Source organism: Corvus kubaryi, unplaced genomic scaffold (assembly GCF_017639235.1).
Source record: "Corvus kubaryi isolate FWS band 111438036 unplaced genomic scaffold, C.kubaryi_AGA036_p1.0 133, whole genome shotgun sequence".
NCBI classification, from domain to species: Eukaryota; Metazoa; Chordata; class Aves; order Passeriformes; family Corvidae; genus Corvus; species Corvus kubaryi.
Genome location: NW_024580667.1, coordinates 35,916,793 through 35,988,624, shown reverse-complemented (window position 1 = coordinate 35,988,624; position 71,832 = coordinate 35,916,793). Strand labels below are relative to the sequence as shown.

Genomic DNA, 71,832 nt, shown 5'->3' with positions numbered 1-71,832 from the left:
CTGGGGCCTCATTTTTCATTTAGAAAATGCAGTGTTTTCTTTTCAAGGGAAAGGAGACAGTGCTCAGAAATACTTCCCTGGAGCCTCACCAGTGACTGTAAGTATCAGTTTCAGCTGTCTAAGCATACCAACTGTTCTCCAGACTGTTCCTTCTGCCTGATACAAAACAAAGCCTAATGAGGAAAATCGAAGCAGTTTATAGGTGGCTTACATTAGCTTTAATAGTTTGGCAACATCTTAATGTGATGCCTAACCTTTTTCATCAGTTATTTCCCAGGAGTCAAGATTAGGGTCCTGAAGAGCTGTTAATGTGCTGCGGCATCTATGTTAACGGCATTTGCCTTAACACTTGGGATTTAGTTAAAATTGAAGTTGTTTGTTGGATTTTCTTTTTTCCTCTGGAGCCAAGTAGCCCTGGTTGTGCAGGAGTGGGTTTGTTGCTTTTGTTGTTTGGGGGTTTTTGTGGGACGGGTGGGCAGTCAGCAGTTAAGACCTTGCCCAGAGCCCTGCGACTGAAGGACCTGGCACCTCCTTCCCTAGCTCCAGCAGCAGATCCAGCAAACTCACTGCACCAACAATTCTGTTTTTCTTAGCAGAGTTTCCTTCCACATGACAAATAAAGCAGTTTGGAAACACCTTCAGGCTGATTTCTAAGACACAGGCCTGCAGCTTTCCTCCTCTTGGGCACTGTGCCTGAAATAATGTAATGCAAAAGCAAAATAAAGGTCCTGCTTCACATCTTTGTTATTCCAGGTTTTTATTGCTCTGACAGCATAAACTTCACCATAATTACACTGGCCCATATAAGATCAGGGAGCAGCATGTTTCTTTGTAAAGCTTCATGAGCAACAATGCTATAAGATTTCTGTCCATCTTCCTGGCATTATTTTGTTGCTTAAACAAGGCAGTTTGGCTTCTGCTACTGTGGTGCTGAAAAAAATCTCAGTCTTTTGTAATGGTGATGTACTTGCTAATCTCTCCCATCACATTCCCAGCACTGCCTTTTCCAGTTATATAATTCACTGTAGGCTTGGAGTGGACAGAGAAACATGCTGTGTCATTAGAACTTGTTCCTGATAATTTGATGTCTAGTTCAAGCACTCACCTTATGGCCTTATGGCCTTATTAAGGAATGAAAATTTGTCCTCTCTTCCCCACTCATCAGTGCTGACAGTAAAAACCTTTTTCACCATCAAGAAAGAAAAAACCCGCTGTTTCTGATGTTGGGTATTTTCCACTGCTATTGTATTAGTAGGGAGGCTGTCATAGCCTTGCTAGGGATTCTACCCAACATGCAGCAGTTATTTGCTATTCACTAAAAACAGAAATACAGAATAAAAAAGTCATGGAAGTCAGATCCAGAGCCACACTTCATAACTGTATCATACCCATTCAACCAAATGGCAGGTCACATCACCTTTGGGTCTGGATATGTTTCAGATTTGACATCCATGACTAAATCAGGAGGCTTTTAAAGTTGGTTTTCTCGTTAGCACATGCTTCCTTCTGCCCTAGTGGGATCTTGTTTCCCACCTGCACTCTTGTATCAGTTATGAGTGCTGCTGTTTTAAAACGTATCTCACTTTTTCTTCCCTCTGTTGCTGTTCCCCTGATACATATGGAATTATTCTTTTTTTTTGGTCTGGGATAAGGATTATCTTGTTTCCAGACTGGTGAGGACAACTATGTGTGGGATGAACAATCACAATTATGTCATTCTGCTGGAGTCGATGGCTGTATCCTCCCTACATGTAACAAAAGCACACTCAGAAAAAGTACCCAGTTTCCACTGTAACACTTCGTTCAGTTTGGGTCCTGTAATACTTTCTTTGTCTACATTTCGTGGAGGGAAATGGGTTCCATAGCCTGCAATGTCCTTGGCTTTCTTCTTGGCCGTATCACTAGCTCTGTGATTTCAAATAAATGTTGGAAGAGAAAAAAAAAAATAAAGAATTCCTATCAGTTGCCATATTTAAGATGAAAGAATAAATTAATAGGCTGTAAATTACTTTATTCTTTAGGAATTTTCCTTCTGTTTATGTGCAATAATGTTTGTGAACTCTGCTACTAAGAGATTGTATTGTGAGTAATCATATATACTTTCATTCCTATTTAAAAGATAGTTTGTAGACCTAGGGATTTTCATTGATGTAAAGCACAATTTAATGAATTATTTAATGTGTTTAACCATTGTGATGTCAAAAGCAATTGTTTTCATATATTTATTTGTTGGTGGTTTTCTGTAAAATGATGCTCATTAAGAGATCTGTTAAAAATGAAGTTTTGTTGAATATTGTTGGGTCCATGAATTACTTACGAGAACAAATAAACATTGATTGTGTTTTTGAAACACTAAAGATTCCATTTTATCTACATAGCCATAAAAATGACTAAAAATGTTCCAAGTCATAGTAAAAATCTACTGTGTTTTTTTAACAAAATGTACATTGAGGAAAATCATGTTGCTATAACTTATTGTTTAATTATGTTAGGGCCCAATACCAAATCTTTTGATTTGAATTGGACTTCATTTCTGCTCCTGCAGCACTGAGGGCCAGCCCAAACTGTCAGGATAATCTCCTGAGCTCCTGTGGGGAATAATGAGAACTTGAAGACTGTTGCTGCACTGTCAGCCTCGTACTGCTGGTTTGCTCTTGAAGTCTACCTATATGAAAGCTGTGGGGTGGCCCTGTATGGTAGGGACAGTTCTGACTCTCCAGAGTTTGTCGACAGTGATGAAAAGGTCAAGTGTTTATGAGTAAGAATCATGGGAAAGGCCAACAAGGCCAATATCTTGGTGGGAGTCTGTTACAAACCAGCCAACCAGGTTGAAGAGGCAGATAAAATATTCCATAAGCATCTGGGGGAAGACTCACAACTGTTAGCCCTGGCCCTTATGGGGGACTTGAACTTACCAGATGTCTGCTGGAAATACAATCCAGTGGAGAGGAAGCAGGTTCCTGGAGTGTGTGGAAGACAGCTTCCTGACATAGCTGGTGAGCAGCCCGACCAGGGCCTCACTGGACCAGTTGTTTGTGAACAGAGAAGTAGTGGTGGGAGATGTGATGGTCGGAGGCTGTCTTGGGCACAACGATCATGAAATTATAGAGTTTTCAGTTCTTGAAGAAGTAAGGTGTGAGTCAACAGAACTGTTGCCTTGGGTCAGGAGGGCAAATTTTGGTCTGTTTAGGACCCTGGTTGACAAAGTCCCTCGGGAAACAGTCCTGAAAGGCAGAGGAGTCCAGGAAGGCTGGACATTCTTCAAGAAGGAAGTCCTAAAGGCACAGGAGCAGATGTCCCCATGTATTGAAAGATGACCCAGCAGGGAAGAACCCCAACCTGTCTGAACAGAGAGCTTTGACTAGAATTCAGGGTAAAGTAGAGACCTTTGGAAAAAAAGGCAGGTGAACTCAGGAGGACGACAAGGATTTTGTGAGGTTACACAGGGAGAAAATTAGAAGGGTGAGGGCCCAGCTAGAACCTAATCTGGCTACTGCCATAAAATACAATAAAAATGTTTCTCTAAATACATCATCAACAAAAGGAGGGCTAAGGAGAATCTCCATCCTTTATTGGATGTGGGGGGAAACAGTGACAAAGGATGAGGAAAAGGCTGAGATACTTATGCCTTCTTCACCTCCATCTTTAGTAACAAGACCAGTTGTTAGGATACCCAGCCCCCTGAGCTGAGAGACAGGGACCAGGAACAGAAGGTAGGCCCTATAATCCAAGTGGAAATGGTCAGCAACCTGCTACACCTCTCAGACACACAAAAGTCTATGGGGCTGGATGGGATCCACCCGAGTGTACTGAGGGAGCTGGCAGAAGGACTCACTGAGCCACTTTCCATCATTTATCTGCAGCCTGACTAACCAGGGAGGTCCCAGTTGACTGGAGGTTGACAACTGTGACATCCATCTATAAGGAGGGCTGGAAGAAGGATCCACAGGCTTGTCGGCCTGGCCTTGGTGCCAAGGAAGGTCAAGGAGCAGATCACCTCCAGTGCTTTTATACAGCATGTACAGGACAACCAAGGCATGAGGCCCAGCCAGCGTGGGTTTGTGAAAGGCAGGTCCTGTCTGACCAACCTGGTCTCCTTTTATGACCAGGTGACCCACACTGGGGATGAGGGAAAGGCTGTGAATTAATAATTAGGACAAAAACCCGTACAATTATACATATGCCTTGCAACAGGATTGTGTTAGATAATGTTTTGTAGCCCCTTTCAGTGCCACCAATGAAATGCCCACTGCAAGTGTCCATTTTCATGCTACTCGTACCATTTCAAGGAAACAAAAGGGTTGGATGACTTTGTAATCTCCAGATTTCTCTAAATTGTAGTGGGAGTATCTCACTGCTTGCTTGGTTCCTGATGGGAAACTAGTTTAGTTCCTGGGAGACAGATGTCAGCCTCCATAAACTCACACTATTGTTTGAAACCAAACTCCCAGAAGCTGCTGGCTGAGTGGGCCCAAAGGCTGGATCCTGACAGGGAAGACAAGATGGCATGGTGAGTTCGTACTACTGGGGAGCAATACAGGCTGCTAAACAGAATAATCCAGTGCTGCTTATGGTGCCCTGAAGTTGCCCATTGGACCTTCAGCTGCTGTTCCAGAAGGATACAGATCTCAGAAGAGATGCTTTGTCATATACATAAACCCTGTGCAGATGCCTCAGATACTTGCAGATCTCCAAACAACAGTGTCTCTCCTTGAGAGTTATGGTTAGGAACCCAAACTGCTCTCACATTGTTTGTAACATGTGGGGGCATCACTTGAGACAAGTGATCTGCAAACTCAAAGTCTGTCATCTTCACCAGTTCTGAGCATAAAATTATGTGTGCTGCAGGGCAGTGTGAGAGATGGAGGAGGAAAATAAATGTTACTGCATTTCTGGGTCCTGCACTTTCCTGAAAGCAGTTATAAAGCAGGGACAGCAATATGATAAGTGAAATAAATGTCTATTGCTGAAAAATACTATTACATAGCCAAAGGAGAAATTGATTTTGCCACCAGGAGATGGATAATTTTTTCCCACATACATGGTTACATTTCAAGAAGTACATCAGAATATTGTACTGTTATGTGCAGTTTATGTCACAGTTAAAAGCAAGAGTGAGACTCTATTGCTGGACTGTATTATACATGACTGGAGAAAGGCTGGGATTTTTAAGGTTTCATTCACATTTATTTCTGTTTTACCTCTAGACGCTATCCAAAGTGTGACACCTTTCAACATTTCCTAAGAAATTTGTGAGTATGCCCCTCACATTCTGAATAAAATTCAGAATATGAGCAAGTGAGATTAGATAATATGGAGGTAAGCCAATGACCCATAAATCTCAGCATCCTGTAAAAGCCCAGAGTGGTGTAAATTGTAGCAGTGAGAAGACATAAGGGCTGCCCTTCTCAGAAGAGGAAGCTACTGCAGGGTTTTGTGCACTGGGTAAGCAGCTCACTGTTTCACTGTGGCACACATTGAAAGAGACTCCTTTCACATAAGTAGAGGTCAGCTGGCAGCCAATGTCCTCAGGCAACCCCTGGGGACCTCCTTAGGGGTGATGGAGGCAAATGCACTTTCAGGGCACGAGCATCTGGCTTGCTTTGGACATTTATGATGGTGTAAGAAGAGTCTGATCCCGGAAATGTGTCTTTCCCCTCTGTTCATAAATAGGGGTAAACAATTCCCAAATATACTTTTGAGAAGGTAGAACCTCAACTGTGCCAGAGAATGAGGGGGCAGGATTTCACTTTTGAAAAGACTTTGCTTGAAATGGAATTAAGGCTTCCGAGTGGATAGGTCTAGAAATATTTGAAGATGCAACAGAGATTAGAGGGGGAGATTTGAGGACTGAGAGCAGATCTGGGGACCCTCTGTAGAAAGGTGATAATCAAAGTCACTTTAATGAGAGAGGTAGCAAAGAAATAGGAAATAAATGGGAGAGGCTTGAGAGCATCAGAGACCCAAAGAGACGCTCACTGCAAAGGGCAAACATGGATGTGAAGATCTTCTGAAAAATCTGCTTAGCTATGCCTTCCTCTGGACCCGCTCCAGCAGGTTCACATCCTTCTTATGCTGAGGACCCCAGAAGTGGATGCAGCACTCCAGGTGGGGTCTCATTAGAGCGGACTAGAGAGGCAGAATCACATCCTTGGATCTGCTGGCCACACTGCATTGATGCAGCCCAGGATATGGATGGCTTTGTGGGCACATTGCTGGCTTGTGTTGAGCTTCTCATTCATCAGCAGCCCCAAGTCCTTCTCCTCAGGGCTTGCTCCCATCCATTCTCTGCCCAGCCTGTATTTGTGCTTGGGATTGCCCCAATCCGGGTGCAGAACCTTACACCTGGCCTTCACCTGTTGAACTTCAGCAAAATAAACACTGCCAAGACAGCATGAATGTTTTGGAAGACTTTAATGCTGCACAGCCCAGGTATGGTCCCAGGGAGCAGTGGGGTTGGTGTGTGTGTGTGTGTGTGTGTCTGCATGCCCATGTGTGCAAACACCTGATGTCTGTCAAAATCTGCCACTTATGCTGGCCACTTACGCAGAGTTTGGATTGATCCCTACATGCTAGGCCCACATGCTTTGGATTTGCAGACAGAGAGAGCCCAGCTTTACAACTGCCCTTGTTTTGAGGGTTTTTTTAATGTAAGGACTTCTTTGACTTCTGATGTGCTTACACAAGCACTTCGTTTCTGTGGCTATCCCGGAGCTGGAAGATACCCTAGCCTGCTCCAAGCATCCTACTGTCCATGCAAAGAAGACACGAACTGATGGGTTGTGCGGGAGCTACGGCCACCTACCCCAGTAGTGAGTCGTATGGTGACCACGACTTTGGGTTGTGGATTCATCATTGGCCATCTAAATGGCACAACCATGAGTTTACTCAGCTTTGTGCTTATGAGAATTAAGTGGCAAACAAATTAACTGCCATTTATGTTAGGTTTAGATAAACAATCACAGGATGCTTCATCTTCTGTTTGGATCAACTGGGCAGCTAGCTCAGCAGAATGTGAGCTGAATTTAAACTTCTCCTAGGTCTGAGACAGGCTTGTCTTTGCCAGATTTTGTTTTAAAGATGCATCTTTATTTATAAACTCCAAGCAGGATTTATCAGTCAACATTGTTTATACTACATATAAATCTATTTAAATAAATCACAAAATAAGTATCTGAAGAAATTAATATGTAGGAAATATGTATTTCTGGTACTCCTGGGCAAAATACACTCTCTTACTGACTTATAATTGTCCCAGACTTGGGAAATGTAGGCACTAGTAGAGGCTGATTCATTTCCTGAAACACCTACTTAAACTTAGACATACTAATGTGTCTTTTTATTTCTGTGTTCTACAAAGGAAGGTAAACTAAAGAAATCTAAAGCAGATTAATTGTATCTGTAGGGTCTAATTTATCTGCTATGTTACCATGATCACTGGATGAACTGAAGGTTACAGTGACTTCTGTAACTGAGAAATCTCCCTCTGCCAACATCATCCCATGACCAAAACAGTAAAGATCTACATTAAAAACAGGTTTTGGAGGAGTTCACCTAGGGCCAAGTAGAACCATATCCTGTCTCTGATAGAGGTCTGAGTGTCTTCTTGTAACTGTATGTATATATTTGTGCAGGAAAGCATGTCTGTCTAAATGTGTATATATATATATGTATGTATTTTTATGTATGACAATTTGTCTACTAGCTGCCAATCATTTTAAGGTCAAGGAATTCTTGACCAAATTTATCATCCTGGAATTTAAAGGGCTTTTCATAGACTTCTTGCCTTCTTTGAATTTGCTCAGTTGCTCCTTGAATTTAAATATTAACCTTTTCGTTTACTATGAAGTTAAAGTGAACACAACAAGAAACTACCACTTTTTGTTTGCTTCAAGTTGGACACCTAGGTTCATTGAAGCACACCTAGTTGTTAAATTTGGAGAGATACTGGACAACAAGTCCCTGCTCATCTTCATGCAACTCCTGATTTTGTGATTCTCTATATTTTCTCTCTCCACTCTGTCCATAGCAGGCACAAGAGTATAGGACTGTTTAGTAAGTGTCCATGTCTTTGATTATCCTGCTTGAGCTTGCCTGCAGCATTTCTCATTCTGCTCCATCTTTCTTTGGAGATGGGGTGACCACAGCTGCCCACAGTACTCAACACACGAACTCACTAAGGATTCATAGGAAATGAATGTGAGTGGTGTTTTATGTGTTGTTTACTTTTATTTTCATAATATTTCCTAGAATTCAGTCTTGGATTTTTCTGAGTAGTTCTGAGCACAAATCTGACACGTCCATAAAATTTTATATTCCAATGGCAAGATCTCATTTCCAAGTAGCAGTAGTCAACTCAGAACTCAGCACAGTGTATGAAAAGTCAAAACTGGGGTTTCCCCCAGGTGTCTCACTTTAAATTTATCTACTCTGAATTTCATTTGTCATTTTATTGCCATCACTCTATGTCGTCAGGGTCTTCTGCAATCCACACTCAGGCCTTGTCTTTAGTACCCTGAATAATTTAGCAGCTATTCTCCAGCACAAATTAGCATCCCTAGAGCTCATTCTGCAACCTGCCTAGGCAGCGGGGGAGCAGAACTTGAGGCAAGCTGATATAACATTCCAGTAGCAGATATAAAGGCTTCATTTGCCTTCCCAACCATTCTGATGAAAGTGCTAAGATATGTGCTGCCATTCTGCTGCTCCCGCCACGGAGCTGAAAAATCAGGTTTTATTAGTGTTGAAATTGCTTTTCACACAGGTTGCCATTAACAGAAAGGTATTGCTTTTGGGTTCGTTCTTTTAGCACAAAGTCCTGTTTGAAAGGGTGTCTAATCCCCTTTCTCATCTGTATTCTCAGATTCTTTAAAAACTTTTGAAATTATATCTCTGCTTCCCTCTTTCACACACAAATTTTTAGCAAATGGAGATTTCTGTCTTTCCAGTGCATAAGCAATTCCCATCTTCTCTTGGTCTCCCTGCTGTAAGGCTATAAACAGAGGCATATTGAATGAGCTGGCAGTGAGATTACAGAAAGCTGAAAAGGTCAGAATCTTAAATCATAGATCAGATAAGACAAAGAATTTCAGATACCTCACAGCAAATAAGTTATGGAGAATGTGATGAACACTGTGTATAACACAGCATGAAACCTTATGTAAAAAATGTGAAGTGCTGTAAACTTCCTTTTCTCATTTTATTTGCTCCAACTGCATTTAGAAATTATAGTAAAAATGCAGTGATAGCCACATTATTATTTACACACAGTAGGAAGCAAGGCTGAGCTACATGCAGAGATTGTCAATAAAGGGGGAGTCATTTTTACTACTGCAAAAATCTCATTAATTGTGTTTTGGTTTGGAAGTTCAAAAATCAAACCATCCTGACAGGTGCTAGAAAGGTATAATTATGACTTAATGCTTATATTTCAATAGCATGCAAGAATTCAGGCTTGGTTAGTTCTCTCATGTCTGCAGTAGGATACATAAGTGAGAAGGTACCCGCTCTAGAAGCCATAAAAAATGGGATCAACTGTGACATCTTGATACAGCCAGGTCTGTGTCTGAGGTGTGTTTTCCGTAGGAGCATGCAGCTGACCCATTGGGTTGGTGCTCAAGGATACCAAAGCCATTATGAAGTTAATAACTCCAGTTCCTCATTCGTTGGAAGCAAGCCAGCCTTCATCCTGAGCAAAAGCTGGTTTCATAAACTGAAAAATTAGGAGGAGAAAAATAGCAGAAGAAAGAGAGGTGGATGCCCTTCTCCTTGCAGTCAGTTACTGGAGAGTGGCAGGAAACAAAAGCGAGCAGGAGAAGGCTGAAGGAAGGAGCTGTTTCAGAGAGAGTTAGACTTCCTGGGTAAAATCATCCCTCTTTCTTTACCCTCTCCATTGCAGAGGCACCAGCCACCTGGTTCCCCTCTGCTGGCAGGACAGTCACAAGGTCAAGTTGGTTTACAACAGAGGTGAGCTGGGGAAGAGTCAGGTTAATAGAATTTGGCAGCACTGTGGAGTGTATATTCTTCAGTTTTTTCCTGTAAAGCTCAAGGACAGGAACTTTAATGTTTCTTCTTAAAATATAAAACTTAACTTCTTATTTATGAGCTGCTTCTGAAACTGTCTCGTAGCCTTACTTCAATACCCCGGCGTTTGGCCTAACCTATAAAAAATACAGCAGTATGAGGAGATGCATTCTCATGCCAAGGCTGTAAGGATGTGGTGAATATCGATATACTCTCTACTAAAGCAGGCATTTCTCTCTTACAAGCTCCCTGCCCATCGGTGACTCTAGAGTTGGGTTGGAGAGTCGAGGGGGATCCTTCTCCCTGTGGGAATTTTGAGCTCTGGTTGCTTCATGCATCTAGTGCAGAACTTTGGCTCTTATCAGATAAACCTCCAGGTAAGGAACTTCAAGCTGGCAGATGATTTAAGGTCTGCAACAATACATCTGACTTTGGAAGAGAACCTGCCCAAAACCCAGGGTATCTTCTTGCCCCTCTATGGGGGAGGTCTCCATGAGGAAATGAGTGAGGAATACAGCATGGAAAAAAAAAATCATACATGCCTGTGCACCATCCATCAAGGGAGTACCTTGGAGGTTTTTTGAAGTATACCCCAAAGTATCACTGAAAACTCAGAATTAAAATAAATCCTAGTTAAAGCAAAGCCTCCCAAACCTAGACCACATCCGACATCATCTGCCCCCATGCAGCTTTGTTATTGCAAAGAAAATTGCACCCCAGGGACATTTTTCCATGTTCTTGCCTGCACACTAAAAACTTCTTTGGGCCATGTATCGTTCGCATACTTGTAATTACCGCAGACCCTCCCTGCAAGCCACCCACTCTCTGCTTTGACTTTGCAGTTCATCAAAGAGAAACAAGCCCAGCAGAGGGAACAGAAGCGGTCTGGAGGTGCTTTTGGGGAGGAAGTTCCAGTGACACAAGGCAGGGAGGAGGGAAGCCAAGAGGGCCTTGCATTACACCAGGTCACAGGCACAGGCAGCAGGCAAAATCAGTGTTCACAAAGAAAGCATTTGCAGTATACAAAAGCTAAGTGTACTCAGTACTTTAAACCACATGGAGGAAAAAAGCCAGGTAGGCAGCAGGAATGGCTGGAGGCCTGGTGACATCAATTATTGCCTTCCTAACTCCACTGGAAAAATGTTTTCTGAGAGGTCTGTAGAGCTAGTGATGCAGTCTTGAAGTACAGTAATCAAAACAGAGTAATCTCAAGGACAAGGAGTGGTATTTTCTAGGCTGTAATTAACCAGTAAGCTGTCTGCTCATTCTCTCTTCTCAGTGCCCTCCCTTTTCTGGCAAACATTGTTAAAATTTCCAAAATCTGTGCTCAAATATTTAAAACTGTTAAGACCCCCACTGCTGTAAGAAATATGTAATTGGGGTGCATGGTCATGTAGCTTTCAACTTTGCCTCCTAGATATTAGTAAAATGACTGAATCTCTGATTAAAAAAATAAAATCCGAGGGACCAAAGCTGCTCTCTGTTGATGCAGAGAGCATCCCATGGAGCAATTACTGTTTAAACTCTCTGGTAACTGTCATGCCAGGAGGCCAGAAGAAAATCTTTAGTCCCTGAGAAATTTATAAAGGACTTTGAAAAGGCAAGAGGGACACCATCTCTTTCTCCCTGCTCATCAAAGATGTGAGGTAAATCCCAAAGAACCATGTGCATGGCTACTTCCCCATCATTGCTACAGCTATATGGGAATAGGGAACCTTTGGATTAGTTCCTCCCTCAGATTTGGTCTCTGTGCCCTGCCAGCTTGTGAGAGCTGTAACAGTTCCTCTGGAGAAGGATTTGTCAGCTGTTGCTTTAAATCTGCATCATTAGTGGGAAGACCATTAGTAAATTATACACCACGATGTGTTGATAAGTTTACACCAGAAGTTACGTGCTTCTGGAAGTCACAGGAATTCCATATGGTGCTTTCAAAAACTGCAAACAAACAGCGAAACAAAATCCCAGACCTTTTCAGCAAATCCATGCTAGAGCTAATGACAGCAAACAGCCAAGGTGTACATCCTAACACACTCCTTTAGCTAGTCTCCATCCTTCCCTGCATCTGTGTCTGGCTAACATCTGTGTCTGGCTAACACTCAGCACTAATTCTGCCCCCTTGGCACTGGAGGCACTGTGTAGAGTTGCTCACATATGTCAGATGAAACAGGATCAGGTCATTGGGGTATATTTATATATACCCCTCTAACAGGGAAGATGCCAGCTTTGCTCCACCCTGCCTACTCTGACCCACAGCCTCCCACACACTGCAGCCAGCAGCCGTGTGTCCATTGTGTAGATGAGAAACTTTGGAAGACCTGGAGAAGGGGTTCAAGCTGACCCCCACTCCCTCTGTGGATGCTCAAGTGCCTGACACCAGGGAGCAGGGGGAGAGGGAAGACTGTGGCTATCTTTTCAGGCAGCATCTTGCAGCGGGGTCACAGCAAGCACAAGCCCTACCAGTCTCCAAGGGTACATTTGTATGGGCTGCGTCACAATGGCTCTCAGTGTTGATGAAGAGTAAGTTTGCTAAAGATAACTGGTGAAAAAAGACATTTAATAAAAAGAAAAAGTAGGCAATAGGGGGTTAATAGCTTCTGTTCAAGCAAACTTGGATTTTTGGTTATTCCCCTTGTTTGAGTACAGAGTATGGAGATATATTACCTTTCGGTGTCTGAGTTTAATTAGATAGATACCTGAGCTCTGTCTTTTCCCTGGGATATATCACAAAAATGCTATATCCTTTTTAATTCATTCTACACATGACACCTTTTCTTCTTGCTCACCCAGAAAGATATTTTCCCAAGCTCTCCCAGTGACTATTTGCCTGCTGGAACATTTACACTGGTGCTCCAGTGTGGGCAGCTGCTCTTGGCAGCCATCCTTTCGGACCTGTTGAGCCAGACTTTGAACTTTGTCAGATTGAAAAGGTCAGACCATTACAGAAACTGACAATTTTTAATTTGATAACTTCTGTGAGTACTGAAAGGTACTCACAGAACAAATAAATTAGTGCAAGACTGACTGCTTTAACCAAACTGCAGTTGTCATTTGGGGGAAGAAGTAAATTAATTCCAATAAACAAAGAGAAATCCTTGATGCCCTTCTGACAACACTGAGATCTCAGTGAGGAGGGAAAGAAGTTCAGCTTATTAATTAAGTCTTTGGCAAACTCCCAGAGTTTATCTTTTCTGTTTGGGTAATGCTAAAGTTTTGCCATTGTGTAGACAGAAGGGCCATTAACAGCCCCTTTGCCACGGAGTGGGCTGGGAAGAGGTGGGACATTGCATGTGATGGGGGATTTCAGGTGGGTTGTCATTCTTCAGGCAAAATTACACAGTTTGGGTGGCTCATGGCCACAATACCTCCTGCCAGAGGCAAACTAACCTGGCACAGAAAAAGATAGCAGGGTGTCATCATGGGCACTGCCACAAGGTTATGGGAAAATAAAACCACGTTCTCTTGCAGACAAACTCTAAGGTTTGGGTTGGTGGGAGTTTTTTTGTCTTAAGGTTGTGGCAGAACCTGTATAATGAGCAGCACATGCTTTATCCACTAAGCACTGTACCTCTGCTGCTGCACTGCACAGACCACAGCTGTGGTTCAGCCCATAGCATGTCCTTGCTGGCATCATGCCTGCCATGCCTGTGCCACCCAGCACCCTCCTACATGGTGCCCAGGCACAGGCCAAGGTGTAGCTCAAGGCAGAGGCTACCCACAAAGGCATGTGGGACAAGACTACTGCCTTTCAGCTCCTCTTGTTGTGTTTGAGCCCTGTTGCCAGCGGGAGAAGAGGTCGGCTGTGGTCACCGGCCTATTCTGTGAAGGGCTGAGGAAGGGCATCTTGCTTTTGAGGAGGGGAAGAGCAGGGGGAGGGCCAGGAGCTCTGCTGCAAACCTGGGCAGAGCCCTCCCATTGCAGCTGCTGCCAGCTGTGAGCAGCCACACCCAGGGGAAGAGGCTCACTACTCGGCTTCCCTAAGACCTCCAGCCTTCTTATTGACACCAGGCTGAAGAGAAACAATCCTTGTTTTCCCTCCTCCTGCTTCTGAGGTGGATACAACCCTCCCAGGGGCAACAAGTCCTGTCCCTGATGGATTGTCTGAGACAAGTGGAACAAGGTAAAACCTTCAGCTGAAATAAACTTAACAAGCTTTCTTTAGAAAGATGCCACAGCTGAGTGTCTTTTACTTTTTTTTCCCCCTTAATAAATCTCATTTTTAAAGGAGATTAAAATAATTATTTCAGTTGTAGGATTTTTAATGGATGAGGTTGTGTGACTGAGAGATGAGTCACTGGTGCCCCTGAAGACTTTTGTAACCTAAACATACAGGAATAGACCTTGTGGAAAGGCTGAGGTGGTATTGGTCAAATACAGAATGTTTCCAGCTACTGACACAACAGGTTTGGTGATATTCACAAGGAGATGCCTAAAAGTTGACACTAAATTCCTGAAGTGGTACTTAGAGTGCTGAGTTAGGGGTTGGTGGGGAGCACAGAGGGCTTCAGTGGGACTCATAACATTGAGCCCTGAAACAGCTAGTCTGAAATGCTATTTCATGAGTGGACAGTGCTCAGAGCCTCTACGTTCCCTCTGCCTTGGCATCCAGCACCAATGGGGCATCTCTGCCAAACCAGGGTGCTTCACGCCCTGTGCTCTTGTGCCCATCTTGCGCAAGTGGGCGTGGATGCCCTGCACCTCTCTGTGCATGCATGATGGAGGTGGAAGTGAGACTAAAATATATAAATGTAGCCTGTAGATGCTTCTGGTCCAAGGAGGTTTGAGCCTACTGATCTTTCTTCCTGAGAGCCTGGCAGCTGTTCAGCTGAGGGCAGAGTTGAGCTGAAGGTGGAGGAGAAGGATGAATAGCAGGTAAGCAGCCTCCTCCACTCCAATTTCAGCTGAGAGGAGAGACTGTGAAGGAGGAGATAGCCTCTTATATGCACATCTCAACAAAGAAGAAGTTGGGTACCTGTGTTTCCAAGGGAGAGTATTTGGCTGAGGTCTCCGGTTTTGTTTGGATTGCCCTTCTTCAATTCATCTCCCTGTGGAGGGTTTTTTTGGGTTTGACCTCATGTTCTTTTTGCCACATAGATCTCACATTTAATCTTGGTTTGCTTTAAAGTTAAATTATCTAGCACCCAGAGACGTTTTCTTTCACTCAAGCAGCTGTTTCAAGGTCAGTGTTTGGTATGCAGTTCTCACACTTCAGCATTGTTTCGGTGTCTTAAGCACTAGGCCTGCAGGTGGATCAGTGTAACATGAGACAGACCTCTAAAACAGGGATGAAAACATCACCTTTTTTTCCATGAGGATCATCTTGAATATGAAGAGGCTTGATTCCCCCTTCCCTACCACATATTAAGGTCTGAATCATTTTGTCTTGTGTTTGCACACTCTACTTTAGGTGAGGATTTACTGTGTGGAGCCATCTGTTGCAATCCCCATCTTTGGGTTCCTGTTGAGGCACAAAAACCACACTTGAGACCACAGCTCTGTAATCCACTGCTGGCTGAGCTTAAGCCACTCACTAGATAAAGGAAGAAACAAGTCTGTCATTGGTACTGAGAAAGGTCTTGGCCAGGCAGGTCCAGTGCAAAGGCACCATATCTCCTGCTTGGAGAGGTCCATCATCTCATGATTCTGCTGACTGGGTCCTTGGGAGGAAGACTATGTGGGGAGAAGGCTGAGGGATTTGGAGGAGTTTGTGGTAATTAGAAAAGGTGGTGGGGATGAGGACAGGATGGTAAAGTAAAATGTGGTTTGGGGGTTTTTTAAAAAGTCTACATTGCTCACTCCAGTTTCTGTTTTGTTAGAAGTAGAAGCCACATAAAGTTTAGGACCTCCAAAACCTATGCTTGAGTTAACACAGAAGCTGTTATTTAGCATAACAGAGCCCTTATCAGAACTGCTATAATAAAACAGAGTATTTAATTCTTTCTTTCAGTACAACTGGAAATGAGACCATGTGTTCTGTTCTCCAGCTGTCTTGGTATACCACACTGGTTTTAAGCTCTTTCCTGTAAATCAGCAATCAAATTCGTGCCATCTGCCAAGCAAGCAATGAATATCAAGAGTTTCAAACTCAGGGCTGAGAGCTTGATGTCGAGTTCCTCTGATGAAAGCATTGTGTCCAAGTGGTATTTTATAACGTCCGAGATACAGAAATGGGCTACTATAGTTTTCATTTGCACAGTAGTTATCTAGTCTTCGTAGCTCATAGATCTTCCTCTGTGGCCAGATGTTCAAAGTGCCTCACATACATGGTGTTACAGACTCCAGCATGCTATAGTGAAATGTCATCATGGTGATGATTTGGTTCCTGGGTCCACAGCAGCTGTTTTGTGGGAGAACATTGAAATGATCCTGCAAAGTCTTGGCAGACATCTGAATTTATAGTGTAGGCAGAAATTGCCAAAACCATTGGACAGAGGTAATGGTGTGTGTAGTTTTGTAAAGGAGGGTTGCAGCTCAGCTCCCAGGAAGCTTCATTACAGCAGGACATGAGATGGTCACAGAAGAGGTGGATGGGTGGGCATTAATAATGCCTGTAGTGCCTGTTCCTGGCTTGCACTTCAGTCCTGTGGGAGGCAGGATTACCCAACTCATGGCTGCATGACCAGACACTGTTCCCTCCTCCCAAACCAGACTATGTTTGCCTGCACAACTTGTTAGGAGCCTTCCCTGTAATGTGCGAGCCCCTAAACTATCCCCAGGCAGTGTCTGAGGGAAAGCCAGGTCAAACCTGTGCTGGGAGCACATTAACAAATCAAGAACACCTTAGTTTGGACCACTTGTGTAGATGTAGCCAGCTGAATTCTCCATTAGAAAATATCTCATAGGTTTGCCCACTCTGGCAGCAGCAGGCTGGGAGACACCAGAGGTGTTTGCCCAAGACCTTGAACAGCTTTATGGGAGCAGTCAATAATTTGTGATAAAAACCCCAAATATACGTTCATTACACCAAGCAGGTGCCTGTTCTGAAGAGGACAGCAATTGAGGGCAAAGATTTCTGCTCTTCCCTGGAGTTTCTGCAGCTACAGCTTAGCAACAGATACAAAGAGCAGCAGTGATCGAGGAGTCTGGATCACAACCCCATGAAAGAGTTTGGTGAGAAGAGAGTGCAAAGCTTCCTTCAGCTGCCAGGTATCTGACCAGCAGAAAAATTAGTTTGACTACATCATAGTGGGGCTGCTGCATTTGAAGCGTTCAGATTTCCTTAGACCAGGTGATAAAGCAGAAAAGTTTAAAAGTGTCTGTGGTCGCAGTCCCTTGGCATAGCTGAGAGCGTCAGGCGTGTTCTCCATTTGCTCCTCTGCTCCCCAGGGACTCACTCTGTGGACTGCACCCTGTCCGAGACCCAGGACCTCCCTGCTGAGATCCATCACCCCACCCCATGTCTGGAGAGGCTGGAGGTGTGGCAGCACCATTGGCAGGCTGTCGATGTTTAGTGTCACAGACTGTCTAAATATTGTGATCTGCACCCCTGGCAGTGAACTCAAGAACGTAACTTGCTTTGTCTCGTCATGCACTGACTGAAATGGATCTTAAATAAAAAGTGTGCTGTGACGCCTCCTGCTTTTTTTGCTATGAAGTGTGAGACTGCGGCAATGTGAAACTCATCCTCTCCAAGAAACATGACTAATAGGTTCTTACTTTCACTTGCTGTCACTTGGATTGGCCGTGATTCATTTCCCAATCTGAACAGGGGCTAATTTGCTGAATACCACATGGTGTAGAAATTAGGGGGTGTTGGGATGTCCTTCCCTGTCATTCCCTTGCAGGGAAAACCATCAGGAGAGGCTCTGTGTTATGGAGGTTTGTAGCAAGCAGTGAATGAAGGCACAAAGCTGATGTGAGATCTGCATAACCTGTGTATGTCAATTTAATTGAGAGATGTAATGGCCATTTTACTCATGGGCAATTTTATAGTAAATATGCACAAGCAGCGTAAGTGCTACTAATGGAGAAGTCTTTTTGGTGATGGGTTACTGCTTTTTGAAGAAGTGGTACCGCACTCAGCTGAGACTAATTTACTTAGGCTAAACTCCACCTTTAAAACACGCCTAATTGCCAGTTTTTATGCTGGGTACAAACCATAACAAATTTACAAAGAAAAATGCCTACAAACCTTTGGTACAGCTTCATACAAGAGAAGGCAGGGACATGACCCCTGGGCTAAGCAGTGGAGGGATGCAAGAGCGCCTCAAAACCAGCAGCCAGTGCGAGGTTTGGTCAAAGGCGAGGCAGGTAGGTGGGTACTTGGTAACACATATGTAAGCTACTGACTCCGAAAGGTACCTTTGGAAATGTAGCTCTGGTAAAGTATTGTTGAAAGATACTTTCTGTGCTATTTTACATTAAAAAAAAAGGAAACTGCAGTATGGTCCCACCTGGCCCAGCTGTGCAGTAGCTGTCAGGCACAGTACACAGTAGTCTGTGGCTCCCACTCACTGTTGGGGTGAGGAGAAAAGGTTGAGCTGAAGTGATCCCGGGTGAGATTTTGGCACAAGAGGATGGCTGAGTGTGCAGAGCCACCATGGTGCTGTGCAGAAACCCCCTCCATGCCCTGAGGCTGGCACTACCTGCAGTGACAGGTTTCCTACTGTGACGCTGCCTTGCACACCAAGAGGAGCATGAGGGAGGTAATGGCCCCTTCTGAGAGACATGCAGTGATGATGGAGTGCTTTTCCTCTGACCAAGCCCTGAGCCTCTGCGACTGACCCTGAACCCTCCCAACAGGGTGATTGGAGATCCACAGAACCTTGGGAGCATCCTGGGAGTGCCCTGGGCACCAGTCTGACCACTGTTGGTGGGACTTGTGCCATCATGAGTCTGAGCAGGAAAAGGATGAGGGAAAGGGGAATAAAAGACATCTGAAAAGGAGCTGAAGGGGCAAAGAGCTGACTGGGGGTTTGTAAAGCAATCAAGCACCAATCAGCTTGCCCTGCTACCAGCTCCATGTCCTAAACCTGACCTGGCCTGACACTGTCTGCAGTACTCAGTGCTGACACCTGTGTGTCAGCACAAGGCTGTTCCCATTTCTGTAGGTGCCTGTCTTCTTGTCAGGCAGCTCTGCGCTCACTGGCATCCCACCCCATGACCCCAGCAAGACACTGGGGGGCTGTGGCCTCCCCCACAAGCAGTCAAGGGCAACCAGACCACATCTTTCAAACCTGGATTAAAATTTCCTTATTGACAAAGAAGGAAAGGCACTTTTTCTGTTTTCATCTCATGCTTGCCATTTCAGGGGGACACCCAGTTGCTCAATTCCTCCCTATAGTGAATCTGTAGGATGTGGAGAATTGCATTCTCCATTTTCAGTAGGACTCCCAGGGCAATTTGCCTATTTTTTTCTTTTTTTTCCCTTTACATATGATAATCACATTGGGACCTCACAGTTACTGCAGACTTAATGACACTGAGATATGAAATGTTGTCTCTGATGGTTGTCAGGCAGGAAATCCTTAAAAACAGGCCTACTCATTTAAAACTATATCTATGGCTATAAGCTGTGGTAGGCAAACTGTGGAAAATATACACTGTAGAAATGTTTATGAGCAGAGCTGTGGTTTGATCATGCTGCTGCCACTTTTTAAAATTTATATTTCGCTACTGCAAATTCTGACTATAAATTCTGGCTGCAGTAATCTGTATTCTTATTAACAGCTTGGTTTAAGAAAAGAGGGATGTGTGGGAAGTAAAGGATTAAAGAACAGTATATACATGCCTCAGATACCTCTTCTTAGCAAAAGCTTGCTTAAATGCAAAAATGACAACAAGCCCTTATATCCTGGGCAGGAGGGGGCTGAGCGGAAGCTGGAAAGGGAAAAATCACATGCAGCCAGTGGGTGAAGGGCTGAGACATCAGGTGAAGCTGTTTGCAGTGAGCTAGAAAGGATTTAGAAAATAGTCTGTGCTTTTGATAAACAGGCATGTCATCACAGAGGAAGATAATATGCCAGAAGAAAACTAGCTTATGAGGTATCTTCAAAGGGCACACATGGGCTTGGGGAGCGGATGCGGTTGCCTGTGGTGAGGTGACTGCAGGTCCCTGCTCCCTGCTCCCTGATCCCCTGCTTATCCCAGCAACATACTGCTTCTGGGTCCTGCTGTGCTCTTGGGGTCTCACCCACAGATTTTTGCCCAACCAAATGGCATTGTGGGCCTTCCAAATTCCCATTCCCCCTTGTGGAAGTCAGGCTTGTGCCTGCACCCTGTTGATGTGCATCCAGCTTGATGCTGAGGGACGGAACACCAAAACATTCCCTCGTTTAATGTGACTGAGGTGGACTTTTAAGTATCATGGTGTATTCTTTGTACCATGACTTTTTCTCCCAAGTTCTTCTAGCACTTCACCTGACAGAGATTTTTTTAAAAATTATTATTTCTAAAGTGAGCCAACCAAAAGTGACCCATCACCAGCTTTTAATTTGAGCTCAATTGTAGGTCTCCTCCAGTCTGGAGGAATACAGGAGCTCTCATCTGGGCAAATGATACCAAGAGAGCCTTGATGGAAATAAAGTGCATAAAATTTAACCTGGTGTTTCCAATGGCAATTTTTTTTTCACCACAAATGCCAGAAACACAGCTATAGCTGTATCTACATTACACACGGAGGCTGGAGTCTGGCCTAGCAGAGCTCTCATCCTGTAATTGCTGTATCCAAATTAACGGATAGCCATGTCTCAGCTGGGAAGCAGCTACTAATGGAAAAGTGGCACTAAAGCACTTAAACTGTCTCTGAGCCGTGCCTAATTGTGCAAAGGCTCGTCTCCTGGCCACACTCACAGAGTTTAAATGCGTACTTTGTTGTCGCTGTGCTGAAACAGAAGCTGAGTATTTACACTGACAGAAGGAAGGAGGAACTTCACACCAGAACAGGGATGGCTTCTCAAGCCCTCGGCTTTCTGTGGTAGCCATCCAGCCATTGATTCCAGGCTTTCTCCATGCAATATCCGAGATCTTAGCATAAATCACCCTTAACATCTGACTTTGCAGTGCAATGGGCCAAAAAGGGTCACAGCCAGACACACATGAGAGACAGTTTAAGAGGCATTTCCTCACCTCCTCTTATTAAAGGTGGCTGCCTAAACTGGGATAGAGTCTGACAGCCTAGCAATTGCAGATTAAAATTAGACAGCAGAAGCTTCTTCCCACCTCCCCCCCAGCTATTCTCCATGTCTCCTGGCTTGTCACAGGTGGCTGCTTCTGAGGCAAAGATGTCCGAGCCACTCAAAAGTCAGGGAGGTGCACCAGGCAGAAGAAAAACCCGAACAAAAAGAACAGATACCGAAGGGAGCCAGTGCTTAGATAAGGTCTAAGCATGGTCCAGCAGTCCCTCCTGCCAGGACCATCTCCAGTTCAATGGGGATCTGATGCCAAATGCATGCCCCGGCAGCCACCTCTACCAGAGGAGGAAGCTGCTTTAGGCTTTCAGGTTGAGCAGTGTCCAGCTTCAAAAAGATGTGTAGAGACTGTCCTCCTCCCCAGAACACCCAAGGGGACAGGTCACCTCCTGGCCACTGGCATTATTAAAATGGAGAGAGCCCAGCTTCCCCTCCCTTCTTCTCGGGAAAGTCATAACTACCTGACTTTCCATCCTATCTGTCATCCAAAAAGGTGGCTCTGCTGCTTTAGGTGGCCCTGCTTAAAATGCATGGGCTAACCAAACCATAAGAGGAGAGAGGTGCCTCATATTTCCTCTTACTGGATCAGATCAGCCTCTGGATATCTTTACAGCAGCCCAACCCTTCCTCCGCTGGAAATGGAGATGCCTGGGCATCACATGTTACCCTCCAGGGCTGTGTGCAAGGTGTGCTAGCTCCAGCTTTGGGTTACATTCCCAACAGCCACCCAACCTTTCCACCTAAGTTTTGCCATTGCTCCATGTCATTGCTTTTGATGTGTGGATGTAAGGCAGATTTTTCTTGTCGAGTATACTCTGAACTCAGAGAACATGAGGATTTCAAGCCATGTGATGAGAGTTGGCACAGCCTGGAAATGGAGCATTGATCACATAGACAGCAGTGAGATTAAAGAAAAGCAAGAGTTTGGGCTCAGTGGTGTGCCATATAGACATGTGGTATATGATCATACGGAAGTGGTAACTTCATAGCACTGTCCTGCTAGCATAGAGGAATAGTAGCTTTGTGCCAAAAGTAAGGACTTGAGTTTAAATGAAAGATTTATCTTTTGATATTTTTCCAGTTCTTTGTAAAATTACATTGTTCTTCAGTATCTGTCTTCTCACAAAACACATACAAAGACCTTATGCTAAGACTGATCACTATATAATTATTATTTCAGTCCCAGAAAGAGGCTTTTGAAGTCCCCATCATCCCCCAGGAGCTGAGAAATTCACATCTCCTCGGCAGGCAGGTCCTTACTGCAGTGTTTGATGGGGAGCAGTGGCCTTGTTGCTCCTACTTCAAGTTTTCCCAATATGTTGTGAACCTGAGCAAACTAGTTCTTGCTGTGCTGTTCAGGAAGACTCCCTGGCAAGAACACTCATGAGGGGAGAAAAAGGTAATTTGGGTTAAATCATCTGTGAGCCAATTTGCTGACATGAGTGGGAGTGGAGTGAGTTCAGCACTTGAGAAAGCAACCACCACCTCTCAGGCTCTGAAAGAACAGTTCTTCTGCAAAACAGTGAGTAATAATTCTGGTTATGTCACTGTCTCTCCTTGGGGAAAACTAAATATATCCTGATATCATTGCTCCTAAGTTTGCTTCTTGATTGCTCTTCTTGCATTTATGCTCAATTAAGCACCAATGCCTTCCTCAGAATTAGCCGTGGAAATCAAAGAGACTGGTCATGCCAGTTGCTCCAGCAAGCAGCTTTATTGGGTCCTGCTTACAGATGCTCCTAAGCCCTCTGAGTACCCTGCTAATTTTTTCTGTCCACTTCTGCTGGAGCTGGACAGAGAGAAAAAAAGAGAGATACCTTTCAGAGTCTGTGTATTTACAGGGCACACCAGTCTGCTTTTGTTGGTGCTCTCAGGTGCCATCTCTGTCTCCTGAGGTATGATTCATGGGTAGCTGTTTGCCTTAGCAAGTTATTGCTTTGCTGGCTAAATATGCTTGTGCACAAACAGATTTTGGAATGAGCTGTTTGCTTGTTTGCAGTACGGCATTATCGTTTGAAGCTGACTGTGCACTCACCTTTCTCCAGCACAAAGGAAGATTTGTTCACCCCTGCACCTTCTTGTGGCCTTAATTTGGGGAGAGGGACCTTGGGAAGAAGCAGTGATGTACCTGAGTGACCACTGGATGTCATAATACCCCACACTGCTTCCGCAGCCTCCTCTATCAAGCAAAAGGAGCAAACATGATTAAGAAAAAACATCTTCTGCTGGAGCTTCTTATGGCTGTGTTAAAAGCTGTGAGGGTAAGCTGAGCACTTCAGGTTCTAAAATAGGATGGGGATAAGTACAAGAAGCATGACTAGAGTTCTGGGAAAAAACCCTGTCACTGGGGCATTGTTGGGATGGATGCAGAGGGCAGGGTGCGCTCTAGAGTGAGGAGTGCCTTCTCCTGGCCCCCTCTTTGCTTCAGGGGAGAGAAAGCATGTGTAAAATGGGGGCCACTATTAGGATCTCCCACTTGTCTTCCAAGGCTGCTCCACCTCTCCCATTTCCCCTTTGGCAGCTGGATACTGCTGGACAGTAACTCATACAAGGCCAGCAGTCTCACATCTCAGAGTACCCAGTGACCTTCCAGCCACCTCTGCTTGCTCCAACACCTCAAATGCTGCTTTAACATTGAAAGTAGGATCAGGCCTCATGTATGCCAACTGAAGAGACTCAAGAGGACTGCAAAGCACTGAAGGACACTCACCATCCTGGCTGAAGTATGGGGAGGAGTTTGCATATGCTGGGAAAGAGAGGGATTTGTTGTTCCTGATGAAAATGTGTGTGGTGTGCACCTTGCAGGAAGGACTCTGTGGCGTGGTTTCCATCTCCTCCTTTCATGCTTTGGCAGCACTGGCCTTGTCCATACCCAGCGTTTTCCACCATGGCATGTCTGACCCACACAGTCCCAGCATGTGGACCCACAGTGTGTGTCTCACGGGGCAAACCACAGCAGTTCAGACTCTGAGCAGAGATTTCTTCCGTAGCTGAACACCAAAAAGGCCCTAAGTGAGAGCAGCAAAACCAACAAGGGGTGAGAATGTTGGGAAGATAGAGGAGCAGGGTGCTGCTATGGGGGCACAAGATGCCTGCAGAGACAAGGGCAGACAGGTCTGACCCCATCTGTGCTTGTGTTTCTCATCACAGTAGTGGCACCAGCATACATGGTTGTCCAGGCAGCTCCTTAGATTTACCACCCTATTATTTATTCTTGTAAGCAATTCCCTCTCTGCTGAGGAGCAGAGCTGGGTGCGCACTGGAACAAGTGCAGCTTGGTTTGTAGGAGCCCAGTGCACTGCAGAGGACACAGTGCAAAAACCAGACCCAACTTCTGTTGTTGATTTTGGTCCTCCAGAAATTTTAAAGGCAAGAAGGGGCTGTGTGTTACACACCATAGAACTGTATCAAGACATTGTGGCATCAAGCCTGTAACTTCTTGTTAAGCTGTGACATGGCCTTTAGAAAGGTATCCAGCCTTGATTTAAACCCCTTGAGTACTGGGGAATCGAACGTGTCTGTGCACCTCACTTTGAATCTCAATTAATACAGTTTCTGCTCCCTGCCCAGAGGCTGTGCTTGATATGCATTTGTTTGTTGGATTAAAGAATTTTCTATCGGCACTGATTTCATCCTGAAGATACACCTAACATCAGATTAGCCCAGCACAGCCCCTTCTTTGTTAAGCTGAACAGGTTGGACATCAGGGGTTTCTCAGCACATTTGCTCCTGTAACTGTATTTTGAAACCTGCGTTTAGCATCGATGTGAAGTGTGGGTAGCCACAGTGGATACTGCTGGTTGGCACCAATCCCAGCAATGCTGCTTGCAGGATTGACACTGCCTTCTTCTGTACAGCAGAAAGGCCCATTCTTTGCCTGGGGATTGTATGAGCTCACTCACATTCCTCTCTGCAGGCAGACAGGCCAATTTAATGGCTCTTCATTGCTTTTTGAAGTTGATGGTCTTTAGCCCACTCCCTGCTCCCATTTGTCTGGTCCTCTCCCTCTATGCTCTATCAGCTTGCACAGGTTTGGCTTTTACTCGAACTCCTGGGTGAGCTGCTTCAATTGACTCCAACAGCAGGAAACTACACAAATTGAGGTTCTTTCTGAGGTAGTTTTCTGCAATTATGTGAGGGAAGATGGTCCACAGGGGATCTGTCACTCACTGGCACAAGGCAAGCAGCAGGAACAAAGGGCTGGGAGCAGAGAGAGGGCAGAGGGGAGGCAGAAGAGGATGTGTGCCCTGTTGGTGTCTGTGCACTGGCCAAGGTTGTCCTTGTGAGGGATGACTAGGTCTTAAATGATACTGTTTTACTTCCATGACTCGGTCCTGAACATAGGTCTTTCCTAATGATCCTTGTGAAACAGCTGTGTGAGCACTTCTAGAAAAGAGAAGGACCTGATCTTTTGTTTCAAAGCCCTTTTAAATGGGTTGTCCATCCTTATTTTGTAAATGCATGGTCCCCCTTGATGAATGTGGGGTGAACAGTTCCATCACCATATCCAGATGACAAAAAATAGTGACAGCACATCACACTTATAAATCACACTGTCTATAGGTACTTCTACAAAGACATTTGCAAAAATGGGCCTGTCCCCATTTATAGACACACAAAGAAGTTAAAAGGACTTTTTTAGTGGCTCAGCCACTGAGAACAGGGTCTAGCTGACATTGTGGAAGAACCTATCTTTTACCAGCTCATTTTTTAACCATAAGCTGCAGAAACCTGCGGTGAGATGTTTTTAATCAACCAGGATTTTGTATTGAGCCAGGTAAAATCTTCAGCAACTGCAACAAAACCAGCTCCTTTCCTAGCTTATAAATGCTGAGAAACTTGTCAGGTACCCTCTTGTGAGAAAGAATAATGTGGTGGATGCTTTGTCATCATCAGCTATTCAGAAAGCATTGCACCTGGATCCTGTCTTTAAGCCCTCAGTGCCTTAGATAAGACAGCGATATAAAAGATGAGTGTATGTTTTTGTGTGCATAAAAGCCTGGTGTTCAGGGCATTAAATCTGCCTCCTTGTGAGGAATTTCTTGAGAACTGTATGTCAGCTTATTATTCTTCGCTTCAACACTGAGTACTTGGTGGTTGACTACTTCCACCTATTTGTTCCAGAATTATGGCAGCTTTATTTAGGTGATAATAGGAGCACTGTGCTGTTTTATGAGACTGTAATCCAATTCTCAAGTGGATGAATACTCTTCAAGGCCGTGTAGTTTATCCTGATGATTCAAGGAACTGAATTACTGACCAAAAAAGTAGTGGTGATCCTTCTCATGTTGTTATGCTCCAATTCTCGGCAGGCTAAATAAATGTTCAGAATATCTGTGACGTGAGAAGAAAGATCACAAGGAGATGATGGGAACGACAGTGAAGAGCAGAATGGCAGAAGGAGCTGGAGAGGGCGATATTTGTTGTTTACTTATTAGTTATAGCAGTAATTTTTTGATAATATTCCTCATCTTTCAGAGAGGGACTGCGCCTTCACCTAAAATCCTCTGGCTCTGGGTTAGTCACAAACTATATAATTTCCACAGGCCCAAAGTGCTGAGAGGTAAAGGCTATTCACAACTGCCAGAGTCCAATCTGTAGCTGAACATACCATGGGATAAAAATGCCCTAGCTCTTGTACTGTGCAGGTTCAGGCTGCTTACACATGGACCCAGCACAAGCTGGCTCTGCTTTTTATCTCTGCTCTGCTTTGTGGTACTGCTCGCTTTTGAAAGGGATTTAAACTGACTTTTACAACTTAAATAATAGGGTTTTGATATTAACGTGCAGGTGTATGAATATGTATTATGCAGCAAATAAACACCTACCTGGTGGCTGCTTGTGGTCCTCAATAAGGTTGGGGTGCACAGGGTGCAGCTCGGGACTGGGACCAGGTCTTTAATTAGAGTGATGTTTATTACTTGACAAGAAGTGATCCCAGCAAACAAGCTAGGAGTGAAACCAGGCTTTTACGGTGGACACATGAACTCACTGCCTCTCCTCTGTTAATGTATGCTACACTGCTGAGAACTGTTATGCTCCCAGTCTTGCTCTGAGCCTTTGTGCATCTCTGCTGACAAGGTTTGTGCTCCGATAGGAGCTAGTTGGGATCAGGTATATAAATGGCAGCTTACCTTAAGCATTGCACAGATGGCTTTTGTATCTTAGGGCCAGCTGATTTCACGACATTAGTGGAGGATGTTTTCTGCTTTTCTGCAAGCCTTTGGTGTAGGGTCTCCCTCTGACACTGTCACCTCCGCACAGACCTGAGTGAAGATACTCCCTCCAGGCTTAGTGTGGGATCCTGGGAACCAGCAGTTTGCTGGCTGCTTCTCAGCTCCAGCTTCTGGAGTCAGGTGAATTTGGAGCTGTTTGGAGGGTTGCCCTCCGGCCACTACAGAGTCACCACTCATATTTCAGCCTAAAGATTCAGGTCAGAAAGGAGGAAATCTGTAACTCTCATCAGAAGTGCCTAACACCTCGAAAAGAGCCTGCAGTGAGCTATTTGGGGAGTTTGCAGAGCACTGAAATGCTAATTAAAATTACAATTAATTAAAAAATACCAGATAAATATTACCACTTCTAGTACACTTAGATATTCATTCCTGGTTTGAGCATGCAGTCTTGATTCTGGTGTGCTTTTTGCTTTGGACTACTTAAAAGTTAAAGCTTAGTAAGTCCCAACATCTCTTATGAGATCCTTTTGAGGTTGATAAAAAAGAAGCATTCGATAAACCCAGTGCATTTAGTCATTATTTAATAGTGTATATCGGAGTTGTCAATCTGACAAACATCACTGGCCATGGTACTCCATGGAGGAAGGCTGCTTGCCCAGGCACTGGATCTTCTGTTGACTTTATCTTCTGCTGGTGGCTCATTAGCACTTTTCAGACCAGCAGCAGTTTTACAAATGCTTGGCTATGAATGCTTTAGAGGATTATATATATATATATTTTAATAAAATTAAGTAGTCCAGGAGCTAATTAAACTTAACATTTGGTTTTCTAGGGTAGCACATGAATCTTAAATTTGAGGACAGGGTTCATTTATCTCAAATCTGTGTTACTGACGTGCCATTTTGGGGGCAGACACAGGTACTTATTTGAATAAGTCGTGGATAGAACATATGTGCATTAATTATCCTATGTCAGCTGCAGCCAGATTTAACAAAACATTTATCTGCCTAGAATAAGGTAAATAATTTCTCTTTCTCTGATGGATGCTTCTGGTACTTTCCACACATCTGAGAAGCACATCTTGTGATAACCAGTGCCGCTGGTGACTGCAAAGCACATGGAGGAACAAGTCCTGGTGAAGCTATTTAAAGGGATAAACAAGGATGCTGGCATTAACTAGGAACTACCCTGTATTGGTATTCATCACTGCTCTCCTTCTTTTTCCACTGACCTTGTCAACAAGTCAGTAGTTATACTCAAATACACTGTCTCACTGGTGAGGCAAGAGCTGGCAGTGGTAGTCCCAGTTAGCTCCAGTGTCCTTAGTCTGTGTCAGAAGACCCTCTACCAGACAAGTGAGGGTGACAACCATGTGGCAATATTTACAGGCATACATGCTTTGTGACAAATGACCAGTGCCTCGGAAATGAAAGCTGAATAATAAACGAATCTTCAGCTTAAAAAAGAAATAAAAGGGATCACACAAGTATGCACGCAAGATGAAGGTAAATCTGGAAATAAAGGGTTCTGGGGAAAAAGAAGAGGTTCCCAGTACATGAATTTTGCAGGGAAGGGAGAGATGATGAAGGTGGTAGGGAGATGACTGGTGACTGTCACAGCACCTAGGCATGACAGGATGTCAGTTCAGACCCTGTCCCCCTGCACAGACTGTGAGCTAGGGCTGTTTGCAAGGGATACTCAGGCTGAAATGCCCTTGGCCTCACCAAAGGGAGATCAAGGTCTGGGCTTTTCAGTATGTTTTGAGGGTGATGTAACCACCCGTATGTATAATACATTGGAAGAGGTTGCCCAGAGAAGCTGTGGATGCTCCACCTCTGGAAGTGTTTAGAGCCAGACTGTATGGGCCTTGGAGCAACTTGGTCTGGTGAAGGGGGATGATCTTTCAAAGTCCTTTCTAACCCAGTTATTCTATGATGCCCTGGTGTTGTCCATGCACAGATAAGTAAATGGACATCCAGCTGCCTGGATAAGAGACTCCATAGGTGCTTCATGCCAGCTGGCTTAGGAGGAAACCAGTCCCTTTGGCCATGCCTGCCTCCTTCCACTAACTGGAGGTAGGTCCAAGTGGATGAGCTCAGACCACAGGTCAGAGCTGTGGATAGATAAGGAGAGGGTCCTTCCTCCCTCAGCCATCAAGGGTACCCGCCTTTCCCCTCTTGCTGATGGAGGGATGTAATGTTTTGGCCACTGATTTTCCATCCTCTGAGCTGTAGGCACATTTTAGGTCCCATCCTCAGCAGATGGATTTCCTTGTGTCATTGCAAGGAATCCCACGATCTGCTGGGCTGGATTACACAGGGCTCTGTCCAGCTTGTGATCTCACAAGAGTACCCAGCATGGAAGAAAAGCACAATTCTCTTAAGGAAACAACACTCTAAACAAGTTGGGAAAAATTACCAGAATAACCCGTATTTATGGGTGTCTGAATAAATTTAGATTATGAGAAGCTAGGGCAGCTTATTTAAACATGGATCCTGTGAGTAGATAGGGGACTCTCTAATCTCCTTCTAACTTGCTGCTGTGGTTGGTAGGTATGTCTTTGTAAATTTTAAAAGACCAAGATAATATTGAATGGACAGTATAAAAACAGCTGGGTCAACAAGACACAGCAAAAGCTTCAGGACATGAGGAATAAGTCACATACATCCCTCTGTAGCTCTCTCCTCCCTGTTCCTCTCACAGTGTTTGGTTAAGCTATTATGTAAACAATTATTATTATGTACATGGAGGATATTTTTGTGCTCCTTGTGTATCCTTTGATGTGGCATTGCTTGGGTACAGCTGAGACAAATTTTCAACTGTGTCAGTTTTTAGCTATACATGTAGTTTAGAGATTATTGAGTATTAGGAATGAGCATTAATGCTTGTCAGAGCAGGAGTAGGTTCCACAGGTGGTGAAGATATCTCTCCAGCAGCTGTCATCCTGTGGGCTGCCACTCACTTTAATCTCCCTGTCACCCATATTTCTCAGGCACTTGGCAGCCCCTCAATTTCAGTACTGAAAATTATGTGCTTCAGAACTTTCATGAAGAAATTTAATAGTTTGGTTACATTACAGGGAGGAATCTACTATAAATTGTATTTCTGAATTTCCTTAATATTTTTTTTAATAACACATTTAGTGTGTCAGTCACAGTGTGTCCCATCTCAGAGTTATGGCAAATTAAAGGTATCTAATGAGAAATCCTTTTTGGACAAGCTACTCTAAGGGCCATTCAGAAAAGTTTTCCAGTGAATTCAAAAAGTTTGGAGGGGTATACAGAGCAGGGACACTTCAAATGTGCACCAACAGGACTTGGGCATAACAGCCCTCTGAACAGCTTCACTCTGTGTGTGCGTGTGTGTACCTCCACCTGTGCTGACACACAGGAGTCTTTCTTTCTTTTTTTCCCTTGTGACGTCCCCCTGTCTGATTTTTGGGTTTTTTTAAATAACTTTTCATACTGTTTTCAAACCCTGTAAGTGCTTTTTTTTTTTTTTTTTTTTTTTTTTTTTTTTAAATAAGCTATTCCCTTATAACTCAGCAGGCTCTTTCTTTTTAGCTGTAGGAGGGGCTCCAGTCATCCTTCCCAATTCTGTTCTTGCCCTTCCCTGGTGTCCAAAGCTGAATCCTAGCACTGTCCCCTGCCTCAGCCTGACCTTACTTCCCCATGCAGCAGAGTCCTATCAGCACCTGGCTTGCACAAGAGGATCAACCCTTTAAATGGTGTGTGCAGAGGGGTAGTGGGATGCTCCCTGAGGGCTGGGAATGAGGGCACAGCCTGGGGTACCCCAACTCTCATGTACCACATATTTCAGCCGAGCCTTTTCCTTAAAAGTTTTTACATTTATTTTTATTTCTTCATGGTTCTATGTGTTCCATTATATATTCTCTCAATATATAGAATACATGTAGAGGACAAATATAGTATGTTCTATATCCTCTTCTGTGTAACTGTAGCCTCTCACTTAGCAAGATACTTGAATATAATCCAGATTCTTAAAATAGGTTACCTGAAGATGATGATCCAGAGAGCATTTTAAAAATTCACTGTAGTGCCCTGCAGATATACTTCTAAAAATTGTCATAATATCAAAACCTACACCTTTTCTTTTTGCCAAACTTTTCATAAGAAATAACTCTCAACCTACAGATGAGACACAGCGGACCATGAACACTGTGCCAAAGCCTCGGCATTGAAATGAGAAGTATGGACACCACTGACTCCCTGTGCAGGCACTTCTAAGGCACAGTTCATCTGATCCATCTGGTGGGGGATAATTGGTCCCTCCAAGCTCCCATTTCTGCCAGCTGACTATAAAAACACTCTAGAAAGCTATCTCAGAGCCTTTATGTCATCTGGAACTGGTTGAGAACATTTTAACCAGAATGACTACTGAGATAAAAAGAAAATTTAAAATAAAACAAAAAGGGATAACAGACAGACAATCTTTTCCCCCCAGAGGAGAAAAAAACAGGTCCTTTATAGTACGTAGGGCAAAAATAGTCACCTTACGAGGGCAATGCAGCTCAATGTAATGTAAATTACATATTTACGTCAGGTCAGATGAGAATATTCTTTGTGTTCTACGTATGTGAATAAGCCTAAACTGCTGGGACGGTGAGCCACACTCAATTTGGCAGTGGAGAAATAATAATAATCAATTTCAATAATCTTGAAATACCAATATATTAAGAGCAAAATTTACATCAAAATTTACACAAGCAAATACCCCAGACTTGAATAGCCTGCCCTTGAATACACATCCAAATCCATTTTAGTACACAACATTGTAATTTATCACATAGGAGAATACACCTTATTTCCATGGGGAAAAAAAAGAAAGCTAAATAGCTTTAGGTGCTATTGATATTAAGTATAAATAAAAAGCATGCTTAGAGAACGGTTTTCAAATCAGCAGTAAAATCTTAGTAACTTGTATACAGCAGAAAATTATACCTGAAAAACATAAAACTTTTTAAGACTGCTTCAGAAGATTTTGTGCATTGCTGCAATTACTTTTGTAGCAATTGCTTTTTGTCCTGAAAAGGGATTTCTGTTCAGCTGACTTCTGTCCTTAATGTCACACTACTTTTATTCTGCAAGAGAGAAAAGGGACAAGTGAAATGTATATTCATATCCGGAGGAAGAGTTTTAGGCACAACATAGTGCTGTTATTTTAGAAGAGTTGTATTTTTGCACTAGGCACTCCTTCCCCATACATTTGTGTCTGCATATGTGTGTTTATGTGTCTCTATGCACACAAATGATAAATAGCTACATCGTTTACATTTTTATGGCTGAAGCCCTTGATTGAATTTTCATAATGCCAGGAGGGCCCATTCGGGATTCAGGTCCTGCTGTGCAAATACTCACTAAGACATCTGCCCCAAAGAGCTTGTAATTCTAAGAGGATAAAATGTGGCAGGGGAAATAATTAGGGGGAGATGCAGTGACTCTCTCTGGTTACATGGGAGGGTCACTCAGCTCCAGGATCAGAACAAGTCTTTGTGCTTGTCTGGCACTGATTTGTTGGTGAATCAACAGCACCATCCCAGCTTTTTATCCTGGGCTCACAGCCAAACTGTCCCTCCCTCTTGTGCTCAAACTACAGCATCAGGATGTCCCCAGCCCCAGCTGAGCTGCACAGCAATATCAGCCCCTTCCAGAGAAGACCCCCAATGGCATAAATCAGCCCTGGTTTTCCACATGCACATTTCAATTCACATAAGGAAAAGATTTTGCTGTTGTTGTACTTCTTTTTGAGGTAGGAGTGAGAAAGAAAGTCTTTCCCTGTTACAGGCTTGTTTCTCCATCTCACATAAAAGGAAGGGCAGGTAAGAGGAAGCTCTCAAACCTCTACAGCTTTCCCCAAAGGGACATTACTGGGAACCCCCAAGGAGTGGTGAGTTCTGGCACATCCCTACATGCCACCCTTCCTAGCTCTACGTGTCCACCTTCCACAATGCACTCCCAAAACACCAGCATCTCTGTGCCTAAAGTCCAGCCCCCGATCTCCAACATGTGGTCATAGCTGGGCGGGAAAGGAGGGATGTTGTCTTTGGAACTGAATTGAGGCAACATGAAAAGCAAGTCATGGGAATATCTCTGAATCCCCACCCCTCTCTGGGGCCAAGGTACCAGAGCCATCATGAAAATCAGATACCTACATTTGCTCAGGACAAGGAGTTTTGGTTTGCACTGGTGATTCTTGCAGAAGTTTTGTTCCTCTGTGTTTGCAGTGGTCGTCAGCCCCGATGGCTTTGGGGATGAGCCAGAGCATCACTGCTGATGTACTCAATTCAATCCCTCTGTGGGCAGTGAAGGAGAAACACAATGATACAAATGAGCCATTTGGCCTGTTGCTCCCATGTTTCCCTACCTCTGGTGAGAAATTGCCCAACTGATCAGAAGAGTGGGCAAAACAGGCTGCTTTCTTAAGGCCTGCTCAAGGCACTTCCAGAGATCTGTAGGAACAAAACCTTCTGTTGTGATTGTGATATGCAGCAATGAGAATAAATGATGCAAACTGGTGTGATTGTCCACGGTACGTCCCCTGGTAGAATTACGTAAAATCCAGAAATCCCCAATACTCTCATTTTCTGCTACTATTATGAAACCATTATTTATTTACAGTCTCAAGAATTGGGCCCATGGGAACCTCGAGTTTCAACTGGACCAAGTGCAAGATGCTGTACCTGGGTTGAGGCAGCCTCCAGGTTGAAGGTATTGAGAGCAGCCCTGCTGAGAAAGATTCAGGTGTACTGGTTGTTGAGAGGCTAAGCATGACCTGGCAATGTGAGCTGGCAGTCCAGAAACCCTAATATATCCTGGGCTGCACAAAAAAGACTGTGGCCAGCAGGATCAGGGAGGTGATTCTCCCCCTCTACTCCACTCCCATGAGACCCCACCTGGAGTGTTGCATCCAGCTCTGCGGCTCCCAGCCTAAGAAGGTTGTGGACCTGGTCTAGTGGGAGGCGTCCCTGCTCATGGCAGGTTAGACTAGATGGCCTCTAAAGGTCCATATTTTAATATTTTATTTTGGTGTTGTCACCATCCCTGTCATCCTGGCACAACATACCACAGAAATTTGGGAAGGCTTTAGACAAGAGGTTCAAAATTTCAACATAATTTGTGGCTAGTGCCTGAATGCCTGTGCCAATGCCTGTGGCACATTTGTGCTAATGTTCTCAACCTAGTGCATGTGCTTTCTTTAGTTAAGTCATCCCTGTCTCCATCCCTCAGGGTTTGCATATGCAAACCCATGAGCAGCCACTGAGGTTGATGTTTGGGTAGGTGGTTCCATAAAGTGGAAATCCGCTGATGGATCTGTGGGGAAATTCTAGGTGGCTATTTGCATTGGATTTGTACATACAGAGGAGGAAAGGTTACTGGCAGTCATAGTTTTTCAATACAGTGCTTGTATAATGGTATCTTTATCTGAGGTTCAGGTTTACTCCTTGGGAATGGACACAGTTGATAAATTGGCATAAGCTTCTTGTCCTCCACCTCTGATGCAGGACCAAAGAGCATTTTGTATGTCCTTCCTTGTGTGGTTACACTTCTAAACCAAATGTAACCATCTGACTTGGTTTTGTGGTTTGGTCTACAAAGTCTTTGTGTGCTGGGCCTTCCCCCCCCACAGCTGTGCTGGGCAGGTGGACCTGTATGTCCTGCCTTTGTGGGGTCTGTAGAGGTAGAGCACAAGCTGCCAGAGAAAAATGAAAACAATATTAAGGAAGCAAAAGGAAAGTCTGTGTGTGTGTGTGTGCATCATATTCACTCAGAGAAAATGAGGGTATCACCAAGGTTGATATGGGTTTTCCTCCCCTCCCCCTTTCATTGTCCCTTCTGCACTCCCACACGTGACGCACATATATGTCTGTTGGAAAGTACAGGGCATTTCATTTGGTAGGCTTGGACTGTCTGCTGGGCTGTTTAAGCATTCTTAAAATGGACATTTCTATCTCCTTAGAGGTAGGGATCCAGTGAAGTTTGTACACCTGGCAAAACTAGCCTTGTCCTCTTCTTCAGTGGCATTGTGGCGAGGTCCCGGAGCCTCATATTGCTATCAGGGTATGCCAAAAATCTAAGTATCAAGGTATGGCAACAATCTGCCACTGCCATGTTGAAGCACCACCTGGGTTTCTCTTTGAAAGGGTTTCTCCCTTGTCTGTGTAAAAAGGTTCACAAAGCTGTGGATGCCCCATCCCTGGAAGATGTTCCAGACATCTTCCATTTAAAGAAGAGTACATAGCAAGGATGTACGAACAAATGAGTGTGCTGAGTAGTTTATCCAGAAAACATCAAGTAGAGCTGAAGGGGGACTGATACAGAGCTTCATTTAAAGTTGAAAGCAAAACCTGCCAATGTATTGTTGCAAAACCAGGGGCAGTTCCTTTTCTGTCTCAAACACCAGAAGAACCAGACTCCCTGCTGTAGATATTAAGGTAGGACTCAATTGGGGTTAATAAAACTTAGGTGTTGTTGTGCAGTAGCAGCTTAAAAGATAGTGTATAAGCCTGATTTTGCTTAAAAAATAACCTGGTAGTTTTTTGATAGAATAACTTAAAATGAAAAAACCAGATAAAATGCCATGTTCATCATTGCCTTCTCATGGTGGATCTGCTGCCTCTGGTGTCTCAGGAGCAAGTGGTTGAGAGCAGAACTACAAGTGTAGTGGAGAAGGAGGAGCTGCTCCTTGGAGACTGTCAAAACCAATGCAGCACATGTTGTGGGAGGCTGGATGGTGGTCTCAGGGGAAATCATGGAGTGCTGTGCCGAAGTTTTTGAAGTTACCTTGATGAGTAGCTAAGGGTGGATTAAAATGCAATGGCCTACTTTGGGAGCAAAATGTCTTCCTCCTCTGATTTCTGACAGAACATTTTTTTCACAAGCCATCTTCTACTCTACTCCAGAGAAATGCTGTTGTTCCTTTCCCCATCTTGCTCCATCCTGTGTCAGGGATGGTTTCTTATCTCCTCTCACTCCCTAAGCAAGCCTGCTGCTTTCTGTTTGCTGTTGTTCTTCCCAAGCTGGCTGTGATATAGGCAGCAAATGGGTTCCCTATGCCACAGGGGAGTCACAGGCTGTCTGCCAGTCACTCAGGCATATGTTTAATGTGGGTGGTGCTCTAGTGGTCTTGGTCTGGTGGTCACTTGAAGACCAACCAGCCCATGCATAGAAGGGTTGGATAAGGAGAAGGGTTGCATGAGAGCCTTGAGGCAGCATGTGTTCCCATTGATTAATGGACATTTTGGAGTAGAGAGAAAAAGTAATGAAACATGAAATAAGGCTGTTATAAAAATGTATTGGAGGATTCACTCTGTGATCATACTTTTGGGCTCTCAATATAATGTTGCTAATATTTTTGTATTGCTGTTGGCTGGGGTACCTCAGCTGGTACTGGGACCTCTCTAAATATATCTTCAAGTATTGGACTCACAATACTTGAATACTTCCCTACAAGTCTATTTTCTCCCCTGTGAGACAGCCCATATTGCCTGTCATACATGTTATTACCCAAAGCTGTTGCTTACTTGGTGTGACCAAGCAGAGCTTCCCTGAATAATGAAAGGCAAAAAGTATTTCGATTATCTATGAATTGTGGAGAAGGACTTGGTGGTACTGGTGAATGAAAAACAAGCCAGCAATGTATGCTCACAGCCAACCATATCCTGGGCTGCATCAAAAGAAGTGCTGCCAGCAGGGCGAGGGAGGAGATTCTGCCCCTCTGCTGCACTCTCATGAGACCCCACCTGGAGCGCTGTGTCCAGGTCTGGGGCCCCAACATAAGAACATTGGAGAGAGTCCAAAGGTAGGCCACAAAGATGATCAGAGGGCTGGAACACCTCTCCTATGAGGAAAGGCTGAGAAAGTTGGGATTGTTCAGCCTGTAGTAGAGAAAGCTCAACAAGACCTGATTGCAGCCTTTCAATGCTTAAAGGGGGCTTATAAGAAAAATCCGGAGATATTTTTAGTAGGGCCTTTACCTACAGGAAAAGGAGTAATGGTTTAAAACCTAATAATAGGGCAGTTTCAGACTAGATATAAGGAAGAAATTTTTTACGATGAGGGTGGATGTCCCATCCCTGGAAACATTCACATGGCTCTGAGCAACCTGGTCCAGTTGAAGATGTCCCTGCTCATTGCAGGGGGACTGGACTCAAAGGCCTTTAAAGGTCCCTTCCAAGAAAAACTGCCCTATGATTCCATGGATTCTGTATCAGTAGTGTGGAAAACCCTTATAAGACTGATCTTGTATTACCCCACCATTACACTTCAGGCAATCACTAAAGGCACTGAGTGGGGTCTTACTGTGTAAGCTGCACTTCTATCCACCTCTGGAGAGTGATCCATCCCAGTCAGTACTAGACTGTGCCTCAGCTCTTTGAAAGCAGGCACAAACATTCGAGTCTGTGTCTGATCTACTTACTTTTTATGGCCAGTGGAGAGAAACAGGCACTTCTAGGTCATGATTCATCTTGTCCAAATGCAGACATCCAGAATAATTCAGTGAATCACACTCTAAACCTGCTTATTTCTTTCCATTATAATGGAAAATTATAAAATGAGTACAAGCTGATTAGCTATATGCATACATCTACCTTGTCAATGTCTCCAGGGAGGTAAGATGAACCTCCTACAGGCCTAAGACAGATTTTGATTTCTAGAGGGTCTTACCCCTCTCCATGCCTTAGGAAGATAGGAAAGACAGATCCCTAGCTTAGACTAGACACTTACCTTTTAAGTTAATAAAATTAATTTAAGATTACTCTCATCCTGAATCTGTATCTGTCACTAAAATGCTAGTATTTTTTTCTGGAACTGGCCATTCTCCAAAAGAGCTATCAAGGATTCAGGAAGCAAACGCAGAAACATTTCAGAGAAGTTTCACACTTAATTTATTAGTATTTTATTTAAAACTTTTTATTTTTAATAATAAATTTTCTCTTTTGATGATTGATTTGTAGCTCAGAACAGATTAACTCTCCTTTGGCAGTGGCTGGGTTAACCTGAGTACTCTGATGGCAAGCAGGTTGTGCCTGGCTGGTTGAGGGCAGGTTTTGATCCTTCCACCATACATGTTAAATGGCATCAACCTCTTTTACTTCAAACTCTTGTTTGTCCAAAATTTGAAGAGGGAGACGATCGCCTGCTGGAATTTATCTCCTGACACTACATAGAGCAGCAAATTTCCGAAAGTATTTAAAGCTGCTAAAGATTTAGTTATAATAAACATAAAAAGAATTGTTTTCTTCAAGTGGCAGCTAACTGGTTGTACTTGGAGCTCCAGACGAATCCCTTGAAAGACATGGAAGGGGAGGAAGCACACGTAGAAGACCACCAAGAGGAGAACAGTGAGTCTGCGAGCCTTCTGTTTGTAGCAAGCCTGTGTGTGGGGCCCGGTGGCCAAGATGCAAATGATGAGCACGTAGCACAGAGTCACCGTCAGCAAGGGCAAGAAGAAGGCAAACACAGTCAGTGCCCAGTTGTACCAGTGACTGGTGTCAAAGTCCTCAGCAGCAACCAGGTCTGGGCAGATGGTCTTGTTCTGCCTGTGACTTGGGGCAATCAGGATGGCCACGGGGCTGAGGGCCACAAGGGAAATCATCCAAACGACTGCGCAAGTCACCACTGCCCATCTCCGCTTCCAAAGAAAAAGGCATTTCATGGGGTGCACAACTACCAAAAAGCGGAATATGCTGAAGCAGCTAAGGAAGATTATACCACTGTACATGTTGAAGTAGAAACAAAACTGAATAAACTTGCACATGAAGTCTCCAAAAATCCAGTTATTTCCATTAACGTAGTAGTGTATAAAGAAAGGAAGCGTGACTACATACAATAGGTCAGTGATAGCCAGGTTTAACATAATGATGGTGCTGCTTTTCCAGGGCCTCATCTTAACACAGTAAACAAAAATTGTCACAATGTTCCCTGGGAAGCACACCAGGAAGATTAGGCTGTAAGGGACCAAGAGATAGAGTTTCACCTGTAAGAAATCTTCATCCTTGCAGCTTGTCAATCGGTCTGCGGGGCTGGGCTGAGCAGTAAAATTGCTGGTGCATTCAGATGCCATGTTTGCAGAAATCTCCTTAAGGCTTTACAAAAATCAGATGTTTAGTTTTAATTGGTTTGTCGGAACAAACACTTTCAGCTAAACCTTTTGTCGCTGGAGAAAATGTTTCACGTTTGAGAAGGCATAGTAGTGAGAGGAAATGAGGATTTGCTAACGTACCCAGTCTGACCTAGATAAATCCACTGAAATATATAATTTCACCCTCTCCTCTCATTTACATTTAATTTTGATAGTCATTAATTTTACTCTTTCTTTGTTTAGCCTCCTTCATTGAAGAAGACAATTACTGCTTATCTGCAAATCTTCAGGTGTAGGAAGCACACATTTAGAGAGCTAGAGGGAGTTTGGGCTTAGATTTTGCAAACCTTTGAACTAGTCTAAACATTTCAGAAAGTAAAACCATATCCATATATTATCTTCATTAATCTGAGCTAATCAGTGTTTCGTGCTCATGAAACAGAGATGCTGTTCTGCCATCGTGAAAGCCAAAAGATGTTAGGTTTAGTTACAGATCTCAGGACCTGATGCTCCAATAACCTGACAGATTGTTCCCTGAATATGATTTTATTCTCTTGGAGTCATCAGAGTATAAAATTAGTATAAATGTTTTCGTTTCAGTTTTTGGAGGGTTGTTTTTTGGCAGGGGTGTTATTTTGTTTTGTTTTAGTTTTTCAAACCAAGCTCCATGGTGGCATAAAACTGATTTAAATTATTAAAGACTGTTTCGCAAAGGGCAGAGGGAAAATGGAAAGCACAGAGGGAAGGCAGTGATCTCGCTTCCCATTCTGTGCCAATTTAAGCCAGGCAGACTTTTCTCTGAAATGATTTCTGGTCTGCCATAGCCAGTTTGGATCTCCCCACAGTGAGTTCAAGACATACCATTTGTTGGTAGAGTTTTAACCCGAAAAAATGGTAACCAAGGATGGAAATAATCTAACTTCAGGTATCAGAAACTTAGATGCTTTAATTGGAGTCAGTCCTTCTAAACCCCCCCTTTATTACCAAAGGAGAGGAGTAAGTTCCTCCAGGACATAATATATCTACCCACAACTGAGGTTTCTAAGATAAATTATTTACTCTTTTGGCATACCTATTTCTTTCCATTGATACAAAAGGCAGCCCAAGGTGACTAGTTCAGACCTGTATATCTCAATGAGACTGTGTGCCTTCAGCATCTCAGGTGAGCACCACTCTTCCAGATTCTAATGAATTCCATGTGAGAAAATATTTTAAAGAAACTTCATAAAGTGCAAGACAGGGTACTATCAAGCCTAGATGCTCTCTCTTGTCCCAGAAACATCATCTTTAAACTAAACCAGTGCTACATTAAACATCCAGGGTGAAATCAACACATTAAGAAAAACCCAAAAAACCAACCAACCAACAACAACAAACCTGGAAAAAAGACAGAATTGTACCTTATTCAGTCTTGGAAATTCTCTTGTGTATAGTTTTTGATGTGTTTCAGTTGTTTAACACATTACCTGTATGACTCTTCATTATCCCAATAACCAGTGGAACATGACCAATTTGCTGACAAAGCCAATCATTAAAGCTGGGACACAAGGGGCATTATTTGATCATACCCAGTCAGAAAGATGAGTATCTCTTTGTTACTCAGGAGCACTTCAAAGAGAAATTAGAACAGTCTCCCCACAATTAAGTTAAAATGCTAATGCTTTTTAACATGAATATTAGATCTGGTAGAGAAGCTTTGCTATCAAAGATGTACTAGGTAAAGACCATGAAGCTTGTTTTAAACCAATCCAGACTTACAGTCACAAAAGCCAGGGGTGTGCATGTTTTCTCTCTTTTCTGCTGCTCAGTGATACCACTGTCACCCACATTTATGCCTCTCCAATGTATTTCATATCATGTTAGACAAATTTACTAGAATATTTGATTTATCCCATTTGGCTTTCTTGCACTGCTGATCGGTTCTTCACCACAATCTTGAACCCTCCAAATTGAAAATGGAGAAATACTGCTTACCTGAAAACCTGCAATTCTGCTTCTCCTTCTGATATTGATTTGAGCAAAGAGCTCAAATGATATGTATTTATGTCTTCCTTGCAGTGAAGCAGGTTTTAGTATGGCTTTGCAGCCATATACACTCACTCCCTGCTGTCTGACTGAGGCTCCATGTGGCTGTGAATTAGGAAACTGGTGGAAAACCTCAGTTACTGGGTCAGGTGTCAGCTCTTAGAACTGGGTGGCTGGAGGAGTCCTCTTTTGCCCTCTGTCATTCACTCTGTCTTGCCTTCAGTGGGCAGATCAGGCTTTGCTGGCAGCAGCTCTGTGTGCTGAGGCAGACCTGTAGTATTCAAATAGCAGCAAATCACATTTAAATTAGCATGTATGTGTGAGCGCATGTGCTTATAAAGGACGAAATTAAATTTATTCTCCATTTCCTCTGAAGTGAAAACTGATCGCCAAAGTGAATAAGGCATGTTGTCATTTCAAGGTCAGGTGAAAAGTGTTATGACACACTGTCTTCATTAAAATCAAATTTCTAACCGAGTACAAATTTCACCTCATGAAAGAAATGAATGTTTCTTTTGGCATGATGTGCTGTTCAGAAACTGTGGCAATCTTTCTGCTTATTTTTGGGGAGTAAAATATCTACAATGTGTTGGCTGGTTATTACTGGAGTAGCTGAAGTTGCAAACTTGTTTTATTTTGAGCTTTTGATTTTGGGCTTCCTAATTCACAAGATCTGCAATTTTCTGTGCTTTTTGAGCCAAAAGATCGTTCTTGAATGAAAATCTCATTATTATCCTTAGCTCGAGGAACAAGATCAAAAGAGATTATTATTATTTAAAAACAGTCATTGCATCTTGAATTTTGAAACTGTAGTCTTCAGCCCCTGAGCTTGAAACCTGGTCCATGCACAGAGGCTCCAGCTGCCCAGTGTGGCCAGCAGCCTCTCTGCCTTGGTACATTTCACAGGTCTTTACTCACTGGTGAGTTTATGATCCAGTACAAAACGAGCAAGCTTTCATGCCTGAACATTATGTATGTATGTGTGTGTTGTCTCTGAAACTGCACATTTAAGAGTATTTTTCAGAAGACTGTCTTGACTCTCCTTGAGTGCCTGTACTGGGCATGATTTGGGAGCTGGCTATCTGTTCTGCTAATCATACTGCAGGGAAAGAGTGGTAACGGGGAAATCAAGACTGGGGCAGCAGTAATGTCTGACAACTAGATCGTTATCTATCTGTTACCATTAGGGAAAGGGCACCCTCTCTGCTCTCATCTAACCAAGCTTTTCTCTAGGTCAGTGCCCAGAGCACTTTAAAAAAATGTCCAAAGTTTCTCAACAATTGTAAAATACACTGTCATATACCAGCTCAGGGATCAGCAACTGTTTAAATAGCTATTACCCTGTTCCTACACACTGCATGTGTCATTAGAAACCATTTGTATGAGGCTGTAGCATTACAAGCACAGAGGGAGCTAATTATAGTTAGGGATCATTTAATGCATTCACTACTTAATCCATTATACCCCTGAGCAATGGGGAACCTTTGCAGCAGTGGCTGGTTTTTATCCTTCCTTGGCAGTGGCAGTGCCTGAGGTAAAGCAGAAATGGGCTTTTTCTGGTGCTGTGACCCAGACCTGACAGAGATTTGGTGTACTAGGGTCTTAAGCAGGCACTCTGAATGTCTAACTCTGGACAGGAGAAGAGAAGAAAATAAAGCACACATTTTCAGACCAGTCTTGAGAGATGGTGACTAATAGAAGGTCACTCATGCAGAGCTGCTCTGCACGGAGATGGAGACATGCTCCTTAGCTTACCCAAATCTTGTCTCATCATCAGCTGGAGAGACCTTGTGGCTACTGTACCCCTGCATCTTTCACCATGGTTACAGCAGCTCCTCATTGCACAGAGACCCTTGGAAACACTGGCTGCAATCGCAGCCTTGTGGCTGGCCCCGGGGCTGGTGTCAGGCGCCAGGGAAACTGAGAACAAACTAACAAGGACCACATGTGAATATCTGGTTTAAACGGCTTATCTGGCCTTGTGTGGGATCTCTATGGATAAGGGATGATTCTGCAGTGTGACTTTCAACTCCTCAGTCTGTGGACCTTTTCTCCTTGCCAGCCATTTCTCCACCTTGTGTTCATGGACCTCTTAAGTCTGCCCATTGGTGATCACCATTGTGATCCTTCACAAAAGCAAGGAGCTTTTCGTACTTTAAGGCTGTCCTCACCCTTCTCCGCTCTACAAGCATTGGAAGGAAATCAAAATACTCTGTAGTTCCACAGCCAGCTTAAGTGATTCTAATTGCACGCTGCAGTCAAAAGAGCTGGCAGCACCACCTTCCTCCTGACATCATAAACCACACATTTTCAGTGACCCCAGGGCTTGTGCAATCATGGGATATGTTGAATAAGTGAGCTTACCGAAGCCAAGCCAGTGTTCTTAATCTTGTGTTGGCTTTCTGGCCCTGTTGTGACAGGCAATGGCTCCTTCTGTGGGTGCATGGGCTCCAGGGCTTATGGTGAGCAGTGGTAGGGACTGGCCAGGGCAAGAGGACAACAGCAGAGGTAGATTGGCTGGGGCTGGCACTAAAGCTGCATGTGGGCTCCTGCTGTGGAGTTGTGTTTCACTCACTGTTACCAGCAACCAGCCACCAGCTGAAGCTGGTCTCCAGCAATACTTCCCAAAGACACAGCACTCACCTCATGTTTCAACAGCCTTCCAGGCAGGCTGGATTAATTGGTCAGAGGGGCTGACATTTTCCCTGACATAATAAAATTCTATAGAGTTCATGTGAATGTATTAATGTTGCTCTTAGTTGTTGTATAGAAAGGAAACTGGAATGAGTTGGTGGCAGGATTATTAATTAAATATTTCCTCTTGAAACTTTATACTCTAGGCAAAGTCAGTTATCACAGAGTGAATGACACAAATAGGATCATCTTTTCATAGTGTATTTTTCCTTCTGCGATAGCAGGGTGAATAGGATGCACAGGATGACTGATGGGTTTGCCCACCTGGGCCACCCAATCTCCTTTGAAAACTTCCAGTCTGAAATACAGAAGTGGAGAACAAAGCCCGGTATTTTTATTTTGCTTTGTGGCTGGTTCCAGACAATGTCTCTCTCCTCCGGATGGGCTGGCTATTGACTTTTATGGGCACTGGGGTGGAAGAGGTCACAGCAGGGCTTTTTGTTGTGTCTCAGCATCACCGCTGAACTTAACTGTAATTAGGCTTCACAGGCATGAGGATCCACAAACCAGCACGGGGACCATCCTCATTTCACAAAACCTGATCTAAAATCCACAGGCATGAGTAAAAGACTCCTTTCAGAGTCAGATCTTCAGACATGGCAGCACCCAGTGTGGTGCAGTAGAAGTGGTTCTGATTAATAATTATGCAGGAAAACAAGCAGTTTGTTGGGCAAGGGTTAGGCTCCAGAGTCTTAAGAGCTTTTGTTATACGTTTTACTTTTGGTTCAGCAAACACTTAATCTTTGCATGGGTTATTTCCCTTAGCAGACATGCATTTGTTTGGCTGATCTTACTCTGTGTGTGATTGAATACCTAATTACCATTGTTATCAGACCACCACTGGGAGATGCTTGGTTCTGTAGAGAATGATATCTTGTGTCTTCATCACATGGGGAAATCAACTCCAGTTCTCCCTTCGTATTTCTTCCCTAGACAGAATGGTAAGGGCAGCATTTTTAATCCCTAGAGGCACTGTAACTCTAAATTAATCACAGTTAAATGCTGTCATCTAATTATGTAGGAAATAGAGACTGTTAATGAAGACTTTTGGAAAGAGATATTTTACCTTAGGAAAATTGCATATATAATCTGGAATATAAGCAGTGCTGCTGCCATATCAGCTGAGCACAAGTAGTTCAATAGAGCTCCAAAATTAGCCCATATGGATCTGAGGCACTATTTTATGCCTAATATTAGTCCTTGAAGTGAATTGGTGCTCATCGACTACAGGGCATGGCAGATAAAATCTGCAGCCCTTAGATGATGGCTGAATTTCAGAAGGTATGTTGCCCTGTGGGAGATAGGGAGAGGAAAGACAATGGGACAATTTACCTGCTCAAAGCCAGTATGTGTTCAGGCACTCTGGTGCAGCACTGGCAAGATCGTAAACCAGTGAATAAAAGGCCCCACAGGAACACCCAGCTATGAAGTGGTCCTAAACACAGCAGCTGCACCAGTTAAAGTTTCCCAGCAGACACTAAAAACCAAACCAAACTCATTGGAGATGTGACAACAGCCATAATTGTTTCAGGTCGTTTCCTGAAAATGACCCAGTTCAGTGGCACTGAAAACAGAGAGGACCAATTTGCTGCCTTGTTATTTTGTTGGGTTTTTTCAGTTTCAAGATGAAGCAGCCTCCCTGGCTTTCAGGAATGTGTCAGTAGAGGATTCAGCAAACGATGCTGCTGATGTGGCTTCCAGTGCACAAGGCAAGTTTTCAGTCACTGAAGATATATTCTCTTGTGGTGCTGTTGCTCTTGTAATTTGTTTGCAGGATGGTGTGGCACATGGAGGAAAGTCTGCCCTTTGCCTTTGGTCACTCTAATAAGGTTTTGTCTTCAGAAAGTGACTTTGTGATATCACAGGATCACAGAATATCCCAAGTTGGAAGGGACCCACAGGATCATCCAAGTCCAACTCCTGGCCCTGCACAGACACCCCAACAATCCCACCCTGTCCCTGAGAGCATTGACCAAATGCTCCTGGAGCTCTGGCAGCCTCGGGGCCGTGCCCATTCCCTGGGGAGCCTGGGCAATGCCTAGCATCCTCTGGGGGAAGAACCTTTCCCTGATCTCCAACCTAACCCTCCCCTGGCACAGCTCCAGCCGTTCCCTGGGTCCTGTCCCTGGTCACCAGAGAGAATAGACAGACATGCTACAACCTCAATTTCCCATTTTTCTCATTTTTTCCCTCCCAAAGCAGTGCACACTGCAAACCCACCAGGCTTGGTCTTGGTAAGTGTGTTGTAGCACCAGAGCTCTCAACACGTGAATTTAACGTACACAGCCAAAGATGAGCCTTTCTATTAGCCAGACACTGTTCCCTCACAAGCCCGCCTGGCTCTTGGCCGAAGCACCCTGGGTGGTCCTGCTACCAGCACCACCCGTATCTGCTCCTACCTGCACCCCTAACCCCTTCAGTTCCCACCTCCTGAAATTCCACTTGTGCTTTGGAAATGAGTCTTTTCCAGTGGGGCTGGTGCCAAGAGGAGCACAAGCAGGACAGGGAAGGCAGCTCAGCCATTTAGGACACACTTCATATTTCAAAAGTTTAATTTCTCTCCCAAGATTATCTAATTCTTTTCTTCATACAGTCACTGAAATTATGAACTGGTGAATTAGGTGTTTGCATTGGTTGTTTGCAGTTTTTTAGCACTTGTTTCTGATAAGGTAAGGTAATTATCAGGTAGAATTTTAGTATTATAAAGCAATAAGCAGAAGTAATTTTCACTCAAATAGAAATGAATGTTCCTTGACAAAACAGACAGAAGCAGAAATCCACAAGGAAATGCCCTGCGCATCACCACTTGACCGGAGAGTCAAAGGTCTTGTATTTTTTGGAGCAAATTCCCTTTTTATCAGGCAGAGAGCTGTACAACAGGGAAGGTGTTCAGGCTCCTCATCCCAAGCACTTCCTATTCTACCCCTCATGATAGGAAAGCTCCTCTGTCAGCATGAAGGCAGCTCCCTCTGCTTCTCCCTTGCAAAGGCAGCTCTGCCAGCCTCACCCTGAAAGGCATGCCATTTCCCTGCATTTGAAAGAGTCTTATGCTCTTTAAATGATGCTTGTTATTATCCCCAGGCTATTAAATGGCTCTCCAGCAATTCAGATTGGGTGGAGGTGCAGATTGCTAAAATAGCCTTCGAAGAGATAATTCATGCAAACTGAACCAGTGGAATTCATACTTTTGTCTTCTTTTTTTTTTTTTTTTTTAACCTAATCTTTTTTCTCTGGCTCTTTTGTGCTCATCTAAATCAAATATATGAAAGGGAGGTGCTATTCTCTGCAGAGACTCTGCTTTGCCTTTCTATGCCACCTTTCACCAAGTGCTTCAGGGTCACTGAAGGGCTTTGGTTAGATCTTCTCTGAGCTTTGCAGGACTTGAATTAACAAAGCATTGGGCTTATTCACCACACCTGGGTCAGCTGGGAGGCTCTGCTATAAGCTGATGTATCATATTTGTCTCCATCAGGGCATGAGTTTCAGCTAAAACACCAGCACTTTGTTAAATGTGAGTCATTCTAGTGTATTTATCAAGATTTTCAATAATAGAGAAATGGTAGAAATCACATCACCATAGGACAGAAGATGACACAAGAAAAGTTAGAAAAAGCTCTCTGTACTTGACCTTGGCTTTTTATTTTTAGAAGGGAGCCGCTTAGTAGTTGCTGATAAAATGAAATTATACAATGTGTTAAAGGGTATAAAAAATGCAATGCTCTGCATGTTCAGGCTGTTTGGGGTAAGGCATTTTACCCACTAGTCTGAATTTTGCCAACATACAACTCTCCTGCTTCATATTGCCACGAATGATGGCCGTCTGGAAGCTGAGGAGGGGATCTCTAACCAGACTTTTATCAGGTTTTGCACATCATATTCTAAGGAGGTCTAAACTGGTGCATTGCCACTGACTTTGGAGCCAGCTTAATCCACCCCAGCAGAGTGTCTAATCCATTGGCTTTCATGGCACAGTCACTGCAAAGACCTGACACACACATCTCCCCTCTCTGAGGGACTATCTTGGTGCATGCAGTGAGATGCTGAAACCCTCTGTCGTGATTCAAAGGGGTTTTTCCCATGGCATTTCAAGAGATGGGGTAGAAGGAAACTCCTCAAGATACGCAGTCCATCTGCTGCCCCAGACAGGGTCATATCCTTGGCAGTCCCAGCAGGTGCTTTTCCAATGTCTTTTAAATTTATCTCTCTTCCAAACTACTACTCTGCTTCTCTGTGCCCAAAGGATGAGTTGTCTCATGCCTGACATCTCCCTGATCTATTCCTAGCTGGGGGCACTCTGCTTTCTGAATACAGGTCATGTGTGTGATCACCATCACTTTTCCTTCAGTGGCCCTTCTCCTAGATTGAACAACTCTCAATCTCATAAACTTTTCTTTTGTTTTGTTTTGTTTTTCTGAACCTCTGTTCTGCTCCATGTGCAGCAGGTCCCCCTCCTCCTCCAAGTGCAGTATTGGACCAGACATGCCACCCCAGGAGATGCGTTACAAAAGCAGTAGGGTTAATCATCCTACCTGGAAGCCTGTGCTCTTATTTCTACATCCCATTCTGCTGTTTGCCCTTTTCACAACAGCAGAACACACTGACTGATGTTCAGCTTGTGACCTGAGCAGCCATTCGATTCTTCACTGCAGTGCTGCTGCCTAAGCAGATAGTTCAATTTGTAGAGTTTTGATTAATCTCCTACAAACATAAATTCTGCATTTGTCCCCATTATATTGCATTCTGGTTTTTTCAGATCATTTCTCCAATTTCTGTAAATTGCTTTGAATCTAATGCTGTCTACCAGAAAGCCTGCAGTCCCCTCACTTGTCATCTGCATGCTTAAAGGGTATACTTTCTACTCCATTGCCCAAATTGCTAGTGAATATAATAAGGGTGAGCTCACTGCATAATCTGGACTTGGATGGAAAATTTTGTCATGCTAAACATCCTAGAGCTGAGTCCTGTACTTCTGTCCTAGAAACTCACATCAGTATTATCTGTGCCTGAAGTAGCAGCTTAGCCACAGCTCCCAGGAGTGCTGGCTTTTGTGCAAAATCTGAGAAAAGAAGCAAACTTTGCTTCTCAAAAATACCAAGTTTTGTGTCTGCTCTGTCCTCTTACAGAGCATTTCAGATGGAAACCTGCTCCATCCCAAGAAAGGAGCTGGATTCTGCTGCACCATCCTGATGGATGATGCAGCAGGCCTGTCCATCCCACCCTCATCAGCTCCCCTGCTCGCTGTCTGGGGCTGCTTGGTTCGCTGGGGGGCTTGCCTGCATGCTGCCTACTTTGTTTCTAACTTCTTTAATAGATTAAAGACATCCACATGAAACCTTTTGATTCTGTTGATTCAACAGTTTGCAGGAAAGAAGCATTCTGTCAGAAATTATTTGATTAGCTGAAGTCAACATGTCTGATTTCTTCCCAAGTAAACTAGATACTAGAGACAGTCAATCCTAATTCAGGGATCAAACGATTGTCTCATCTTGGGCAGGGCAACTTTCCTAATACACTCCTTTAGTACACATACAGAGATAATATTCAGCAGTAACATGGCAGCAGCTGGATTGAACTGAAGTCTCCAGGACAGCCAGGAGAAATTGCTAATCACTTTGATAAGTAGCAGCAAAGTATTGTGGTGCCTCTGTAGGCCTAGGTGGAGGACAATCTTAGAATCATTTAGGTTGGAAAAGACCTTTAAGGTCATAAAGTCCAGCAGTTTACCAGGCATTGCCAAGTCCATCACTAAACCACGTCCCTAAGTGGCACATACACACGTCTTTTAAATACCTCCAGGGATGGTGATTCCACCAATTCCCTGGGCAGCCTGTTACAGACTTGATAACACTTTTGGAAAAGCAATTATTCCTAATATCCAGTCTAAGTCTCCCCTGGCACAACTTGAGGCCGTTTCCTCTCTTCCTATCACTTGTTACCTGGGAGAAGAGGCCGACTCCCACTATACTACACCCTCCTTTCAGGGAATTGTAGAGAGCAATAAGGTCTCCCCTGAGCCTCCTTTCCTCCAAAAACAACCCCAGCTCCCTCGTTGGCAACAAGACCTAGGCTGATACCCCCCCCCCCCCCACACACACATTCTCCTCAAGGTGCAATCCATGTCTGTGGAGAAACGCTATGGGATTTGATGTATTTCGCTGAACCCAAGGGGAAATTTTGATGGGTGTCTTTACACACACAGATGTAGGTGTATACATCTCCCTTTGCCTGTGTGTATGTGTGTGAATTGATTATGATATGAATGTTGTGAATATTCTGAATCTATAACAAGTCACTGTTATAACTGTAGAAAACCCTGTGGAATCACTTTATAAATGCTACTTAATGTAGCATTTCACCCTCGAGTATCTTTAGCTCATCTGCTTGGGAGCAGTAGTGAGGAAACTTTTGTTGATGAGATGCTGCAATTCATGGACCCCAGGAAGACAGGAACAGAGGACTTACTCTAAAGCTGATGCCAGGTGTCTGGTTTAAGCTTTGTAAGCCAGTTGAAGAGCCTTCAATATCTCCAAAATCCTCACAAACAAATGAAAAAGAAGGTCCCAGAACAAAGGTCATCTCTCTCTCTTTCGATATCTTCAATTCACACAAGAAAAGGAAATTTTGTACAAAATTTAACATCAGATGCCACCCTGAGGCAATTACTTGGTGAAAGAGCACAGCTGCTGAGATCCATCTGTTCTTTACCAAATCCAGCTTCTGGGCTCCCTGGAAGAGAGACTTTCTACTTTTCACCTCCTGTCACAGACTTCTATATGACAATAACTCTTTCTTCAATAAAATATTACTTTATTTTTCAGAGTGATGAAGACAGGAGATTTTTGCATGAGACGTGCATCCTATGAAGTACTTCTTGCAGTTATTATGCCAAGGACAGGTGGTAGAGGTATTGATAACCACAGTGTAGAGAAACATGAAACAGTGTAGAAGACAACAAATGCAGCCCTGCTTCAGATTCCAGATACCTCTCCTTAGCCCGTGCCAGCATCCCTCAGACCCATCATTCACACTTTACAGTACAATTCAGGTAGAGAATATATAATTTTACCTCATTTGGCATGGCTGTATTACAGGATTACTACTTCTTCCTTTGTTCCCAATACTGTGCTCTGAAAACCTCTGCCATGGATTCACGTGCTTTATTGCAGTGAAAACACATCTGGCTGCCTGAAGGGCTCATCTCTTTGGCTCATTAGGGCCACAAATGTAATCCTTCTCTGGGCACATCTCCTGTTTAGCCCTTTGATGTGACAAGTGTTGAGCCTGCTGCCTGTAGAGACGCCTAGTTTCAGCAACTCACTTGGCTGGAGAGAGAGTTGTTGCCACCCACAAGACTGGGGCCAGCAGATGGGACCTATCCAGAACAGAAGGGCAACAGCAGAGGTTTTCCTTTCAAAAACCCACATCTATTTAGGGGAGAGATGAGATGAATGCAGTGCTCATGACAGCAAACACTGGCATGCTGGTCTTCCGAAGTACAGTTAATTCAGCCTTTAATTATCCCAGCTGTGGGAGGAGTCCCAGCTGCAGGAATGCCTCTGAGAGCTCTGCTGCTTTGATGGGCCTTCTTTGGTTCTTACTTCTGTCAGCATAAACAACTTATGTTTCAGAAGATTGAAGCAAATCTTTGCTTAGCATTCAAAAAAGTCATTTAGCTCACAGAGGTGATGCTTTGGGGTCTTAGGACATCTTTGTTGATCTGGGACTAAATAAATAAACTCAGAAAATACTCTGAAGCACTGGACTTGTTGAATCAGTGTGAAAACTTGCTTTGGAATAGTCAGAATATGTGGTGAGGAAACCTTTTCACGGTGCCCTTATCTGCAATGCAGGGAGCTCCCTGAGACAACCAATCTCACCTGGAAAGAAACTGCTCTTTCAGGGAGAGCAAGAGGAGGAAGATATGTTGATGCCTGCAGCCATACTTCCCCTCCTACAGCAAGATTCAGAGAAACCTGTCTGCATTTCAGCAGTGGAGAAATGTGTGAGGAGAAAACACAAGCCATCATTTCCTGCAATGGTGGAATGGTCAATAATAAAAGAGAGAGATAAATACAGCATTTGATGTTTCTGACTAGGCCATCGGGAGAGGGTGAATTCACTTCCAAAGTGGATAAACTCCAATTCCCTGTATTTATCCTTTCCTATCTATCCCTGTTTTTATCCTATCTTTCTATCTTAAATTCTTAATTAGCCACCATCACTGTTTGTAAGACAACATCTGCAGGGGTAATGCCAGCTGCATTTCTGAAAATCAGAAATCTATATTTTCTGTAAATCTGACTTACGGTTTACTTGTTTATAACAACATAGCCACTCCAGCTGTATTTGATTTAAAAATACAAAGCAGAGATTATGTTTCTTTAGAGAAATTTGGAACAATGCTCCCACCTTGCTCTTGCAGATGGTATAAACATATTCTTCCTTTTCCCACTCTTTGCTGCTTCTCAAGCACAGATTTGCTTTTCCAAATCAGACACCGCTTTTCCGCATACTCTACGCTTTTCCAAAGCGATCCTTTTACTGGAAGAGTTTTGTCTACCCTCTAGTGGGAATTTGAATTATAGCACCTGCAGATTCCAGCTGCGGAAGTACGGAAGGCTGAAGTCCCTTGGGCACAGCCTGGAATTACAGCGCGTCCAATCTTCATGGGTGTTTCCAGCAAAGACGATGCCCCATTCCTGTCCTTCCCTTCCCTCAGTGACATTCAGGTTTGGATTTTGGCTAAAAGGGTGGGGATTATGTTTGCTGGGATTTTGTTATGGTAGAGGGACAGATTTAGTTTTTCACTGGCGTTTGCTGACAAGTATCTAGCTAAGCAAGTATAGCTGTATTAATTATGCTGAGTCAAAGTAAGGATGGAAATTTAGAAGATGTATGATAAATCTACGTCTTAATTCCATTTGCTCTTCTCCCAGGAGAAGAGAAGTTCCAAAGGCAGAACATGGGCTGCTGGATGTATATTAGTGTCTCCAGGGAGGGGCCTGGCCCAGCTCTGAGGAATGATAGCCAGATCCATGTGCTCTCCCGGAGCTGGCACACATACATGGTGAGTCGTGGTATCCTTCCCCTGGGTGAAGGCAGCTGGCTAATTATGTAACCTATTTCTGACCTTTGTGCCCCACAAAGAACAACCTCCCGACCTGTGCACACATTTCAGCCTGGAAGGTTTCCCTGTGTACTGCTAATATTTTGTGTTAACCTGCAAATTAGAAAATACTTGATAGAAACCTGTAAATGGGATGAATACAGCTGTTAATTACTGGCTCTTGGGTAAGATCACACACAGTGGTAGCAAAATAACTTTGGTGAGCTGGTCCCCCGAAACCTTCTCTGAAAGAAAACAGGAGTGGTCCTTCCACAGATACAGAGTCTGATGGGGACGAAGTAGGGCCTGAGTAGTGTAGACACTGCTCTAACTCAAATTTTATTACTGAAGTGCCACCACTGAGCAATCAAGACTCCCTTGAAAATCTTTCCTTAAGCCTAAAATGCACTTTGTAAAAGCTCTGGGCTGAGAACTGATCTCTTCCCCGCTTGGCTGCTAATTTGCTTTGTGACTGGAGGCAAGTCACTTAACTCCCCTGTGCTTCAGTTTCATCACCTGTAAAATAGGGATGATATATAAATATCTCAGAGCAGCTTACTAGCAGAAAGGTAATGTGAGGAAACTCCTCTAGGCAGGTGCTGCTGCCTTGTCTGTTAAGATAACTTTCTGTTGATAAAAAATATCATGAATTGAAGGCAAAAGAGAATTTCCAAAAAGACCTATTGCTTGAAATTGTTGCACAGTGCATTTGTGTGCCACTGTCTGCTAGGTCTTCTTCATTTCTGAGGCCATAAGAGATTGGGCCAGCCTGGCTCACTCAGTGGAAAATTGCCCCTCTGGGATCATTTGGTGCTGGAAATAAATCCACTCATAATGCTTTCCTGCTTTGTGCCAAGTCCCCTCCTTTTTTTGGTTCAGCTGTACAGATCTGTAACCAGAGCAGAGCTGGAGTTTTTACCTTGGATACCCTTTGAGGCACCTACAGAGAAGGTGTTGTCTAGCCTGGTCAGCTGCAGGTCCAGGGCATCGCTTTGCACAGTGGCTGCATCATGAAAGTCCTTGAAAACTAGAGGAGAGATGTGCAAATATCACAGGGTGTTCTCGTGGTAATATCAAAACACTTTGTCACAGATCTGCCAGCAAAAAACAGTGCAAGAATTGGTGCGATAGTGCACCAATTCTGCCAAATGCACAGAAGTTGTCGTGAAAAGGCCCTATGATGCAGCCAATTATCTTGTGCCATTCAGGGGCAAATGGGAATCACAAAGATTTTAGCAGAACTGTTAGAAGGGAAAAAATCTATTTCCTAATCACTTTCCCAGAAAGCTGATGGGTCTTAAGCAACTGAATGGGTCTTAAGCGGGATGCAGTGAAGGGAAAGGGAAAGGAGTAACCTGCTATCAGCTTTGCTGGCTTGGGTAGCAGGGATCACGCTGGAAACAGAACTGTATTTTAAAAAAAAACACATGAAGGAAGATTACTCCAGGAGCTATACTTTCTAGCTTGCTTTATTAGTATTCAGTAAGTCATTGTCTGTCTGCATGCAAAGTTGCATTTCTTTCTGCTTCACCGTATCTTCTTGCACTATTTTACAAAATAGAAGGAAATTCACAAAGTAATTTGAAAATCATGCTTTTCCTTTTTTAAAAAAACAAACACAGAAGCTCAGAACTTTTGTTTTTCTTTTAAGAGTGGAGAGCATCACTGGTACTGTAGTTTCCAGGCATCCATCTCTCTTTTGGTTCAGAAATCAGTGATATCAACCATTTTGGGTAGTAAAGAAACTAAGGAGTAATCTTAGAAGATAACCCACCTTATAATTCAAATACCTTTTGAAGTTCCAGCAAGGATGAATCAAACATGCTGTTTATTATACTTTCCTGCAGCAGCTCTGAAAAATGGTTTCCTCTGTGTATTTTAAAAAATCAGCATTTCAGCTTTAAATTTTATTTTGGAAAGATATGCAGCTTGGTTTACCAACTTTAAATGTCTTCTTCTGCTTTTCTCCAAAGTACAGCTCTGACTGAAAGCAGGAATGCAATTTTTTCTCCTGCTTTAGGAGGCACCCAACTCACTCTGCCATCTACCATGGCACCCTGTAGGCTAGGGCATCAAGTCAGAAAAACACCTTAGTCAGAAGCTCTATTCCAGATGCTATTTAAAAAACAGGCCTTGAAATACATTTTCTTTAGCATAAATGGGTTTTCCGTGTCCTTGACTCAATTGTGTGACATTTACATTGAAGTGGCATCAGCTGGCACTGTTGAATGACTACTGTCACAAAACATAAGGGAGCTCACAAAGTATTTTCCTTTGCATCTCTTCTCCTTTTCTGGTGGCAGGGAAAAGCAGACTGAGTTCAGAACTGGTAGGACTTCAACAGTGATGCCCTCATTTGTTGTTTGCTGCTTTAAAGTTTAGGTTCACTCAACCTGCATTTTCAGAGCAGAAAATATTGGCAGATGGAAGCAGTCATTCAAAGTTCATTTTGCTCACTTAGCCTTATCAGCAAAATGGCAGCATCTGTGTGAGGTCTAAATGACTCAGTGGTGAGCCTGGCATTGCTCTGCACTTCATGTGGCTCTGTGCACTGTTACACTGCACAGCTGCTGCAGCAGCACCCCAGCTGCATATATATAGATATACCATTACATTGGGACAAAATTCAAGCCTTCTGTCATGGCAATATCCAACACAGACATTGTCAGAGTAGACCATTCCCAAGCTATTTTAGCCTTTCCCTCCACTAGCTCTTCACCAAGCTATTCATTTTGATGCTACATGCAGTCTGCTACACAACTGTCTCCTTAGGTGCTCTGCAGAGCAGCCAGATTAGGACAGATTTTGTGAATTCTCTTTTATGCAGAACATTACTGTCAGTATTTTTGCTCTCTGGGAGGTTTGAATATAAGGAAGGCATTTTTGCTTTCATTTCTTTTGGGAACATGTGAACTGGGGAGAAAAGGAAAAAAAAATTGTTGATTGCCTGCCTGGACAAAGAAAGATAGAAAATAGCTCTGCTACAATCTGCGACAGTACATGAGGAATATTCACTGTGAGGAATAAGGCTTGACTTGTCTACAAAAACAGTTGGCAGCTCCAAAGTGTCACCTTTAATGTCATCAGAGTTGACATTCCCTTGAGAGGTTTACCTTGCAGAGCTATTCTCTTGGTCCCTCTGCAGTCCCAGACAGAGAGCAGCCTGCTGGTGGGTACTTGAGCTGACATGGCTGTCCTTGCAGACAAACCTAGCAAAGACTTTTGATAGAAGCCTGCTTACTGGAGCATAGCTATGGTGTGAATTAGCCTGCAATAGTGTAGTAATTTATGTAGCTATGTTGTCACACTGTGTATAGAGCTTGAAAAGTGTCTCCTGTTTACTGCAATTGAAGCACTTATCCTTGTTTCAGCTGTAAACTTAACAGCAGCTAAAAATAGAAGCTATCAAGCTTCACAGTAAGCAGAAGGAATGAGTTGCATGAGATAATGATCTCTCAGTCCTGCAGAGCACCTGAGCAGTCCTTGAGTGCTTTAAAAGTGTCTGTGTTAAGGTTGAACTTTTCTCCTCTTCCAGACCCAGCCATGCTACTGGGAGACATGACTGCCCTTCTCCTGGAGGTACTTTCCCCACCAGTCAACTACAGCTCCAGGACCATGCCCTAATCTACTTTGGCACTTTAAAATCAGCTAGTTTAGCCCAAACTAAATGAAGCGACATGGTGGGTGAGCAGGTGAGATACGAAGAAGGCAACCAAGTAACATCTATATTAAGGAAAGAGAGGAGGGGGCAAAAATGTAGCCCCTCTCCAAGTCACTGACACTGTGAGACTGTCACTCTTGCTGTTAGAGGTGGAAAGCCTTAAAAACTTCCATTTCACAATTCTTACCTTCAGCTGCTTCATTTTACATTGTACATGTAGTTATATTGAAGAGCTTCTGCTTGTGTGTGATAAGCTCAGCTTGGGCTTGAGAACAAAGAGCTTCTGAGAACAAGAATTAAAAATGCTCTGACAGAGCAAAAAAGATAATCTTTAATCCACTCCTTCAGATGTATGTCTAAGTGGTAGACACATCTTGTTCTTTCACTGATGTGGAAGAGGAAGAGAATTTGTGCAGCGTGTTTGTACATTTTGCCCCTGTTGGAGAGTTGGGATGTTATGAATCTATGTCAGAAAAAATTTCTTTTGTGTGAACCACCTTGTGTGTTTGTCTAACTTTCGGGTTTGAATTAACTATGCATATGTGAAACCAGGTAGCTTGACCATGATTGATCACTATCTAGTGGCAACCTGTAAAATTTGGCCTTTGACAACAGTGCAGAAGAGGAGAAATTAAACTAGAAAACATGTCAAAAGGTGTGTGGCAGTGCTTCTGAAAGACATATCTGATGGATGGTCCTTTAACAAAGTATTTTAAATATCTGCAAGGCATCATAAACACTATATTTTATTTATACATCTGCTCTTTTTGCCACAGTAGACACTGTCAGCCCACTGAAACTGTCAGCTCCTGTCCAGCCTATGATTCATGGTAACCACAGATCTTTTTCTACAAAACTGCTACCTAAATAATGGTTTCTTTTTTTTCTCCTTTTGTGCTTGCACAATTCATTATTTCTACTTAAACATAGAACTTTGCACCTGTCACTGTTTAGTAGCACCCTCTGTCTCTACAGATCATAGTTGAAATTTGTCAGCTTAATTTTGTCCTCTCAGCTTCATGTAAATTTGTAAATATAAGAACCAGACTTTATTTCATCATCCAACTTGATAATGAAAACACTAAATACCCCTGAACCCAGGACAGACCAGTCAAATGCCCACTCAGTGGCTCCCCCTGCTCTGATAGTAAATCACTAATATCTTGACTCTGAGCATAAACTCTGAAACTAGCAAAAGCAGTTTCCTCCAGACTGTTTCCTTAGTTTACACACAAAAGGATCATCTCAGGTAATCAAAACTTCTTCTGGAGTCAAGATATATGACATCATCTTATTCTTCATGTACAAGCCTGTCAATTTGTTGTAGTAGGAAATCAGAATGATCTGGGATTATACACAGCTGATAGATTCATACAGGCTGGTACACATCTGTAATCATCTTCTGTAGACTTACATATACACACACACACACACACGCATTTTTATATAAGGTCAAGAATAGAATGGATGGGGCTCTAAGTAACCTGGTTTAGTGGAAGGTGTCCCTGCCTAGGGCAGGGAGGTTGGAACTTGATGGTCTTTAAGGTCCTTTCCAACCCAAGCCATTCTATGGTTCTATTTTATATATACACTTATATGTATTTTTATATATATATATATATATGTACACACACACTTCTATATATACTTACATATCCTTGTATTCACCATGTATGTCCTCCTCTCATATTCTCCTCATCCTCCCCTAGGCCAGCTCTGAGATTTCACCATTAAATTGCTCAGTGCCTTATGATAAAGTTCATTTGGTCCATCCAATCTGAAAACATCTGATTTTTATAGGAGCTTCCTAAGTGTGTAATTCAGTGGTTTCACCAACCATGACAATATCTGCTGTGTTTTACTTAGGCTGTAATAAACAAAGCACTACATCAGTGACAACACTGAAATCAGTGGAAGTTGTTCTCATGTCCAGACTAAGCTCTCCATGTTTTTGTAATCAATAGCAAAGCCCAGAGCTAGAGAACCCTGTATTTCCCAAATGTCTTTGGGAACAGTCTGGCTGGATGGTTTTAAGTTTCACCTTCAAGGTAGCTTACAATCTTGTCTTTTATGCTGTCTTTCTTTGGTTGCTAAGAGAGGTGTATATAAACCTGCTCCCAAGACAGCTTTTTGACAAGTACTCTACTGCAGGGAGAGGGCAAAGTCAGCTGCAATTCTTGCTATCATACCAACACAGCTGCCTTTGCAGGAGCTTACAGCACCAAAGCCATCCTGGGTTTGCTGGAATTTACTTCAAGGGAGTCCTTCACAACTTTAACGTGATTTCTGACTTGGTCGCCTAAGTTTTGCTGCTGGACTACTTGCTCCTGGATATATTTGCTCCACTTACACCTTGAGGAAAGAACATGGCTTGCTTGAAAATGTCTCCCACCATGACATAAAGTGATAGGTTGCCACACATGTTGAGTGGAGCCAGTGGCCAAGAGACACAGTAAGCAGAGTGGATTTGTTCTCCATGTTACCGCTGACTGGACACAAGTGTAGTTAACCTGAGCTGTTGCTTTAATGAAAGCTTTCGTTAAAAGATTGCTGTTTATGTTATCAATTCTAATATTGTTTGGAAAGTTTTCCTTCTGATCTTAGGCAACAGAGTCACCCAAAAGACGTGGAAGGGGAAGAAGCCCACATAGAAGACCATCAGGAGGACAACAGCAAGTCTTGAGAGCCTTCTGTTGTGGGGTCAGTGGCCAAGATACAAATGACGAGTGCATAGCACAGAATCACCATCAGCAAGGGCAAGAAGAAGGCCAGGCTGGTCAGCAGCCACCTGATTGTGCCCAGGGTTTCAGAGCTGGTAAGGTTAAGGCATAAGGACCTTATGTTTTGTGTCCCTTTTGAAGAGATCAAGAAGTTGACAGGGCTGACAGCTTCCAGTGAGATCAACCAATCTCACAACAAATGGTTGTGCAAACCACCACTGTTCACCACTTCCTCTGGATGCAGAAGAACTTCATTGTGTGAACCATCACCTTGTAGTGGAAGGCGCTGAAGCAGGTGAGGAAGAGGATGCTGCTGTACAATTTGAAATGGAAGCTGAAGCAGATGAACTTGCACATGAATTCACCAAAAATGGAGTGCTCCCCAGTGTTAGTGTATCCCAGACAGTGTACCAGGAAGGGAAGGCAGGTAAGGAAGAGCAGGTCTGTGAGTGCCAGGTTCAGCCTGATTGTGCTGCTGCTCTTTCAAGGCCTCATCTTGAAGCTGTAAACACAAATGACAATGAAGCTTTCTGGGAAGCCCACCAGGAAGATCATGTTATACATAATGTGGAGTTACAAAGTCTTCAGACCAACTTCCACGCAGTGCATTTGGGAAAATCACCCTCAGTGTTTTGCTGGGTGAAGGAGTTGGCTAAGTTGTCATTTGTTGTGTTCATGTTTTCTCCTTAGCTGTTAAGGAAGGGAGAAATGTTTAGTGTTCACTGACAGGTAAGACCTCCTCATATCTCATTAAAAACAACTTAGAATCAGGTGTTTCCTTTCAACTGCTCATCAGTGCTCCTATTAAAGTGGCTTTTATGAATAAAGAAAAACCTTGCTGTGTTGATAAGAATTGATCTTGATCTAGAAGCCTTTTGTCATATCTATATAGATCCAATTTTATTTTAAAATACATATTTTCAGGAAAGGACCTGCATAGGCACAATGAAGCTGTAATACAAGGGATTCCCAGGCCCACAGTGTTTGATGTGTGTCGCCCGGTATACAAAGTTCACTTTCTGCTCTCATCAGGGGTCAAATGGAGAAAAAGGACAGATTAGTTGTGTGGTGCTACTGACCAAAAGTATAGAGGGTAATGTCCAGAACATAACTGTTCCATAAAAGGCATTTGGAGCTTTGTTGGTAAAGTAAAAAAAAAAAACCACAGAGCGGATGTTGGAATGTTTTCACATTCCTTTTGCTGCTGGAGTTGGTTAACATTTTTCTTCTTGCTTTTTTGGAAACCACTGATAGAGGAATATTTCATTATTTTAGTTCATTAACAAGATTGATGTTGCCAAGAAATAAGTTATTTTTAGGCTTGTCATTAGCTGCTATGTAAATTTCCATCCCTGTAAAATTTTTAAATGGTGTTTTGCTTTGACATTAGTCTCAGATAGAAATTTTCTGAAACATCAGAATAAATTAATCCAATTTTGTAAAGCAGCCAATTGCAAGATACAATATGGGACATGAGCAGGATTCGAGGAAAGTAAAGACAGCCTGGTATACAATCTCTACAACAGAAAATAGATGGTCACTGATGCACATAGCAATTAACTGTTAACATGGCATTCAATAAATGCATTTTCTGTGAAGAAGTGCCTTCTTCTAAAATGGAGCAAGTGTTCTGCTGGAAAAAAATGAATACATCTCTAGCACAATTTTTTCCAGAGAAATGCAACTTCTTATAGGATGATGCCTATTCTCAAATTACTGTGGCCTGGATCCTGTTAAAATGGATCCTACTGAATCACTGCTTCTATTTCTTGTTTCACTCTGAATTTTCTTGCTGTAGCTTCTACCCTCACTTTTGAGATCGCAGAGAGAAAGGTTGCAGGATTCTAATTCAAATTTGTGTAGAACGCTTGGTTCAAACATATTTAAAATACTTTGAAAACTGTAGGTGGAGCTTGAGAAGATGAATGCCAAACACTGGCAATGGTTTTTTAAAGAGCGAATCAGTTTTAAACCTCTTGTCATGGCTGGGGATGGCGCAGGAGTGGTTTGGATTAACCCAGAGGTCCTAATTCACTGTTGTGCACAGATGCCGTCATTCCCAAACAAACTTGAAGCCTCTGCTGTGGCTAATGGCTAAACTGGGTTGACAGCAGCGACCCCACCCTGCAGTAGCTGGGCTGTGCTCTCTGACGCCGGGAGCGCCAGGGCTGTGCGCATCCCGCTCCTTACAGTGCACAGCTATTGAGCGAGCTGAAGGGCATGGCCAGGCGCTGCTCCCCACACCACTTTCTTTGTGGTTTTGTGAGACTTTCATTCTGTCAGCAGCTTGTTTACCATCAACCAGAGTGCTGTTGCAGCAAACTATAGAGGCCAGAGGGCAAACGCCTGTGATCACCAAAAAGCACATCAGTGGCACTCAACCAACCGTGTGGTCCCTGCTGGCAGCCACTGGCCCTTAGGGGCTTTGGGGGCCTTCACTGTCAGTGTGCTATATGTTATGGCTGGATTCAGGTCAAGGAACTCCCTCAGAAGCCAGACCAACTCCCAAGCCCTGCACTGGTTATGGAAACACAAAGTGAGGACAAGTATTGCAAGAAAAGCATGTGTGTGTGGGGTTCCAGTTCTGGACTGCCCTAAGATAACAGCAGGTTACAGCACGGACCAAAGGAAGGAGACAGCAAGTCTTTGCTATTGGCCTTGTTATTTTGCTGCCTGAATTACAAATAGAATTTAGACAAAACTTAAATCTAATTAAGGAACAGTTTGTACTTGTGGCAGATTTTATCACACTAAGTAATTGGCCATAATGGCACTTCTGCAGCCCAAGCTGAGGGCAAATGATATATGCTGTAGACACATAATGAACTTTAAATAAATTATCCAAATGCAGAACTCGTACTAGAAGGGAACTAGATTATTGAAATAGAAACCCTCTTTCAGTCCTAATGGAGGAGTCACTGCTTTATTACATGGTGTTCTTTACTGTAACCAATTGATTGGAGTCACTTTAAAAAATGTTGTGATTGCATGTCTTTAATTGTAGTCACGTATAAGGGAAACTTGTCTCCTTCTGCATTGTGATAATTTAATTACAGCCTGCTGGAAATAAAAGCCAAATGGCTGCAGCCATGGCAGAGTAACCTAGTGCCAGTAATTGGACTATATTTCACACAGATGTGTTGCTGAATAAATTAAATAGAATTTGGCTCACAGTGTTGAACTCTTCAACTGACTTAGATTTAAAAGACACAAATGATATACTCAAGGATCAAGATGTGAGCCCTCCTTCCCTTACCCTTTGTAATTCAGGAGATATTTTCATGCAGAAAGAGCATGTGGATTTAATTCAAGTGTTGGATGCATCCCAGATAAGTTTAATTTGTTCCATACTTCATCATCTTGTATAACCCTTTGCTCATCTCTCTCCACTTTGCCCTGCCTCCAAGTTCCTACCTTTAAATCAAAATATGCATTTTACCTATAAACCTTTAGTGTTGTCTTCTCTCCTCTTCACAGCTGTTTTCTTAAATACCTTACTCCAGCTGGCAGAGTTTGCTTTTAAATTCCACAGGCTTGTGCAGTGACATGGGCTGGGAAAGCCCACATGGGCTATCAGGCAGGTTGTAGGAATGTTCTCACTCTGTTCCCAGGTTTCTGCCAGGTGAAGACAGCATGGGCTCCACGGTGCTAAATGACAGCAGCTCTGCCCCCTCTCACCTACCTGCAGACTACCTGCCATGTCCCCAGTAGCGGGGCTGTCCCAGTGTCACCTGTCCTCCCATCTGGCCTCCAACACCTACTTGGGACACAGGCACCTACCCTGTCTCACTCACAAAATCAACTGGGACTGCCTGTAACCTGCCCAGTTTGGCTGGAGTGGATTGCTGTGGTTGCTTCCAGCCCTCAGTGAGGGAGGCAGGCCAGCAGCGCTCAGGCAGGGAGAGGCAGCTCAGTGCCTGTCTGAAGGATTTCCCATCCTCCAAGTCCCACAGCACAGCACAGGAGAGGTGGGAGATGGGGAGCAGGATGGGGAAAGAGCAGGGTTTTGAACTGGCAGGAGCTTCTCTGTAGAGAGCTTGGTGGATGCTGGGAGCTTCTTGCCTCTCAAGGAATGCAAATGTACCCATGCTCTCCAAACTGGGAGGTTGGTGGGACCTGTTGTCCCTTCTGCATGGATGGACCTGGCTCTGAGAAGAGCAAGGACTGTGCCACTGGGGCTCAAATGAGTCTTGTGGCTGGGAGAGATATTTAAGACCATGTGCTTGTGAGGGCAACCCAGCTGGAGGAGGGTTTTGCTGGAGAAAAGGATTGCATGACTGACAGACAACTACCCTGGCCATATTACATGACTGATACACTTTTCTGCTGACATGGCTAGTCCAGAAATCAGAGGAAAGGCTTTGTAGAGAGATCTGGAGAGGCTGGATTGATGGGCTGAAGTCAACTTCAGAAGGCTCAGTGAAGCCAAGTGCCAGGTCTTGCACTTGGGTAACAACCCCACACAGCACTCCAGGTCTGGGGAAGAGAGGCTGGGAAACTGCTTGGCAGAAAAGGATCTGGGGGTGCTGTTCAAGAGCCAGCTGACCATGATCCAGAGTGTGCTGTTGGCCAAGAAGGCAAATGGCGTTCTGGCCTGTATCAGCACTAGTGTGGCCAGCAGGACCAGGGCAGTGATTGTCCCCCTGTACTCAGCGCTGTTGAGGCCACATGTCAGGTGCTGTGTTCAGTTCTGGGTCCCTCACTGCAAAGAAGACATTGAGGTGCTGGGGTGTGTCCAGAGAAGGAACATGAATCTTACTCACAGGGGTCTAGAGATTAAGTCATGTGAGGAGCAGCTGAGGGAGCTGGGGGTGTTTAATCTGGAGAAAAGGAGGCTCGGGGGCAACCTTATCACTGTCTACCACCACCTGAAAGGACCTCTACAACTTGTGCTCTACAGCTGCCTGTAGCAAGGTGGGGATTGGCCTCTTCTCCCAGGCAACCAGTGATAGGACAGGTGGAAATGGCTTCAAGCTGTGCTAGGGGAGGTTCAGCTTGGACATTAGGAAGAATTTCTTCACTTAAGGGGTGATTAGACATTGGAATGGACTGCCCAGGGAGGTGCAGGAGTCACCGTCCCTGGAGGTGTTCAAGGAACAACTGGACATGGCACTTAGCGCTATGGTTTAGACAACATGGTAGTGTTCAGTCAGAGGTTGGACTTGGGGATCTTGGAGGTCTTTTCCAACCTTAATGATTCTGTGATGCTATACATGAAGAAGCCTATGTCCAACTGTGTGCTCCTTTTGATTATGGTTCATAAAAATACCCAACCTGATGTGTGATCTGGAGCATTTTATAGTCCCCAGATAACCAGGCAATAAAGCACTTCCTGCACTTCCTTGAATGTGATGGCCAGCTCTCAAGAAGGGGCTGGCACAAATCTCCTCTTCCTTTGGAGATGGCTTATTCTTGTGTGTCTTGAAACAGGGATTTCACTGCCTGTGCACCTAGAGGTGCTGGTGTAACCATGGTGTGGACATTGAAGATTTTATGGGATGACTCAGTTTTCTGGTGTGTAGTGCTTGCTGCAATGACCCTGCTGTGACCCTGTTATGACAGGTAGCGATAGCACAAGGGAGAATGCCTTTTAACAGAAAGGGGAAGGGTTTAGATTAAATTTAAGGAAGAAATCCTTTACTGTGAGAGTGGTGAGACACTGGAACGGGTTGCCTAGAGAAGCTGTGGGTGCCCCATCCTTGGGGCAAAACCAGGTTAAATGGGGATCTGGTCTAGTGGGAGACACCCTCATGACAAGAGGTTTGGAACTAGATGATCTCTAAAGGTTCCTTCCAATACAAATAATTCTATAATTTTATGATTTTATGATTGCAGAGTAGTGCCAGTATTTGCATGTTTTATTTGATCTTCTCTTCAAAAGGTTTTGACTCTTGTGCTGACTGGCCTGTGTGGACTTTCACCTTGTTTCAGAGATGTGATCTTTACACTGGTTCCAGGCTTCTCTTTTTCTGAAAGAAAGCACTTTCAAAAGCATAAGCATTCCAGATTTGATTTTGAATTAAGTATTTGCAAACTTCTGTGAATAGGTAGGAAAGTTATTATCTTGAGAGGGAAATGTTTAGATGAGGCTGAAAAAAACTTGAATGTTTTCCAACACTGAACTTCATCTCAGATCTCATTTGAAGCTATTATTTACTTTTTCATGATGATAAGAGATGTGAACCTGGAGATATGAGCAATTATTTGTATAAAGTACTGAATAATGTAATGGTGAATCAGGCTCAAACTGTTTAGTAAATATAACTTTTAAAATGATTGCATAACTGTCCTGTTTCTCCACCTGATTCTTTCATCTTCACATGAACGACTTTCAGCTTATTTGTCATAAACAATCTAATCTCCTGAACTCTTTCTTGTATAAATATTGTAATATCAGCCTTGAGTGTGAGCATTACTTTTGGACTTGTAAATGCCTGAGTGACAGCTGATATGAGCCACCATTGTCTACAGAAAGGGTTGAAATCACTGTTTACCATGTGACTGGGTACCAGATAGTACTAATTTCAGAACTCTGCATCATGGAAACTGTACATGCTACAAAGGGCATATGGGGAGTCGTGGAGAGACCAAGGGTGTGAAGTCAAGAGTCCCAGTTTATCCCTATACACCCAGATAAAGGACTTCCTGCATGTTATTGATGAGTTCTTGTTAATGTATAAGAGATAGAGTTTTCTTTTTATTTTTTTAATTCATTGTTTGAGAAACAATCTTCTGCTGTGGTGTGGTATTTTGGAATAAGAGTGGATATTGTTCTGGCATTACAATTCAAATTATATTAAAATGGCATCTTACTTGAATGCTTCATCTCAGGTTTAGTGTTTGTAGTTCAGGAAAAGATTTTGAAAAATTGTGAGTAGCTGGAAAAGAGCTTCAGGAATAAATGGAGTACTGGGAGACATTGTGACATGCCTTGCAAGGCTTTGAGGCTTTAGAGATTCTCTCTGACTAGTTTATTTGAGAGCGTATTTAAACAAAAACAAGTGATAGCCATGATCCCATTAATTAGAAGAGATTCCTGGCATCAGCATAGCTTAAGAGATGACAGTCCAGGGTGGCAATGAAGAACAAGTAATTCTTTGTGAGGGTGGGTAGCTACTGAAACAATTGCCCGTGGTAATATGGTAGATTCTTCACCTTTGGAATTTTCGAACCGACATTGAATTAGTATTGGTACAGTCCCAGAGAAACATGAGATGATACTGTCAGACAAATCTGCAGGACAGATTCATAGGCTGTAAAGGCTAGAACAACCTCTAGAAAACACAATCTAAAAGGTTGTATCCCCAAGGCTTTGTACACTGAAGGCCATAAGATTTTAGCTCTGAATTCCCATAACTTGTATTTAGCATGGGGTTTTTTTATTAATTATTACTAGGAGGACAATCTTATTTGAAGAGAGAGAGAGAAAATCCTCTTATTCCTTTGATAGTTTGTTCTAATGGCAAATCATGCCCACAGTTGAAATCACTCTTAGACTTTAGTATGACTCTCCAGTTTGTACTTCCAGCCTTTCAAGTTCTTCATATGTGTCTCTGCTATAAGGAGAGAGAATACCATTTAGCGATGACTGTTTTGATTTGTGGAAGTATTTAAATGTAATAATCCAATCCCCTTTCATACTTCTTCCTGATTGTTTTGTCTCTTAGGTCTCCTGTGATAGCATCTGGGTTTCTCTACCTATTCTTCTTCCTGCCACTGGCTTTGTGAGGGGGAACATTAGGTCCTCCAGCCTCCATGCTGGGTTTCTGCATCTCTGGCAATGTGGCTGGAGCCATGTCTTTGCCTGCAGTACCACACTCACAGAAACCCCAGGCATCCCCAGGGTGCATGCACCAGTCAGCTCTGCCCAAGCTACCTCAGGATTCTGCTGAGGGTGTCAAGGGTGGACTGTTCTGCACACTCCGCCCTTCCAAGCCCTAACATTCTCCTGCAGCAATCAGCAAATATTTCCTGCTTCTCTGTCTTCTCACTCACTGATCACATAGGTATTCTTCTTACTGTGAGTGGAGCATCAGGTGATGACACTGGACACTTTTCTGCCCAGCCATGGGGGAGAGATGAGAGGAGTGATCATTGTACCCCTGTTCCCTTAAAAAATCTGAAAATGGAGAAAAGTCTTCCCCTCTGCCTTTTACTGGTGAAGAGACAGGAATACAAAGAGATGTTACTGGGCTAGGAAACCATCACCCCGAGTAGGAGAAACAGAAAGAAGAATTGCAATTAATAGGATCTAAGAATCACAAAAAAAAAAACCCAAAAACCCCATGCTGATTCTATACCAGCAACAACAGAACAAAGAATGTATTGTGCTGGCCACTTTTTCATATAGAGCAGTGAAGTTATGCAGCAAAGAAACTGCTCTCAGACGCTGTCAGCAAGGAAAGCCTCCATAGCATAGCCCTTTTCCGAGTGCCTCTCCTGCTTTATAGGCGTGACTATGCTGTGCTATGTAGTCTCCAGCTTGCTTCCAAAATATAAATACCTTAATGTGATTCAGTTGTGAGAGATTGCCTCCTTCTGTCAGAAAATAAATGGGATCCTCCTGCTGTCATTCCCAGCAAAACCTAGTTGCTTTTTTCTCCTCAGAATGAGGTTTTCTCAGAAAGAGGTTATTTCAAATTCTTTGCTCCAATTTAGATGTTCCTTAGCATGTATTTTTACACAAGTTTCATGTGAACCATTGTGTAATCTCCCTATAAACAGTTTTGAACAATTTTCATGCTGTGTGAAGAATGACTTTGAAATTACTCTGTCATTATGTTTTGGGTCCCTTATAACTGAAGACTTCAAAGATGTTATCTGTCAGATTGCCAAATTTCACATTGACTGATATGAGGTTTTCAGAAGTGTAGTGGACATCAGTGGGGATTGGATACTAATTGCCCTTGATTCCCCCAATAAATATCATCTGACTTTACTGGCCACATGCTTCCTTCCTGCTATGTTGCTCCCCTCTTTTTCCAACAGAGGGGTTTTATACTTGCAGTTGAGAGATTTTAAGGACCTACCATTGAAATGCATTCACCAGTAGTCATCAAGGTGGTTTAAAACATGGACAAAACACATGCAAGTATTTTCATTCACACCCACAGTTTTTCCTTTGGCAAAAGCTTTCATTTTCCTTTGATTCTACATAAAATTCCCAGGGTGCAGCTGTCCTGTGAGCATTGGCAGCTTAGCAATTTTTATCACTGAAGCACCTACACCATGCGTTCTTCCGGCTATTCATTCCCCTTCCTGCACTGAACACTTCCTTCCTACACTCAGTGGGAAACTCAGACTGCTAAAATGTGATGGATGCCAACACCTCTATTTCTTTCTCTTGGTGTAACATCTTTGCCCCCATGGGAGTATCACTCCCATGACTGCAGGACCTAACAGTGTAGATGGGTGCATGCTGGATGAATCCATACCCTTCTTGTACATGGCAGCTCTGCAAGTCAGATGTGTATATTCCAAAGACATAAGTTTGTTCCCGGTTTATTTTCCCACGTGATTTGTAATTGTTTCTTGAAGTGAAACAATAGAATAATTGAAGAATTCCAAAAATACCCACGAGGCCTTGTACAACAAGATAGGAGATGTTAGTCTTCGGTATGTTTTATTTGCAGCACTTTTTCTTTCTTTAAGATCTCATGCTGTGTGAAGATTAACTCAGGGAAAAAGCTAAGATTTCCATGGACAACCTTTGCTCTTATGTCCTTTCACTGGAAGACAAGCATAAAAGTCTTGCATGTGATATCCTTGTCCAGCACAGTAACCCAACACTGAGCATGTTCAGTGGAAGAGTAGATGAAGGTATGGATCTAGGCATGATGGTCACCTCTTGTGAAACATTGCTTAGTCCTAAGCAGTGCCTGAGCCAGTGTGCCGGTGCCTGCACATTCTTGGTGTCTATGTATTTTTCTCTTGCATGCTCAGCTGGCCCACAGGCCCGATGGTGTTTCAAATGCCTGTGTCTTCCTTTGTTCCCTCTATCACTGCCTTTTTGAGGCCAAAACCCAAAAATGTCATCCAGTCAAATTTTGTTGGAAGCATTTGGAGATCACGGTAAGAGAAACCTTTTCTCCCCCAAGACAGCTGAGAGGTAAAACAGAGCACCCAGAGAGGCTGTGCAGGTGCCATCCCTGGAGATTTACAAGTCCAGCTGGATCCTGAGAAACCTGGTCTGAAATTAGTACCAACCCCATTTTGAGCAGGCAAATGCACTGGAGGCCTCCTGATGCCCCTGCCAACCTGCTTGATTCCAGGATCTTTTGATCCTCTGAAGTCTGCAAGCTGTAGAAGTCAAGGGTAAGATTAAGCCATCGTTTCAAGAGTGAGAAGTATCTAAGTGACCTATTTCTTTGGGAAAGACAGACCTTGATATATAACAAAGCTACCTTGTGTTGCATCCAATCCTTTCCACAGCTAGAGGGTTCTGTTTACCAGCCAGGCTTGTCTGTTTACACACTGTTTCTCATGAGGCTGCAAAACCAAAATTTTTAGCTGAAATACCTTAATTTTTCTATTTTATTAGGCCTCAATATTATGCAGTCCTTTTTATTAATTTTTCCAACCCGGGATTTGTATATGCATGGCTGTGTGCAGATCTGTGTGCTTCGTTACCCTAAGCATTTACATGCAGAAAGTAATCTGTATTTAGACAGACATTTATATTCTGAAATTACTCATTTGACTTGACTTGTGGTCTGAAAAATATTTCTATTGTTTAATCTAATTTCTGATAAGCAAATTGTCAGGTTTGTTTTAACAGCAGTGCTTTTCTTTCAGGCCTGCACTGTGGTATCTCAGTGTAGAACAGGGCGAAGGGCACGCACATGTCCATATGGGGGGGGCCTCAGGATCTGTTCGCGGATTAGGTTGTATCCATTTTCAGTATCAAAACACTTAAGTGTATTTGCTTTAAGTGTGATTTCACAGCCCAGATTCTCATTCCGTGCAGATTCCTCTTCAAAACGAAAGAGGATTTGGCTCTCTGGTTACACACCCCAAATTATTGAGAACTTCTACCTTCTTGATTGGTCAGTTTTGAGTTGCTAGTCATACTGCTTTGGTCATGTGTACCCTAGCCGTGGGAATTACAGCTCCAAATTCCATTTTTGTTCATCAACCAGAAGTCTGGGTGATTGAATAATATTTCCTAAAATACTGTCTCTCGTTCATTTTAACTGAGAATACAGACTGAAAACCTGAGGATGGAAATGAGCAGAGACTCCTTCCATCAGTGTCCTGCTGTCCCTGTAAGTGAGGACTTTGGCCAGCGGGACAGAATTGCATCCACTCTGGGCTGCTGATGCTGATGGACAGTAGATGTCACTCTTGCCTAACATATAGAATCATGGATCAGTTTGGATTGGAAGGGCCCTTTAAAGGTCATCTAGTCCAACCCCCCTGCAATGAGCAGGGACATCTTCAACTAGATCGGGCTACTTAAAGCCCCATTCAAACTGTCATTGAATGTTTCCAGGGATGGGGCACCCTCAGCTTCCCTGGGCTACCTCTTGGTTCCTCTACTGAAATGTTGTATCCTTACTCAAGTGTGTATGGGTGTGAGGGAAGAGTGACTGCTGATCATAATTGCTACTGAGTGAAAACTGTGTTTTGAGATAAGAAGATGTCTACATAGAAAATCATAGCTTTTATAGAGTCACAGAATGGATTGGATTGGAAAGGTCTCTCAAAGATCAGTTAGTTCCACCCCTACCCCTGCTGTGGGCAGGGACACTTTTCACCAGACCAGGTTGCTCAGAGCCCCGTCCAACCTGGCCTTGAATACTTGAGGGATGGGACATCCACAGTTTCTCTGGGCAGCCTGTTCCACTGCCTCACCACCCTCACAGTAAAGAATTTCTTCCCAATATCTAATCTAAACTACCCTCCTTCAGTTTAAAGCCATTGCCTCTTGTCTTATCACTGCATGCCCTTGTAAAAAGACCCTCTCCAGCCTTCTTATAAGCCCCCTTTAAGTATTCAAAGGCTGCAATAAAGTAAACTCAGAGCCTTCTTCTTCCTAGACAAGATATTTTACCTATGCCTTGTTCTTAGTCCCTAAAGAAAGGTATATGGAATCCCTAATGAAGTGTATATTTCTGGTGTGGTTTTGGTACAGGTTTTTTTTGTTTCATTTGTTTGTTTTAGCTTAGTCTTTGAAATGTGTGTTGGGAGCCTGCTAAAT

The 71,832-nt window shown here is 43.5% G+C and overlaps 2 protein-coding genes, 1 long non-coding RNA gene and 1 pseudogene across 4 annotated transcripts in view; 2 read left to right on the top strand and 2 right to left on the bottom strand.

Moving 5' to 3' along the window:
• HS6ST3 (heparan sulfate 6-O-sulfotransferase 3) overlaps positions 1-2,357 on the top strand; it is a 292,352-nt gene extending 289,995 nt beyond the window's left edge. Inside the window, exon 3 of one of the 2 annotated variants that reach the window (XR_006018554.1) lies at positions 48-2,357. The gene's annotated coding sequence lies outside the window, so the exon portion shown is untranslated. The other variant, XM_042043590.1, reaches the window with a different exon arrangement.
• Positions 2,358-38,379: 36,022 nt separating this feature from the next.
• On the bottom strand, positions 38,380-39,411 carry LOC121666889 (2-oxoglutarate receptor 1-like). Its single transcript, XM_042032901.1, has one exon. The coding sequence runs from the start codon at positions 39,407-39,409 to the stop codon at positions 38,435-38,437; it is 975 nt and encodes a 324-aa protein (XP_041888835.1). The 5' UTR covers positions 39,410-39,411; the 3' UTR covers positions 38,380-38,434.
• Positions 39,412-52,720: 13,309 nt separating this feature from the next.
• Positions 52,721-57,406, top strand: LOC121666884. Its single transcript, XR_006016827.1, has 3 exons — positions 52,721-52,875; positions 53,083-53,213; positions 56,788-57,406. It is a non-coding gene; the product is annotated as an uncharacterized LOC121666884 (long non-coding RNA).
• Positions 57,407-59,467: 2,061 nt separating this feature from the next.
• Positions 59,468-60,354, bottom strand: LOC121667854 (annotated as a pseudogene).
• Between the last annotated feature and the right edge of the window lie 11,478 nt (positions 60,355-71,832).

What these genes read in the sequence shown, in the direction of transcription:
- LOC121666889 (XM_042032901.1), bottom strand. Translation starts at nt 39,409, where the DNA reads ATGGCATCTGAATGCACCAGCAATTTTACTGCTCAGCCCAGCCCCGCA.